Source organism: Microchirus variegatus, assembly GCF_963457635.1.
Source record: "Microchirus variegatus genome assembly, chromosome: 7".
NCBI classification, from domain to species: domain Eukaryota; kingdom Metazoa; phylum Chordata; class Actinopteri; order Pleuronectiformes; family Soleidae; genus Microchirus; species Microchirus variegatus.
The window spans coordinates 22,478,437-22,550,525 of NC_139808.1; the positions used below are offsets into that span (position 1 = coordinate 22,478,437).

Here is a 72,089-nt window from a genome sequence, read left to right on the forward strand (position 1 = left end):
CATAGTAGGTGATTTTAATATTCATGTAGACGTAGCCAATAATAGTCTTGGCTCATCTTTTAAAGCTTTGCTTGAATCAATTGGCTTCAAGCAGCAGGTTAACAAACCAACACATCGTCTTGGACACACACTTGACCTTATCTTGACATATGGTATTGACGTACATAACTTGGTAGTATTTGATGAGAATCCTTTGATATCGGACCACTGTCTGGTCTCATTTGAAGTTGTACTTACTAATGCTGCTGATCCTAAACAGCAGCATTATTACAAGCGCTGTTTATCTGACAGTTCAGTTGAAAAATTCACTGAACAGCTCTCGTCTGACCTCCAGCCATGTTTCATCACAGAGGAAGACTATAGAAACATCTCTCCCACGGAACTTAATGGAATAGTGGACAACACAAATGTAACCTTGCAAACAGTTCTAAACACTGTTGCTCCTCTTAAGAGAAAGGTTATTACCCGGGACAAGTCTGCCCCCTGGTACACATCCCAAACTCGAGCGTTAAAGCTCAGTACACGGAAGTTAGAAAGAATGTGGCGTTCCACACGACAGTCACTATGTCTTGTGAAAGAACAGTTTTGATATATATAAAAAAGCTCTTAGACATGCAAGAACTTCTTATTACTCAGAGTTAATAGAGAAAAATAAGAGCAACCCCAGGTTCCTTTTCAGCACTGTAGCCAGGCTGACGGAGAGCCACGATGCAACGAATCCATCGATCCCTCGATCGCTGAGTAGTAATGACTTTATAATATTTTTTAACGATAAGATTAAAAAGCCTTCTCTCAACAGCAGCATTCTGAGTAACTATAGACCGATCTCGAACCTCCCTTTTATTTCAAAGATTTTAGAAAAGCTGTAAAAGCTGTAGCCATCCAGTTGTGTGATCACCTGTGTAGCAATAATGTATTTGAAAAGTTCCAGTCTGGGTTTAGAACCCACCATAGTACAGAGACTGCACTACTTAGAGTAAAAGATGACATTCTTAGGGCCTCTGAAAAAGGACTGGCTTCTATACTGGTCCTGTTGGATCTCAGTGCAGCATTTGATACGATAGATCATGAGATCCTGCTGCATAGACTAGAACACGACTTTGGGATTAGAGGATCTGCACTTGTCTGGTTCAAGTCCTATTTATCGGACAGATTTCAGTTTGTTAGTGTAAACGAGGAATCCTCCATATTCACTAAGGTCAACTACGGAGTTCCTCAGGGTTCTGTGCTTTGACCTATTCTTTTTACCCTGTACATGCTGCCATTAGGCAACATTATCAGGAAACACAACATAGATTTTCATTGTTATGCAGACGACACCCAGCTATATGTATCTGTACGACCGGACGACCCAAACACAACTATTAAACTCCAGGATTGTCTCATAGACATACAGACGTGGATGACTCGTAACTTTCAGATGCATAACACAGAAAAACTGAGGTCATGGTCCTTGGGCCAAAAGATATAAGAGCAGCACTTTCAAGTGGAGCTCTAAACCTAGGCAGTAACACTTCAGTCCCTTGCACTACAGTAAGGAACCTAGGAGTCCTGTTTGACCAGGATTTATCACTGGATGAACACACTAAGCATAGCCTTCTTCCACCTTCGCAACATCAAGACAATTAGAAACATTACATCACACTCAAAGAAATGATTCAGGGAGCCAGTAAATGTGACAGTAATATTTAGGTATGCAGACTAAATAAAAATGTTGAATATCATCATGATGAGTATTTGACTTGACTACATCAAAATGCATGAGTATACCTCCAACATGAATCTTTCTGTAAAATATCCATACCTAAATTAAGTTTACTTCTTCAAAATAAATTAATACTTGACTCACAGATTACATGGTTTAAATAATTTGTAATAATACGTGTACATTTCAAACTTTTTTTTGAGAATACACTACAAATATAAATTAGTTTTAATAAGTGTAATCATTAAAGAAGTCAACTCAATTATATTGGTAACGAAACTAACAACTTCAAGTAAAATCAAGTAAACAGAGCGGAACTGACGTCATTTCCTGACGGTTGTGTGATATTTTGAAAAAGCGGGCGGGCATGGCCATTTTGACGGCGGGCACAGCGGATCGAATTGGATTTCAACCTGACCGTAAGTAATTCTGTACATGTATATTTCACGATAAACCTCCTTCATCACAAACTGACTCCGAACGAGACCTTCGTACTTCATTCCATGTGTACCGATGGTCTAGAACTGCGGGGATGTTCGCACGGTTTCTTTTCTCTTCGGTACAAATGAAAGTACGAAGGTCTAGTTAGGGCTAAGCTAGCTGCTACTTCGTTACAGAAGCCAGACATAAGCATTAAATATCAGTTGGCTGTGGCTGTTTGTGGTTCGGACCGCGTCAGGCTTTTATAGTCGTGGGTCTGGCTGTATTTTGGGCTTTTTATACTTTTGGCTTTTAGTTGACTAAATTAGGCATTTTTAAATGAAAGTTCTGCAGCTAGCCTGCTAGCGCGGTCTCGTTGGACGCCTCACTCTTAGTCGCTTCAGCTCAGTCTCTTTTTCTCTGTATTTATACTTCAAGGGCATGCAACGAAGGTAAACAATATTTCTATGGTGTAAATAATGTGATAAATTTGAGTAATAGCCTACAGATTAAACACAGGGAATGTAATGGCAAAGATAAGCTACCACATGCTCATCGTTGTGCAATTCAGTGACTTTTATGTTTGGTTGTTATGGAATTAAATGCCATGGGTTTAACAGTTTTATCTTGCATTCAATATATTCAAAATCTGCTTTACAGCATTGAAAACAACTATTTAAGAAGAGTGGAGAGGTAAGTTGTTTTGCTTTAATAGTAAGTAGCAAAGCATATCCCATATTTTTTGAAGTTATAGATGTTTTAAATATTGACTATATCTGTCAACTTGCTGTCTGAGATTTTCATTGTGCTCATTAAAAATTTTTTCTGTAACAGAATGACTGTTTGAGCTGCAGAAATGCACCTATGAAGAAGAAAGATAGGAGGACAGGCTACACTTGAACCCAGATCACCACCAGCTTGTTGCAAGATCTTTGCCCCGTGAGCTACTGTTGCCCCACATTTAACAAAGGTAACAGTGTATGGAATGGCAATGCAAGCTCTGCAAATTTGTGGCATCATCAAAGGGGGGACTTCTTAAACACTATCGACTGAAACATGGACATTTTGGCCGTGGACATTTTCTGCCTTGTATTCACTTGAACTGTTCATGTTCCTTTTAAACTTGGAGTAGCCTGCGTTCACACTTGACGAGAGCTCACAAATCAGAGGAAGCTGAAAATCAACCAGATGTGATAGCCTTCAAATGTAAAATCTGTGACTCATGCTTTCCAAATACTAAAGATTATTTTCATCACATTAATTCTCACCTTAAAAGACTAGAAACGATAGTGTGTGTGTTTAATGGCTGTGAGTTCAAAACAAACATATATGGCACTTATGCTACTCACAGAAGTCGAAAGCACCAATCTTACTCGTGTGTTGACTTAAAGGCTGATGTGATTGTAAAACTTCCAAATTCTACCAGCTTTCAACAGAATGAAACCCATACTTCATCACTGGAATCAATTGATGTTGAGTTTGATCCTCCTGCAGATTTTGATTGCGAAGAACAAACCGGTGCATATGAGGAAATAATTGGTTCTCTCTTGTTAAAGTAAGAAAGCATTTATAATGTCACAGGTAAATGTTTAGATGACTTGGTGGAACAGCTCCAGTTTATATGTGCATCGTCATCTCAATACATTCCACATTTAGTAAGAGACATTTTGACTAAGAGTAACTGCACTGTTGACGAAAGTGTTATCAGTGAGTTAGTTGAGAAATTACAACTCTGTAATCCTCTAACTAAAGCCTTTGGTCCTGGTGGTCCTTTTCATTCTAAGTACAAGCGGGGTAAATACTTTAAAGAAAACTTTAATTTCATTGAGCCAGTTGAATATGTATTAGATCCACTTGACAGTGCTACCTTTCAATACGTGCCCATCTTACAATCTTTACAGCAACTGTTAAACAATAAAGACATTGTAAATAATATACTGACAAGACATTCAGGCAGTGGATTACAGCTTTCATCCTTTAAAGATGGCCAATATTTTAAGTTAAATGAGTTTCATAGAGATGGAGAGCTAAGAATTTCCCTCATACTTTATGTGGATGATTTCGAAATTTCCAATCCGCTCGGGACCTCGCGCAAAAAACATAAAGTAACTGCCGTATATTGGGTACTTGCAGATGTGCCATCAGAATTGAGGTCCCAATTAACATCGATTAATTGGGCACTTCTTTGCAAAGCTAATGATGTTAAGAAATTTGGCTATGAAACTGTCCTTGAGCCTCTCTTGACAGACCTTGTTACATTAGAGGAAGAAGGCATTTTTTTCCCTGTCATTGTAAAAAACATCAGGGGAACAGTTTTTTGTGTTTCTGCAGATAACCTTGGAGCTCATTCTTTGAGTGGCCTCGTGGAAGGTTTTACTGGGCATTACATCTGTCGATTTTTCGACCACTCAGACTACCGACAAAAAGAGGTCCATTCTGGATTTTTTCCTCAAAGAACTAAGGAGAACTATGCTTCTCATGTTCAGTCTGTAAAGGAAAACCCAGACCCAGTACATTGTTACGTTGTAAAGAAGGTTTGTCCCTTAACAGAAAAAGTTAAGTATTTCCATTTCGTGACAGGGTACCCTCCGGATGTGCTCCATGACCTTTTGGAAGGTGTAATACCATTGGAGTTGGCACTGTGCTTTAAACTGTTTGTAAAGAAGCAGTATTACACTCTGTCACAACTGAACAGTTTAATTACAGAGTTTCCGTATAATTGGACTGACAAAACTGACCGCCCTCAACCCGTCCCACTTAATCTTTCTCTCGCAGATCTATCGGCGGAAATGCACACGAGAATTGGACAATACTAAGATTATTACCATTTATAATTGGTGCAAAGGTGCCACTCGAACCTGCATGGCAAGTCCTCTTGACTTTAAAAGACATTACTGAACTCGTGGTATCCCCTATTCATACAGAGGACAGTATTAGTTATCTTGATAAATTGATTTCTGAACATCGCCAAGGACTATTGGAAGTCTTTCTTGACTTTAAGTTAACTCCTAAGTTCCATTTTTTGGAACATTATCCGGACCTGATAAAATGCTTTGAACCTTTGGTTTGTGTCTGGACCATGCGCTTCGAGGCGAAGCATAGCTTTTTCAAACGCGTTGTCAGACGCACATACAGTTTCAGAAACATTCTACTCTCTCTCACCACAAAGCACCAGATGATGGTAGCATATAATTTACATGCCGATGCTGTGAAACCTTCATTGTGTGTGAGTAAAGTAACCAGTATTCCATTGGCATTGCTGCATGAGGAGATACAGGAGTCTTTTAAAAAAGTATACCCAACACAAACCACAGTGGAGCTGACAAATGCATATCATATCATGGAACCAGATATGCAGTTGGCATGATTCTGCCTCATGGGTCTACTAGTGGTCTGCCCAATTTTGTGGAGATTTCACAAATTGTGATTGTAGACAGTGATCTAAATTTCATTGTTAAGTTGCTCAACAGCTGGTATTATGAACTTAGTGATACATACCCCCTGGCACCATACTGGGTGGGAGGGAAACACATGGTCAGTTTAAAACGACACATTATTGTCCAATATTAGGTGAGTTAAAAAAAAACTGTGACTAAACTGTATTTGTTTTTGTACAGATGGACCCTGTTGTTGTGAAAGTGATAATTGATCATCATAGTGAGAAGCTCATACTGTCATCAGGGATCCCACATACAGTGGAGCAATTGCACAAGACTGTGAAAGACACTTTTCAGATCCATGAAGAATTTACCCTTCATTACTTGGATGAGGACTTTGGGGATTTCTTCACAATTCATTCTCCAAACGAGGTTAAACATAAGGGGACAATAAAAGTGGTGATTGTTCCATCCGTAGTGCTCACATTGACAACAGGTTTGCGTAACCAAGTCGTTAAAGAACTCAGAATGTCCAAATCAAATTATTACATCCAAACTCTATCAGAAGAAAAAGGGAACGGCAAAACAATCTGGAAGCAATTAAACAGTCTATTAAATCCAAAGGGTAATGCTACCCAAAGCAAATATGAACTTAATATTGGTGAAAACATCATCACTGACAGTGGACAAGTTGCAAACCAATTTAATAACTTCTTCATACAATCTGTCAACAACCTTGCATCATGTTTTTCAAACAGGAACGATATAGGTTTATCAATAATAGATTCACTGGAAGATCAAGATAACTCATTTCAGCTTAAAGAGGTTGGTCAAACAGCTGTTCTGAAAGCTATACAGGATCTAAATACTACATTTTCAAAAGATATTTTTAACTTAGACACAGCTTTTCTCAAAAGATATAGTAGCATTCTAGTCCAGCCTCTTACTAACCTTATTAATATCTCCATTAAATCTGGACAATTCCCAGAGGGGTGGAAAAACGCTCTGGTAATACCTCTTTTTAAATCTGGAGATGACACAATGTCTTGTAATTATAGACCTATCAGTCTTCTTCCAGTTCTTGCTAAAGTCCTGGAGAAGATTGTCTCAGAACAACTGATGCAGTACCTGGAGTCAAATCAGTATCTACATCCTCTGCAATTTGGATTCAGGCACAACCACTCCACAGAATCTGCTATTTGTTTATTAACTGAAAATATCAAACAATCACTTGATAAGGGAAGTGTAGTTGGTGCAGTATTTCTAGATTTAAAAAAAGCATTTGATACAGTAAATCACAACATATTAATGTCAAAACTAGCTAAGTTCAATTTATCCAAACAGGCATTGTCATGGTTTGAATCATATTTAAAAGGTCGTGAACAGTGTGTTTTAATCAATAATGTAAGATCCACCTTTCTTAAAATTAAGACAGGGATCCCTCAGGGCACTGTCTTGGGACCCATACTCTTCAGCCTCTATATTAATGATTTGCCAGATGTATGTCCAGACATAGGTCTACAGATGTACGCAGATGACACAGTGGTGTATGCATCTGGTAGTAGCTGTAATTCTGTGGCTGACAAACTAAACGCCAATTTAGACAAAATATCATCCTGGATGGCATCATCTTGTTTAACTTTAAACACTAAAAAAACAAACTCCGTCTGTTTTTCCATTAAAAAACTATCTTTAACACAACTTTTGAATGTACAAATTAATGGTGAGCCTATTGAACAAGTACCTGAAGTGAAGTACCTGGGAATAGTTCTAGATTATCAGTTGAATTTTAAAAGTCATATTAAGAAAATCTGTAAAACCATTAAGACCAACCTGGGCTGTTTTAAGTTGATAAGAAACTGCCTGACTTATGACTGTGCTTTCATTTTTATGAACTCTATGATTCTTCCACATAATTGTATGTGCATTCCCGGCAGCTGCAGGAGGCTTTCCAAAAGAGCAAAACGACATTTACAGGCAAGATAGTTACACTCAAACCTTTGCAATTGTAAAATTCACATTTAACATACATATACAAATGAAAATGTATATATTAGGTAATAAGCTGCCTAGAGAAAAGACGTCACAATGGATTCTTGCTTTGGCGCACTTTGCATGACTTTTGTCCTCGCCTGAGTAACGCGGAGGTCAGGTGCGCTCGCAACTGCTATCAGATACGAGTCGTGTGACGTCGCAACGCGCCTTTTGCACAAACAATTGCCCAAGGATTGTGGCGAGTCCGCGAGCCGGGCTGCGGCATTTAACCTGCGCGATGCGCTGAGCTTCGGTCAGCCGTGCGACATGCACCAGGTACTTGGGGCCCTACGCGCTCTGCAAACTCTTCATATAGGGAGCGGATTTAGCTAAGTTTTAGCTAATATTAGTCTAACATTAGCTAAAGCTAGCTAAAACACTCACTGGAACATTAGTTGAGTTCAAACAAGCATTTTTGCAAATTCCCCAGTGTCTTAGCTCACAATACTTCGATAGTAATGATGGGTTGATACAATATTTTTTCATAATAGAGAGACAGGTATGCTACTCACCAGTGTGAAAAGTGTGCTGCTGCTGCTGCAGAGTGCTGTTCTTTGCTGCTGTCGGCGCCGTTCAAGAAGAAATTCAAAATAAAAGTGCGCAGTGTGACCGTTATTGCGTGCAAACTCCTACTTTTTAGGAGGCCACAGCGACTGCCTTCTTAGAATCCATCAAACCATTTGTCAAACACAATAGCCGTGTTTTACCCCCGTGTTAATCCACTAACCCAGCACAACAGATGAATGATTCACAAAAAATGACAGGCAGCTGATCTGGATCTTCTGAAAGTATGTTTTTAAGAAACATAATTACATATAAAGCACAAAAAACGTATGCCCTGAAAAATAATAACTCATTTTTATTTAAAAATTGATTATTAATATTGTTTTTCTTAACCAAATAATTAATTACATCCCGAACATGCCACAGCATTTAAAATAATGCTGATGACAACACTGTCACATTCTTTTGCAAGTTCAACTGTTATTTTGACTGTACACTGTCTCACAGTGGCAGTCGGTCCAAAAAAACTTTTCACCTTGTTACACACCTAACAGCTGCTTTCATGTCTACAGTCACAGTATGTAACTTTGCAGCAAGTGTTGAGAAAGGGTACTGCAGCCACCACAGTGTGGTGTTGGTATTGGTGGAGCCTTACACAGGAAATGGTAGGGACATCACTATAAAGATAACGTTTTTACTTCACTTGAGTTGGCAAGAACATCAGAAGCCAAGAAAACTGGTTGGTAGAAACAGAAAAGAGCTTCTCCCGTGCGTAAAGACGCAAATGCTGCTGTTCACCACACAGGTGCTGAAAAGTGACAACGCATCACTCACTGTCAACCAGGGAAAAACAAAAAAAACGTCTGCATTTTGATCACTGTCCACACAGATGTGACCATCGAAATAATTAATTTCTATTGAGCTATAAATGAAAAATAATCAAATAAAAGGGGCTTTTAGCTGTAATTTCAAGAGCGGATTCAATTTCTGTCAATATTCTCCCTTGGTAGAATTCACATGTTGCTTCCTCATATGTACTGTCACCTATATTCACATTACCAGTGTTGGGTGTTTCAGTTTGTTCTGACTTTCTTATCTGTACAAACTGGACGGTTGAGTATTACCCTTACTCACAGGGAACGTTTATTCAACACTTTCCGTAACAGGTCCAACAACCACAACAGTGCATGTGCTGTGCCTCAGTCAACACAGTCCGTGTGGAAACAATACCATTGTTACATCCCTTTTCTTTTAAACAAATTAAACAACAGTAAAAAACTGATTTTCATTTCCTTTTTTCCCTCAGTTTTCCTCTTACATTAAATGATAGCAGAATTTGTGTCAACTCCTTACTCTATTATTACTATTAACAAATACAACATCCTCTGGATATAAAGTGCAAACTAGCTTTCAAAAAACTAAATTATACTTTCTATTTACTGTAACTTACATAAACAAACAGCATTACAGTATGAAAGTCCAGGAACATTTTTTCTCTCTCGTTTCTTCACGCTATAGAACCAACATATTTACTTCACATATTTACTTTAGCCTTTTCTCCATTCTCTTTCGTCTGTATTTCCTCTCCTTTTTTTTTCTTTTTACATCATCATTATCCCTTCAGTTACACACAAAGTCATTCAGGTATCTAGGTTTCAGGACTACACGTCCAGATCTTGTAGTAACATTATGATTGCTACCAGAGTCCTGTGTAGTCACCTGTGTCTCTCCTGTATCCATAGGCCTTGTCGGTGCTGGAGTTACACTCTCAGTGTCCATGGCTCGCCTAAGTTGGCGGCGATTCCGTCTCAGGACACTGCCAGAGTCCAGCTCCACCTTGTAGGATCTATGACCCACTGGGGTCACCACCCTTGCTGTCTTCCACGTTGCGTTCGGCTTGAGTGGCTGAACTCGCACACAGTCCCCAGCTTTAAGTGTGTTCATGTCTTTTGCTGTATGGTTGTAATATTTTGAATGTCTTTGTTGGTTGTGTACGAGTCCTTCTTTGACGTCTATCACTTTTGGATTCAAAAGGCATTCTTTGATGGGCAACAGAATCCTTGTCCGTCTACTCAAGAGCCTCTGTGCTGGACTTGCATTCAGCCCTTGTGTTGGAGTGTTCCTATGATCGAGCATAGACAGGTATGGATCCTGTCCAGACATCTTTGCCTTCTTCATAAGCCGCTTGGCTGTCTTAACAGCAGATTCTGCTTTTCCGTTACTTTGCGGGTAGCCCGGTGAAGAAGTAATGTGAGTGAATTCCCAATTTCGGCTGAATTTTTTTAACTCTCTGGATGAATACTGGGGCCCATTGTCAGAAATGACAACATCTGGAATCCCCTGTCTGGCAAAGTGTGCTTTTAACTTCCTGATAACTGTGCTTGACATTGTGTCTGGGAGGTAATCTATTTCCCAAAAGTTAGAAAAGTAATCTACCGTTATCAGATAATCTCTACCTTCAAAACTAAAGAGGTCAGTACCCACTTTAGCCCATGGTCTGTTTGTGATCTCGTGCTGCTGAAGTGTCTCTTTCTGCTGCTTATGATCTACTGACCTGCACACATCACACTTTGTCACAAATGTTCTTATGTGTTCATTCATACCTGGCCAATAAATGCATTCTCTTGCCTTCCTCAGACATCTTTCAATCCCTACATGTGATGAGTGAATCCGTTTGGTGATGTCACCCTGTAGTGATTCAGGGATGATAACTCTCTCGTCCCTGAAAACAAGTCCATCCTGGGTGCTCAGCTCATCCTGAAAGGAAAAGTAATGCATTATGTCAGCAGGTACACCTTTCTTGTTTTGTTCCCACCCTTTCTGAATGGTGTTGATCAGGGTCTGCAGTCTTCCATCTGTCTGTGTTGCAGCCCGTATCTCACCCAGCCTCTGTGCTGAGATTGGTACAAACGCCACCATGTTGACAACCTCAACCTCCAAGTCTCTCTGGCCTTTGTAACCGTCTCTCAAATACGCTCTGCTCAATGTATCAGCCAGTAGCATATCACGACCTGGAACATAAGTAACAGTTAGGTCGTACTTTTGCAGTCTTAACAACATTCTCTGAAGTCGTTACGATGCATTCCACAGCGGTTTTTTGATGATATTTTCTAGTGGTTTGTGGTCTGATTGTACATTAACAGGTCGGCCGTAAGTGTACTGATGGAACTTTTCCATCCCAAACACAATGGCGAGGCACTCCTTTTCTATCTGGGCATAGCCCCTTTCTGTTGGTTTTAGTGCCCTGCTTCCATATGCCACAGGCCTGCCGTTTTGTGTCAAAGCTGCTCCCAGCCCAGTTTCACTGGTGTCGCATTGCAATGTAAGCTCCATCTCTGGCTCATAGTATTTCAAGACAGGTACCTGTGTTATTTTGTCTTTTAGTCTCTTGAATGCACTCTCCTGCACCTCGGACCACTCCCACAGACTCTCCTTGTGTGTTAGCTGCCTCAGTATCTCGCAGTCGTCTGAGAGGTGTTCATAAAACTTTGCCAAATAGTTCACCATCCCTACTAATCTCTGGACACCTTTAATGTCTGTAGGTGGTGGCATGTCTGTAATGGCTCGAACCTTATCCGGATCGACTTTCAAACCCTCTGCTGTGAGAAGGTGTCCGATGTAAGGCACTTCTTGCTTTCTGAGCTTGAGTTTTTCTGCGTTCAACTTAATGTTCCTCTCTCTGCATCTCCGAAGGAACTGTCTTAGTTTGTTGTCATGATCTAGACTTGCGCTCTGCATTGTTCACCTTCTCTTGTGATGAGAACATCATCTGCGATGATGTGGATGCCTGGCAAGTCATCTAGTGCTTGCATCAGCTTGCGTTGAAAAACCTCAGGTGCTGGGCTGATACCCATTGGCATCCTGAGCCACCTAAATCTCCCAAAAGGTGTGGCAAAAGTGGTAAGGTAGCTTGAATCTGCTGCTAACTTCACATGCCAGAATCCATGTTTCACATCACACACAGTGAAAACTTTTGCATTTGACATGTCTGGCAAAATGTCATCTATCGTTTGCAGTGGAAAATGATGTCGTTTCAGAGCCTTGTTTAGCGGTCTTGGGTCAATGCAGATTCTGGACTTTCCATTTGGTTTCTGCACCGACACCATGCCACTTATCCAATCAGTACTGCAGTCAACTGGTGCAATAATCTCTCTGTCCACAAGACTCTGTATTTCCTCTCGTAGAGTTTTCATCATGGCCACAGGGACTCTTCGCTTTGAAAGTTTCACAGGTTCCACAGTGGAGTCAATCTCAATTTTATATTCACCTTCCAAGCATCCATCCCCTGTGAACACATCCTTGAACTCAGTCTTTATCTCATCCAAAGTCCATGTCGACTCACTTTTGTCAGTTGCAGAAACAATACTATCAGTGGCAAATATGTTCTCATACTGTACTTTTATGAGTTTCATTGCTTCACTAGCTTTCCTGCCAAGCATGGGTGTTTTACAGTCCTCTCCCACAACTTGAAATTCCAGCCTATACAACTTCTGGTTTCTGGGATTTCTCACTTTCACTTTGCATTTGCCAACTGGTCGTAACTTGGACTTGTTGTACATCACTAACACTTTATCTGTGTTCCATCTCTGTATCTGGATTCAGCATGTGCACTGGTATAACATTGCATGTTGCTCCACAATCAATTTGAAAGCTCACCAGATGATCATCATTCCAGCGAACAATTGCTGCGATTTATGAGATTCACAGCCTCCATCTCTCGTGTAACTGCTGTGACTGATATTATATCCTCACACGAGTCTGAGTCTTGTTCAGTGACAGTGTGCACTTTCTTCCTCTGTTCTCTGTGACTCGCTTTGCTCCTGCAAGTCACTGCAAAGTGGTTTTCTTTCCCACATTTTTTGCACCTTTTCCCATAAGCAGGACATTTTGTTTTTTGTCTTTCATGCATTCTTCCACAAAACTTGCATGATATTTCTGTACTTTTGTCTGTCTTTGTTTTCCTCTGGAAAGCATGCACTTCTTCAACCACTTGTCCCTCAATAGTCTTGCTGTGCTCACGAGAGATTTCCATAGCTCTACACACCAGTAGGCATTTATCCAGTGTCAAATCATCCTCTCTGAGCAGTCTTTCCCTCCAACTTGAGCTGTGTGTGCCACAAACAATCCTATCCCTAATAAGGGAATCTTGCAGTCCACCGAAATTGCAGGTGGTGGCTAACATCCTCAAGTCTGTGACATATTTGTCGATCGTTTCATTTGAGCCTTGATTTCTTGCAAAAAAACTCATTGATTTTAGGAGTACAATGTTATTCAAACCTTGCTATCATACGAGCCACCGTCCTATCTGCTGTACTCACACCGCTCATTAGTGTGTTGCAGAGCTCTCTTCCACGCTCCCCGATGAGGTAATGAAACAGCATTCCTTTGGCAGCCTCATCCGCGCTTGGTAGTGCCAGTCCCATAGAGAATAAACTCCTCTTTCCATGATTTCCAGGACTTCGCTAGGTTACTTGCGTCCATATCCCACTGTGCGGGCGATTTTAATCCCTCCATGTCTCACTCGTGCACACGTGCGTCTTCTTCCACACTTGTCTGGACCAATCATAGTTACGGTGTTTCACGCTGTAAATCCGCCGTTCGTCAGCTCGACCGCTGCCACCATGTTTCAGTTTGTTCTGACTTTCTTATCTGTACAAACTGGACGGTTGAGTATTACCCTTACTCACAGGGAACGTTTATTCAACACTTTCCGTAACAGGTCCAACAACCACAACAGTGCATGTGCTGTGCCTCAGTCAACACAGTCCGTGTGGAAACAATACCATTGTTACATTGGGCAAGTTACTCTAAAAAAATAACTAGTTACAGTACTAGTTACTTCTCCCAGAAAGTAACTAATGTAGTGTGAAAGAAATTTCATTGGAGTCATCGGTGTTGGTTAAATTGTGTCTTTACTTCATGCATGAAGGAGAGACTCTGTCTAAATGTTCTCTGACGTTGCTTCAGAGAGCTCAAACATATATACAGTCACATCAAAGCAAGTTACAACAAGACAACACACTTTCTTTATGACCCACACATGTCATCCTGTGCCCCTCATGCCGACCCCTGCTTTTACAATCCCATCATTTGTTCACAGCTTGACTTTTGGTTAATTGTTATCTTTAACAACATACAGAAAACCTTACACTAAAAACTCCCTCACGGGAACAGGAAAACAATTTATTTCCCACAGTAGTTACTGAGTTACACATTCTAAAAGTAACTAGTTACTTACTTAAAAGTAAATATTGCTAGTAACTATTATTTACGTAATGTAAGTACATTCTTCCTCAAATCTTCATCTATCTTCATCTTCCTCCTGCACACTAAAACCACTGGTCGTCTTCTCCAGTCGGACTTGAACAAACAAATTAACGAATGAATGACTTTGTCAGAAACAGTCTCTCTTCGCTCTCACTGTCATTTGTGCGTGTCCCCTACTCTTCATCACGCAGCAGTCCAGCCTTTCCAAACCCGCTGGTGATCATGGATTTTTTCACACTGCCCCACGCTGTCAGGATCCACTAGCAGACTTGAGCTAAAGTTGCTCTTCGCACTAGCGTCTTCTTTATTATTATCTCTTTCACCTGGCTGTCTCGCTCTTGCGCTTCCTGCTAGAGCGCCCCGTGGAAGCCGTTAGCCTCTAAAAATCTATTTGCCGCATCATTATATAAGCCGCAGGGTTCGCCATTCCTGTTTGTACTGTGCACCTTTACTGTGCACAGCGTGAGTAAGCAGACAAAGCACCCGCCCAACTTCACCTCTGATTGGCTTACTATAGAATTATATTCAACCTCAGCCAATCATCATCACTTTTGCAATTGTCTTGTGCCCCCACCCTCACCAAGGACAAGGAGGAACAAGACATTTCTCTGTCGCTTGGCTCAGAGGTCTGATGTAAATCAACTGCCTTCATAAAGGAACGCGACACATTTTTTGGCAGTAAGGCCTTATGATAATGAGAAGAGTAATCAATTAGATTACTCGTTACTGAAAAAAGTAATGGTGTTACTAACGCCATTATTTATAGCGCCGTTATTCCCATCACTGCACATTACACATCTATTTATTTTCACTTTGTACTTTGATCATTGAAATTATCCAAATTAATGTATGAACTGTAAAAATTACCGATATGGTATTTCTAGTAGGTACATTATTTCCAGAGGTTCGAGTTGCGAGTGTTCATGATAAATTGATAAAAATGTTAGAAGTAGATAGGACACAATTGTTGATCCTAAATAGTGCTAGGGATATACCCCCAGCATATCTGTTTGTGAATAGATAACGCAGTTGACTTTGTCAAAGATGCATGTAACAATATTGCCATTCTGTAGGAGTCAAGCCGCAGTGTATATCCTATATTTGTTAATCAGTTAAGTACAGCACTGAGTTCTTTTTTTCTGAGCAACCCCTGCTGTTCCCGTGGCTATGGATCAGGAGGTCAAGATGGAGTGTTCCTGTGAATTTCACACAACCTAATATAATTATCACCTGCCCTGAAGCAAGTGTGGATTGAAATATGCCAGCCTCAGCCCCCTAGAAGCTTTAAAAAAGAAAAAGAAAGAAAAAAAAGGTCTCAAATCTCACTTCTGAGTTTCACCCAGTTCCACCCCATGCCCACTCTGCCCACTTATATCCGCTATGGGGCCCTTAGAGTTGCCCCACATGGGCTTTCCATATGGGTCTCATGTTAGGTAACCCATATGGGGACCAGGTAACTTGCTTACTTCCACCCCTTGTCCACTTTACCTACTCATATCCCTTATGGGAACAATATGGTCATCCCACATGGGCTTCCCATGTGGGCACCTGTTGAAGGAACCATATGGGGCCCAATACATGATACCCAGTTCCACCCCATGCCCACTCTGCCCACTTATATCTGCTATGGGGCCCTTAGAGTTGCCCCACATGGGCTTTCCATGTGGGTCTCATGTTAGGTAACCCATATGGGGCCCACATAACTTGCCTACTTCCACCCCATGCCCACTATATCGACTCATATCCCTTATGGGTCCCATATAGTCATCCCACATGGGCTGACTTTATGGGACCCATGTCACTGAAACCATATGGGACCGACAGTATAGAAACAGCATGGTGAGAGTTTCTGCTCTGATTTGATATTTGTAAGAATAATATACTGGCATTCATTTAAAAATGAACTACATTGCAGGTGAATCAGTTTTGGGAACATACATTTCAGTGTAGATTTGCACCACCTCCAGCAGGTTGGTTGGAAGCTGGAGGAGAATTATGCACTGGACAAGAAGTTATGGAGAATGAATTGGTGGATGTTTCAGACCTCAGACCAGAGTTTAATGTGTATAAGGCTGTGTACGCTCTGGTATATGCTCTTGATGACATGTGACCCAGGGAGAGGACCTTTCAGCAACAACACCTGTGCTCATTTACAAAGACTGGAGCCATGGCAGGTGAGAACACTTTAATTAGTGTTATATCAGGTCAAAGTGTAAGTTTATAATAGTCATGTGATATGACTTAAAAGGAAATTATTTGATGGAAATTATACAAAAAAAACTATGTTTATTTCTCTGTACTGCTGTGTTCACAAATATATTGTAAGAAGAATATTTTAATTAATTTATTTATATAAATTGATAAATAGGCTAAATAGAATTAAATTCCATTCTTCTTTTATTTTCACTCCTGAGTACTGGTAACAGCTGAGGCCAGAGGCATCGTTTTCAAGCCATCAGTTGGTTATCATGAACAAATCCTGTCAACTTTGGCACAAACACTCTTTCCTTCCTTTCAACATGCATATGTTATCTGAGAAACGTGTGAATCTGTTGGTCAGCTAAGGCAAACAACTGCTGGACAGGCAGTAATTGTTGGTTTTGTTCTTGTTTAATTTTCTGTCTGATTCTCATATCAAAGCTTGTTCATTACATGGAAAAAGTCAACTTCACAACAACATTTGGTGATCAAGTGTCATTTGATGAAAATGGTGATACCTTACCTGTATATGACATCATGAACTGGGTGTGGCTCCCTCATGGAAGAACTCAAGTTCAGAGAGTGGGCGAGGTTAAGAGGTCAGCCTTCAAAGGTGAAGAACTCACACTGGATGAAGACAACATCTTCTGGAACTTTGTTCCAAACAGGTAATTTCTTCATTTTATATTCAACCATTTCCCTATTTCCCCCACTCAATGGCCTATCGTCAAACTTTACCTTGGAGTCCACAGAGGTTTGCTATGATCCATCTAATGTGAGTGATGTCATCCACACGTGCATGACAAGCCTTTCATGGACAAGCATGTACACTCCTACATTTTATAGCTGTGGACCAACTGGGTCACACAACACAACACGTGTGACCCAGTTGGTGGGACCTTCTTGTTTTGGTGGAAAAAGGAACATTAAACTACACAATTACATGGACTTTTGCTTGAAGATATATATACAAATATAAATATTTAAGAACATACAAATGGGGCTGATCTCCTGGGGCCTCATGTATAAACCGTGCGTACGCAAAAAAGACGGCGTACGCTTGCTTTCACGCACACAATGGCATTTATGAAAATGTACATGACGTGGAACCTTGCGGAACGCATCGCAAACTCCCGAGCTGCCGTGAGAATTTGCGGATCGCAAACTCTTGTCAGGTGGAGACGCTGCAATATTAAGCTCTGAAACTGATCAGAGTGTTTCAAAATAATATTATTAATGTGTCTATAGTGACAAACATGAATTATTCTGTGACAAACAACAACGATACACCACACACCTTTGAACATGTGTGGATAAGATCAGAGGACACTGAAGACGAAACTGATCCCGTGCGCAAACACACACTTCAAACGTGTGTGCGCGTTCGTGTGTGTGTGTGTGTGTGTGTGAGTGAGTCACACTTTTCTTTAAGTCTTACTTACTGAAATTGATTTAACACAAATTAATATTTTCTTTATGTAAATAGACACAGAGCTGCTGACGTGAAGACATTCACACACGCCAGTCTACGTGTGTATGTTTTAAACTCTCCAAAATAAAGTTACAAACTAATTTGTTGGAAGAAAATGGGACTTGAATGTTGAGAAGAACATTTCCTTATCCCATTTTAATGCATACGATAACAAAATAACTGCAAAAATTGACTTGAAAAAAATGACTTTTTTGCAGTTATTTAGACAGCTGATGCAGGTGCGCGCTCGTCAGCCACTGGAGACACCGACACACCTGAGACATCGGCACACTGGAATCTTCTTCCTCCCTCCCCAGCGTCCACAACACAATCAGTGACGGTAATTAATCATTATACAGTAAGTGCTCAATGAGCTCTATCTGCTTATTCTGAATTGAATTCATTCAAATGAACTGTGAATTCAGCTCACATGGATAAGTCATGTCTAAACAAACATGTAACACATGTAAACACCAACAGGATCAACTATCAATGCATAGCCAGTTTTTTAAAAACATTAATATGAGAGCAGCCGCGGTGACCCTCACATTTAGTTCCTTCGTGTTTATATATAATTCCAAATAAACAAACAAACACAAAATATTAATATATATTTTTTCAAATTTATACATCATAAATTGATGCATCTTTTTATTTCATTTTCCTCCTTTGCTGCCGCATTCGTCATTGTTCTTCAGGAAGTAGGCGTCAGAGAGTGCGTTTTAGAGTCATTTGTATATTAATTTGTGGGTGGTTAGGGCTTGGTGTGTTACTCATTCACATCCGCTCAGTTTCACGTTTGATGGCACTCACGGTTTTATAAATCTGAGAATTTCTTTCTGTACGTACTTTTCAAATTTTGTGAGTACGCTCTCTTTCAGTATGAAAGCTGCGCACTCTTTTATACATGAGGCCCATGGTGAGAAACCATTGCTTTTGTCTGGTGATCAACTCCACATCAGTTTGAACACACATTCACAAAGACCCACATGTTTTGTGAATGGAACCTGTGACATTCACCGCTCGCAGATGGTTCAAGGAAGGACAGAGAGATTGTTCCTCTAAATAATGTTTTATTGTCCAAAAACGACAACACAAACCAAACATAAATCGTCCTCTGTCACTCTGACGGCCGAGAACGCATTTGTGCTCTCCCTCTTTTTCTTCAGCACTGCGCTTCTCTTTCTCTCTTTCTCTCTTTCTCGGTGTGTATGCTGCTCTCCGTGTCAAGAGACCCAAACCAGGTTACAAACATGCTTATATAGCTGACTGATTACATGATTCTGTCCAGCTGTCTGATCACCGGCTGAGCCACTCCTCCCTCTCCTCCAGCAGCCACTGGGTTCACCACAACCACTGCCACAGAACCTTTGCCATGGATACTCAAATGAAAATCCACAGCAACACTCTGTGGACACAGAACATGGAAGAGTATGGAGAAACATGCATAGGATAGAATAAGGGATATTATTATTTCTCCACAAAGCCTCCTCGGTCAGTGTGCAGTGACAGTTGTCCTCCAGGTTCCCGCAAGGCCAGAAAGAAGGGGGAACCTGAGTGTTGTTTTGACTGCGTCCCTTGTTCTGAGGGAAAGATCAGCAATACAACTGGTGAGTGTAAACTTTTAAACACCACAGTTCAGAGATGTTGTATAAACATGTATCTCATCACCCTCTTTTCTCAGACTCCATGGAGTGCACCAGTTGTCCAGAAGATTTCTGGTCCAGCCCCCAGCGTGACCACTGTGTTCTTAAGAAAACAGAGTTCCTCTCCTACCATGAGCCTCTGGGTATCTGCTTGATAACCATCTCACTGTTGGGCACATGTATCTGTGCTGTTGTCCTGGGCATCTTCATCCATCATCACAGCACACCTATAGTTCGTGCCAACAATTCAGAACTCGGTTTTCTTCTCTTGGTGTCACTAAAATTGTGTTTCCTCTGCTCGTTGCTCTTCATTGGACGACCCAGATTATGGACTTGTCAACGAAGACATGCAGCATTTGGCATCAGCTTTGTGCTTTGTGTCTCATGTATCCTGGTGAAAACCATGGTGGTTCTGGCTGTGTTCAGGGCCTCCAAACCAGGAGGTGAGTCCAGTCTGAAGTGGTTTGGTGCTGTGCAGCAGAGAGGGACAGTTCTGGTTCTGACTTCTGTTCAAGCAGCAATCTGCACTGTCTGGCTTGTCTCTGCTTCACCAGTGCCTCATAAAAACACCCAGTATCACAGTGACAAGACAGTTTATGAATGTGCAGTTGGGTCCACAGTTGGTTTTGCAGTTTTACTTGGTTATATTGGTTTACTGGCTGTCCTCAGTTGTTTGTTAGCTTTTCTAGCAAGGAATCTTCTAGACAGTTTCAATGAGGCCAAACTCATCACTTTCAGCATGTTGATCTTCTGTGCAGTGTGGGTGGCCTTTGTCCCTGCTTACATCAGCTCACCAGGCAAATATGCAGATGCAGTGGAGGTTTTTGCCATCCTGGCCTCCAGTTTTGGCCTCTTGATGGCACTGTTTGGACCTAAATGTTATATAATCCTGTTCAGACCAGAGAGAAACACAAAGAAGGCCATCATGGGTCGAGGTACTGAGACTTAAAAACTGCCTATGGCAAAAGTAATCCATATTTTTTTGTTATCATACAGTAACACAGGTCCAGAAAAATCTGTGGAGAAAAAATAAATTCACAACATAAATTTGTTTAATTTAATATAATAATACTGGGAATAGTGTTCTTGGGTTGAGTTCTGAGGCCTAATATGAATATAATTATGTCATGTAAAAGCTGAAAAAGACATTGTATTAGCTTAGACATGTACTGTCTGGCTGTCTGTCTGTTTGTGCTTCCACACAAAGCCACCAGAGGCTTAGGGTTAGCCACCAGAGGGTTAAAGTTAGCCACCAGAGGCTTGTTGTGTGAATGAGGTGCAGTCGACCGTCTCGGATTGCCTTGTTTTAGGAAAGTCTACTCATAAGAAACTGCAGTAGAAAAAGGTAACAAATGTATTTACTCAACGACCACTAACAACATCACAGTCTTCAACTGTTTCAAATGACATGGTAACACTATGTTTGTATGATTGTGTTTTATGTGTTTTGCCTGATGGTTGCTTCATGTTTTTGCTATTGCTCAGCATCAGATTTTTTGTCTTTCAAATGAGGTTTAAATTGATAGATTAATTACTCAGTCAGGAATATTAGTCAGGCCCTGCCTCTACAGCTTCTTCCTCTGCACTGATGGGCGGTGTGTTAAAAAATGAACAATACTGCACATACATAAAATGTGGTGATATTGTGATGAGCCTACACTTAGACAGGGACGAACTAGAGCAAAGTCATGAGGGCATTTTTAGACACCAGTCTCCTATTGTTAACGTTGCACCACTGCTTTACCTCTGCGGTGTCCTCCTCTCTTTCTTCCTCCTCTTGTCAGTTACAGAAACAGTTTCATTTAAATGGGATGCACAAACCTGGAGATGTGATTCTAGGAGGAATTTTCAGACTTCACTTATTTCCTGATTATCCTGACCTGTCGTTTACCTCAGAGCCACAACAGCCTACCTGCTATAAGTGAGTCTGTGAGGGAAACCGAACAAAGCTGATGTGAGCTAAGATTGTTAATACTTTATTTGATGCTGTATAGTTAAAGTTAAATTACTATATTGTAGGTGTGTACCTTTTTATTCATGTTGATTTATTAAGAGGGTTTTCATCTTAATATGATTAATATGATTCTTAATATGATTCACATTTTGACCTGCATCTGACTGTTTTTGAAGAAGTGTAAGAGTGTATGATTTCACAGTAAACGTAATTTATACATATATATGTATATAATGCTTGTTTTTGTTAGTTTTGATGTTGTAGGATTCAGACATGCTCAGTCCATGGCCTTTGCTATTGATGAGATCAACAGAAACTCAAACCTGCTGCCTAATGTGACTCTGGGATACAGTCTGTATGATAGCTGCCTTCAACTAGGAATTGCATTTCGTGCAGCACTGTCCTTAGTCAGTGGTCAAGAAGAGCAAGTTACATTAGAGGAGAACTGTGTAGGAACTTCCCCAGTCCTGGGGATTGTGGGAGATTCTTCCTCGACTCGTACTATTGCCATATCCACAGTGTTAGGTTTGTACAGAGTGCCTCTGGTAAGTTTTTATGTTTTTCACCTCAATCCTAATTGTGATTTAATAGAATGTCACAATGCAAATAAGATTCCTATTAATGTGTCATTTATTGTATTAATTTAAATCCAAATTAAATTAGTTTAACATAGGTGCAACCAGTAATCAACCTTAAAACAATGGCTGTTGTTGTTCATGTTGTTGTCCGAGTGTTTAATAAAGACACATGGTGTGTTGTTTTGCAGGTGAGTTATTTCGCCACATGTTCCTGCCTGAGTGACAGACAGAAGTTTCCATCTTTCTTTAGGACGATCCCGAGTGATGCTTTTCAGGTGAAAATCTATCTACAAAAAGAAGAGTGTGTCACCAGTCATGTTATATATCTCATTGACAGAGTTGTGTGGTGTCAGATATACTACACTTAAAGACAGTGAGTCTTTGATGAACCTGTTTAGCAGGATTTCTAGTAAAGATGTTTCCAGCCTGTGCACTAATCCCTCTGCTCTGTGTCCACATAGGTGAATGCTATGATTCAGATTCTAAAACATTTTGGTTGGACTTGGGCAGGTCTGATCATCAGTGATGATGATTATGGAGTCCACGCTGCCCGATCCTTTCACTCTGATCTGGGTCCAACTGGTGGAGGTTGTCTGGCTTACACAGAGATTTTGCCCTGGGGTGATGACCCTGCTGAAGTGAGGAGAATAGTGGATGTGATGAGGAAATCTACAGCTCGAGTGGCGATCGTGTTTGCACCTAAGGGTCACATGATCCAACTAATGGGTGAGGTCAGTGCCAATAAATTCATGTTAATGTATGTATGTTGCAATTCTGGTGGTTATGGTGTTTGCATATGAGAGTTGTGAAAATGTATTATTAATGAAATTTGTTTTGTAGAATCTCAAAGCTTTCTGCATCATGTTATACATGTAATGTGTTATTTGCTTTGAGTAAGATTGCTTACTATGACACATTGTATTTTTGTGATACTGTGTCAATCACAGGTCTGTGTATACAAATAACAATAATAATACATTTAATTTAAAAGCGCCTTTCGGGTCACTCAAGGACCTTTACAGAATACAGAATAAATTAAAATCACAAAATAAGATATAAAAAACATAAGATCACCAATTAATAGTAAAATAATATAAAATAAAGAGTAAAATAAATAAACATAAAAATAAACCGTGGCATGAAATCAGCACAATAAAATAGGGAAGGGTGGTGAAAGCAGGGAGGTTAGAGGGAGTAGGCAGTCTGCAACAGGTGAGTTTTTAATCTTGATTTGAAGATGGGGAGAGAGTCACAGTTAAAGAGGTCAGGTGGCAGGGTGTTACAGAGCTGGGCAGCAGAGCGACTGAAGGCCCTGCCCCCCATAGTGATGAGGCAGGCAGGAGGCACAGAGAGGTGGATGGAGGAGGATCTGAGGGAACGAGTGGGGGTGGTGACGTTCAGGAGGTCAGACAGGTAGGGAGAGGCGAGGTTGTGGATGGACATGTATGTGTGCCAGTGACGTGCGGTGAGCTCTAGGGTAGGGTAGGCAGGCAGTCACAGACTAAATTAGTATTTCATACGTTGCAGACAGTGCACCATGCAATCTGAGAATGTCAAGATTGTAGTACTGTACTATAACATAAACTTAAACAGTGTGTGTGTGTGTGTGTTACTTGACTTGGCCTTCAGTTAACAGAGTCTACTGAGTTTACTGTTGCTGTTGCTGTTGTCCTTTTTCTTATACCACTCCTTTTGAAAAGTACGTTTCATTTTCTGTCCCTTCCTTTGGAGAAGGTCCGGCAGCTCAGGCATGGGTCTCCCGCTAATAAAAGCTTCCGTTTTTCATCAAATGCCAGCCTTAAGAAATGTTTAAGCCTCTATTGTAGAGCCATCATTACACCTCCCGCTAAATTGCTGGGCATAAAACAGTGCGCATGCGCAAACAGTCACATACACACCGATGAGACAGAAAGGCAGAGAAGGTCTGTGCCTTTGCTCTGTAATAGAATGCTATGGCGAACGGTCTGTGCAGCCGCTGCCTGAGCAGAAAACATCGCTGTTGAGTCGCTTTTATTAGACTATGAAAATCACCAAATGCGGAGACATTCAAACCTGTAATAAAGTTATCTGAAATCAAAAAATACAAAAAAAAAAAAAAAAATCAAACCTTACTCGAACTCAACCTCAAATTGACAGCCTAGGGTAAGCACTGCCTACCCTGATTGCACGCCACTTATGTGTACAGGAGGAGTTTGTAGTTGATGTGATGTTTCACAGGGAGCCAGTGAAGGTGCTGGAGGACAGGGGTGGTGTGGTGATATGTGCGGGTCTTTGTGATGATACGGGCGGCTGAGTTTTGGACCAGTTGCAATTTATGGCGACTTTTGAGGGAGGCCGAAGAGGAGAGAATTATGGCTGTGTTTGGGGTGAGGGAGGGGCGGAGTTTGTTAATGTTGCGGAGATGGGAATAAGAAGTGCGGGTAGTGATGTTGATGTGAGACTGAAAGGAAAGTGACACCCGGACTCTTTACCTGAGGTGGCCAATGGAGGAGAGTCGACTGAGTAGGATGGGGTGTGAGATGGGGTCGACGGCAGCACTCAGATCGAGGAGGAGAACCAGAGTCAGCTGCAATGAGGAGGTCGTCTGTGATTTTTATTAAGGCGGACTCTGTACTGTGAGAGGGACGGACAACAGACTGAAAAGGCTCAAAGAGTGAGTGGAGGGTAAGTGGGAGTGAAGTTGGATGGCAACAGTTTTTTCCATGATTTTGGAAAGGAAAGGCAGGTTAGAGATGGGGCGGAGGTTATCATAATTGTTGGGGTGTGAACCGGGTTTCTTTAATACGGGGGTGACAGCGGCAGTTTTAAAAAATGAAGGGACAGGATCTGGCAGGATCTGACTAGGGTTGTGGGGAGGGGATCCAACTGACATGTGGTGGGCTTTGATTTATGAATGGGGACGGAGATTTCAGAAGTAGTGGGAAGAAGTAAACTGGAGAAGAGGTGACAAGGAGGGAGAGAGGTGGCGGATTATGATGTAGGTGCTGATGGATATCATGGATTTTCTGGTAGAAGTAGTCCATTATGGAGTTGCAGGTTTCTGTGGATAAATGAGTAGGGGGAGCGGTGAACTGTAGCAATGGTAGTTGGTGAGGGTCCCGGAAGCTTAAAAACAAGGCATTCAAAGGAGCTGAATGCAGGGACAGAGACAGACTTTCCACTTCTCGTGGTGAATTGCCGTGAGACCTCCTCCACGGCCATTACTAAATGTAACCAAATATAATGTAAAATAAAGGTAACTACTACGTAACATATTGATAAATAAGTTTCTGTATTTATGACTTATTCAGTTTCACTTGTCGCATGATGCATATACAATGCTACGCTGCGATCTAGTGGCGGGATACCGTCACTTTGCGGGTAACACAATCGCCATGCTCTAGAGCAGCGGTCCTCAACCACCTCTGGTACGTTTGGTACCGGGCCGCACAGAAAGAATAAATAACTTGATTAAAAATAACATTATTTCCTTTTTATTTATTATCGGGGTCTGAACAATGTCTTATTTTGAAAAATGACCGTATTCCCTCCGTGACATCCGTCTATGACTCACTCTTGACGTATCCCGAGGGAGATCGCTGGCCAGAGTGTTTGCAGCGAGAGCCGCTGCAGCGATTTCTCTCAGAAAAGAAGTCACCGCTGCAGCACATTTCAGTGACAAGGAGTGAGTCGCAAAACTCGCTTACTTGTGCGACGTTTTCAGGGTACACACCTACACAAAAATAATAAATGAACTAATGGCCAGACCTCACTCACTCGCACTCGTTACTCTCTCTCTCTCTCCCGCCCGCTCACCCGCGCTCTCGACGCATACTGATTTTGATGAACAACAAACAAATGCTGATTGCTGATCAATAGTTTTGTGCAAGCAATTTAAGATCCTGACTCTTGTTCCAAATATGACAGGCTTCATTCAGCGATTGAAACAAATAATATTTATAGTCTCACGGCAAACAAATAATATTTGTTTCAATATATATCAACATTAATGAAACGTTTAAAGCTGTTTTGTGTATCTTATTTTGAAGGCAAGTTTAAGCATTACCATAGCGACCAGAGAGCGTTAGGGGACCGGTCCGTGAAAATATTTCCTGACATTAAACCGGTCCGTGGAGCTAAAAAGGTTGGGGACCACTGCTCTAGAGAGTGTGTAGGCGTCTCAGGGTGTCACATTAATGAGCTTCCTGTAATCACAACAGAGACACACAGACCCTGTGCAATAATAATAATAATAACAATAATAATACATTCTATTTATATGCATCATTGTATATGCATCATGCGACGAGTGAAATTTAATAAATCATAAATACAGAAAGGTATTTATCAATATGTTACGTAGTAGTTACCTTTATTTTACATTATATTTGGTTACATTTAGTTACATTTATTCTGTATAACAGTTACATCTGGTCCTTTGAGGGTAACCATTATGCTGATGTGGCCCTCAATGAAAATGAGTTTGACACCCCCGCTCTACAGAGAAAAAAAACATACAATAAAACAACAGAGAAGGACGGCACAGTAAATAGAAAATGGAACAGTGAAACTACAGAGTAAGCTATTTTCAGCAGGTGAGTTTTGAGTCTGGATTCAAAGATGATGGGGAGCAGCGCTTTGGTTTAAAGATATGCTTGCTATTATTGACATGGGATTGGAATGATAGTGAGATCCAGATCTGACCCTCACACACGCTCCACATCCTTTGTATCCTCCCAATGGTCCAATAGCCAGTCAGTCTTGTGAGCTCATCACACACAGGTGGTGAGGCAGAATGTCACAGGCCTGCAGTGGATTGCCAGTGAAGTCTGGTCATCAGCTGCTGTGCTCCAGACTCCTCACTTCATGCCGTACCTGAGTGGAACACTGGGCATCTCCATCCGTCGAGGAGAAATACCAGGACTCAGAGACTTCCTGTTACAAATACGTCCTGATCTACATCACAACAACAGTTATGGAAATAGTATGGTGAGAGTTGTGTATGACATCCTTCGGATTTGTTGTTCATGTGAATACTATTTAAGAAATAATTTGAAATTAATTACCTTTCAGGTGAATCAGTTTTGGGAACACATATTTCATTGTAGATTTGCACCACCTTGGTTGGAAGCTGGAGGAGAATTATGCACTGGACAGGAAGTTATAGAGAATGTGGAGAATGAATTGGTGGATGTTTCAGATCTCAGGCCAGAGTATAATGTGTATAAGGCTGTGTACGCTCTGGCGTATGCTCTTGATGATATGCTGCAGTGTGAGCCAGGGAGAGGACCTTTCAGCAACAACACCTGTGCTCATTTACAAAGACTGGAGCCATGGCAGGTGAGATATCACTTTACACTCCATCTCACTAGTGACCATAGATTGCAGGTCAAAGAGTAAGTTAGTATTGGTAATACCATGTGACTTACAAGGTGTAAAGATATAATGTCTTTATTCCTGCAATTATCAGCATGAGTTTTTAATAGGGCTGTCAAAATGAACGTGTTAACGCAGGATGATTAATTTGTGGAATTAACGTGTTAATTTTTTAACGCATTAAGGCACTTTCTCACTTTCATTGCGCTACGGGTAGACGTGAAGTTTATGAACAGGCAAGGCAGGCAACAGTACGCCCTGTACTGAAAATAATAAGAAATTAGACGCCCTACTTTTAGGCAGGCCTGCACCAAATGAGGGGCACCCTCTATAATGGCAATGCCTTGACTTTAGTGATGTCAGTAGACACAGTCCCAGCCATAACAACACAATTAGATAAAAATAAATGAATAAATGTTATTTACAGTATTTTATTTTTTTATATATTATATTGTCCTATAATGTGGGTTCTTTACAATGTAATGATTATTTTTTACTAAGTGTGTATAGGGTTTTTTTTTAAAGTTATTTACAGTATTTTATTGTTCTTTACATTTATATTTTCACATACTTTATTTATCTCTCCATTCCTTACAACAATATAAAGAGAACATTTTAATTTTTCTGTCATATTTACGAATGGTAATTAATCGTGATTAATCCACAGCTACCCTGTGATTAATCTGATTAAAAATGTTAATCTTTTGACAGCCCTAGTTTTTAATTGTAGGTACTGTTGTGTTCACAAATGTGACCCGCCACGGCCAAAGAGGGCACAAGTTGGCCCATCGCAAAATGGGTAAAACAAATATTTATTTTTTTCAAAATTGTTCAACTTGAAGTTTGTAAGAAGCCACTACATGCTTCAAATCACAGTATTGTGGGTCCTAAAACCATAAACTTTGTATTTGAATTTATGATTCAAGATTCAAGATTCAAGATGCTTTATTTATCCCGAGGGAAATTATTGTGCAACAATTGGTAGGTAAAAGTGTAGATGTACAAGAGTTAAAAGATACATAAAATAAAATAAAATAAAATAAAATAAAATAAAATAAAAATAAAATAAAATAAAATAAAATAAAACAAAAATAAAAGTAAAATAAACAAATAAGACAAATGCAACAAAGTGCCAAACAGAAGGAAAAACAGTAACTTACAACAGTAACTTAAATGCAACAATGCCACAAAAAATAATTCACAGAATCACAGTCAACGTAGGTATATATAATATACAGCAGTACGCACGGAAATAAAATAAGTACAACTAAATATGGTGAGCAAATGTTGAAAGTGATAATCAGTGATAAGGTGACTAATGATATCAGCATAGTGCAAACAAAGTAAAGTGATGAAGTGATGTGGGTAAAGTGACATTTGGATCAGGACACAGTGTCTCCACTGTTCCTAATGCGACCAGAAGTAGCTAAATTAAACAGCCTGATGGCCACAGGAAGAAAAGACTTCCTCTGGCGTTCTGTGTTACACCGGGGGAGAATGAGTCTGTTGCTGAAGGTGCTTCTGCTCGAAGTCAGCAGCTGGTGGAGAGGGTGAGAGTTGTTGTCCAGGATACTGTGCAGTTTACACAGCATCCTCCTCTCAGACACCACCACCAAAGAATCCAGCTGGACCCCCAGGACGGAGCCAGCCTTCCTGATGATCCTGCTGATCTTCTTGGCGTCTGCTGCCCTCAGCCTGCTACCCCAGCACACAACAGCAAAGAAGATGGCACTGGCTACCACCGACTGGTAGAACATCCTCAGCATGGTGTTGCATACGTTGAATGACCGGAGCCTCCTCAGGAAATAGAGATGACTCTGGCCCTTCTTGTACACAGCCTCAGTGTTCTTGGCCCAGTCCAGTTTATCGTCCAGGTATACTCCAAGGTACTTGTAATCCTGGACAACATCTACAGTCCCACCGTTGATGGAGATGGGTGTGGGGGTAGATTTCCTCCTGCGGAAATCTACCACTAGCTCCTTAGTCTTGGTGGAGTTGAGAATCAGATGATTAGCTCCACACCAGTCGACGAAGGAGTCCACGACGCCCCTGTACTCCTCCTCCTTCCCCTCACTGACACAGCCAACAATTGCAGAGTCGTCAGCAAACTTCTGCAGGTGGCAGGACTCAGAGAGGAACTGAAAGTCTGAGGTGTACAGGGTGAACAGAAAGGGGGAAAGAACAGTTCCCTGTGGAGCCCCAGTGCTGCTGACCACAGTATCAGACACACCATCCTGCAGTCTGACATATTGTGGTCGACCCGTCAAATAGTCCGTAATCCAGAAAACCAGGGGAGGGTCCACCTGCATCGCCGTCAGCTTACTCCCCAGCAGAGCAGGCCGGATGGTATTGAACGCACTGGAGAAGTCCATGAACATGATTCTCACAGTGCATCCCGGTCTGTCCAGGTGGGCGCAGGCACGGTGGAGCAGGAAGATGATGGCGTCCTCCACACCCAGTCTCGGCTGGTAGGCAAACTGTAGAGGGTCCAGTGATGAGCTTAAGGTTGTTTTATCGCTGTGAATCATTCCTAGTTTGGGTGTGGCGATCTCACATTCCAGAGCTTTTGTTGTTTTTTGGTCAATCAGCTGACAGTCACAGAGAACACACATGGCTAATTAATATGCACACACAGAGAGAGAAAGCGATAGAGAGAGGGTGTGTGGAACTTTCTAGCAGTTATTGAGCGTGTGCAGTGCGAAATCAAAGAGTGATTGTCATCAAAGCAGTCGTCATCAAAGCGTTGTTGACCAAAGGAAGGCAAAGAGAACCGGACCTGGCTGAACTTCTTAACAAAGACAGACACAGACACAGATCTCACTTTTGCTCGGTGAGTGGACTCGTTAGCATTTTAAGCTAGCGATCTTTATGCTATCGTGTTAGCAGACTTCATCATCACAAAAACAACAAACAGATGGATGGATGGATGAAAGAGAGCAGGACACACACATTAGTTGTCTGAGATGATGACGTGACGCCAGCACCGCTCTATGTCCTTATGGGTGAGTTACAAGTTTTCATTTACTTGTAACGTCTATGTAACGTTAGTGTTCAGTCACATACAGGGACATTTTTCTTTTAAAAATCCACATTGCGTTTCAGAACGTTATGTGGATGCATTGTTATTAACCAGCACAAACGTGCTGATGTGCTTGAATCATGTGTGAATGACACAGCTTTGTGTATGAAGTACTGACTGTGATGCTAATGATTCAGCAACGAGCTGAGAGTTATTAGCACATCATCAGCTCATTCAGGAACAGACTGATCCATCCACACTACACCACAGAGCCACTTCATTTCATTAGTGCAAGGCAGTTTGATTTGATATTAGAAATATGTATCTTTGATCCTTCTCTCTTAAGTCGATATATAGCATATTTTGTTTTCATGAAACAACAACAACAGATGATGGAAATACAGTGGTATGCAAAAGTTTGGGCACCCCTGTAAATGTTCATGATTCTCCTTTAAAAATCATTGATTGAGGGGCAGCGGTGGCTCAGTTGGTAGAGCACCTGCCCCATATCCTGAGGCTGTAGTCCTCGCTGCAGGTGACCCTTGTTCGAATCCTGCACCAAGTGGTCTTTCCTGCGTGTCATTCCCCATCTCTGTCTCCCGTTTCCTGTCTCTCTCCAATATACTATCATTAAAGGCAAAAAGGCCAATAAAATATATTTAAAAAAAAATAAATAATTAGTTAGAAATTTCAGTTAAATATATCATATAGGAGACAAACACTGTGATATTTGAGAAGTGAAATAAAGTTTATATGATTTACATAAAGTCTGCAATATCAGCAGATTCTGGAGAACAATGTCCAGGAATCAGTGACAAAGTTGAAGTTGTGTTGGTGCAAACCATCAAACCTGACTGAACTGGAGATGTTTTGTAAAGAAGAATGGTCCAAAATATCTTCCTCCACAATCCAGACTAATTGGAAGCTATAGGAAACGTTTAGAGGCTGTTATTTCTGCAAAAGAAGGATGCACATTTTTCTTTACTAAACTTATGCACATGCCGAATTTTGATAAAATAATTCTTGCTCACTTTCTGTAAATCATATAAACTTTATTTTACATCTCAATTATCACTGTGCTTGTCTCCTATATGATATATTTAACTGAAATATATTTTTCAAACAACCAATGATTAATAAAGGAAAAACTTGCATACCACTGTATGACTACACAAGTGTAAGGACAAGAAATGATAACAGAATAAGCCACACCCCCCCTTCCTATATTTTTTAAGTAATTTCATTTCAAATCTTAAGGGATTATTATGTCCAGTTTTTAATGTATTGTATATGTATTGTTCTGTGTAGCAGTGTACCTCACAACAATAGTATCTGTGCTCATACAGAGCAGGGTGTGGTTTCACCGACACCTTAGACCAGGAGGGGGTTGTTCTATGTAAATGTGATGATTCTGTCTCTTGGCTCCCAGAAGGTTTAAATCTTTGAGGCTAAAATTCTCCCTAAAGTAGTTTGAGTGCCTAAATTCAAATGACCATATCTTCTTCAAATATTATCCGATTTGCATGTGTTGGACATTGTTAGAAAGCTTAGATATCACACTTTCAGAATATGTAAAATATAAAATTATTTTTATTATTTTATTATTTTTATTATTTTTTTATTATTTATTTGCAGTAAAAATAAACATTTTGGTGTCAAAATTTAGAGAAACACACCTGGGATTAAAATGAATACAGTATACTGTTTGTTTACACTGACAAAATGGCCTTAACTTTAGTAAAATAACATGAACACATAATTAACATAATAACATAATCACATAATCATTAATGTATTTGCAGGTATTACACGCTGCCCTTCCTGGGGTTGGCTTTGTGAAATACTGCCATACTGTACTTTTCACTCGCTTCTTGGATCCATCCATCTGTAATGAGGATTTAGAGAAAGAGAGACAAAAAGAATGAGAGTGAGAATTAAAAAAGAGAAAATATATATTCATTTAATAGAGCAAAACTGTCTGTAAAACTTCCTCTTCACTACATAATATTCTTATGATAGCCAACATGAATAACATTTAATTAATGATGTCTTATTTTCTCTCAGGTAGGCTACAGGCTGATTCAGCCTGATTAAGAGCAAATCAATAAAGAGGGTGGCTGGAACCATGGCTCACTTCATCCATTTTATAGATTTAATAGTTATTTATGTAAAATTTTACATAAAACAGCATAATGAGTAAATAAAGACACAACTTTCAGTGCTTACCAGTTTTTCACTTATAGTTCCTTATTTATAAGGAATAAATATATATTTATTTATATATTTAGAGAAATTAAGTCATATTCAGAATCTCAGAACATTAAATTGGAAATTAAAACAATAACAATAAAGTTTACACACATGAGTTGAAGACGTGACGGTTAATTTATTGATTGAAAAAAGAGAGGGAGAGGCGCTGAGGGAGAGGCGACTGAAAACAAACAAGGACACGTTAGCATGTGCTGTTAAACTTATAGGCTATAATCACGCGGGTGTTTATTGATAAACCTGGAGCCGCCCCACAGGGTGAGACACGTTAGGAGATGAATTATTCCCACAAAGTAATGATAACCGTAAGGGTCTCCTACTATTAATTTTGTGAGTCTGGCCCCAGCTCTAAAGCGGTCGCGGCAATTATAATGTAGCGGTACACGTGTTGAAGTAGTTTAATCTCCAGAGCCAAAGCGCAGGTTTTCCTCCCTTATACTAGAGGATAAGGTTGTGGTATTTTTTAAAACTTCATCCTAGAGGGCTTTGAAACGTTGACTCTCACTGCCTTACCTTTCTGCTGCTCACCGGAGCAGTCCTCCGCTTCTCCTCCGGTCCGTGGCGCTGCATGTTGAGGCTTCAGTGTGGATTGATTGGCTGTCACTGACTCACTTGCGCCAAGTAGCCAATCAGTGAGTGTTGTGGGCGGGACATTGTTACACAACCAAGAGAGTGGTGACTTCAGGCAGAGACGCTGCATCAGAGCCAAAGGAGCGCGTTTTAAAATACATTAATTATATCGGTTATCGGTGAAAAAATCGGCCGATGCCGATTATCGCAAAAATGCCGAATATCGGCCGATATTATCGACCAGACCGATAGTTGGTCGATCCCTAATATAAATAACTCAAAATGTCCCTCGGTAGACTTGGAACCGGTTTTGCCATGGCTCTCTTTCAGGGAACATAGGATCCAGGGAACATAGGTACAACCCCCTTAAAATGCTAACAATTCCACTCACATAGCAGAAGTGAGATCAGTGTCTGTCTCTGTCTTTGTTAAGAAGTACAGCCACAGTTAAGTTATTCTACGGTTTGTCTTATCTTATTCCTTATCTTCATTCAATGGGGAATACACACACACACACACACTCTCACACACACACACTGCCAGCACATATTAAGTAGCCATTTGTATTCTCCGTGACCGTCAGCTAATTGGCCGAAAAAACAACAAAAGCTCCGGAATGTGAGATCGCCACACCCAAACTCGGAATCAATTCACATCGATGAAACGACCTGAATTCAAATACAAAGTTTATGGTTTTAAGACCCACAATACTGTGATTTGAAACATCTAGTGGCTTCTTACAAACAGGTTGAACAATTTTGAAAAAAACGAAAATCCCTCATTTTGAATTTTTTATTTTTTTTTTCATGTTTTACTCCTTTTACGCTGAGCCGACTTGCGCTCTCTTTGGCCGTGGTGGGCCACAAATGTATTAGACCAGCGGTACCCAACCTTTTTAGCTCCACGGACAGGTTTAATGTCAGGAAATATTTTCACGGACCGGTCCCCAACGCTCTCTGGTCGCTATGGTAACGCTTAAACGTGCCTTCAAAACAAGATACACAAAACAGCTGTAAACGTTTCATTAATGTTGATATATTTGTTTCAATCGCTGAATGAAGCCTGTCATATTTGGAACAAGGGTCGGGAACTTACATTGCTTGCACAAAACTATTGATCAGCACTCAGCATTTGTTTGTTGTTCATCAAAATCAGTATGCTCCGAGAGCGCGGGCGGGCGAGCGGGCGGGCGGGCGGGCGGGAGAGAGAGAGTAACGAGTGTGAGTGAGTGAGGTCTGGCCATTAGTTCATTTATTATTTTTGTGTAGGTGTGTACCCTGAAAATGTCGCACAAGTAAGCGAGTTTTGCGACTCACTCGTTGTCACTGAAATGTGCTGCAGCGGTGACTTCTTTTCCAATTTAGGCCTGAAACGCCTGGAAAAAATGCCTGTAAAACCTATGGGTGATTTCAGAAAGGACCTCTAAAGCCTGAGGTTCAAATTCAGCAATTGTGTCAATGCCTACTCAATGATTGATTTCTCAGCCTCTGTAGCCCAGTATCCCTCCCCCCAAAGATGCGATAATCCCGAGTAGACGCGAGTTTGCAAGATCCCCCGATAGACAACAACAACATAGATTCTTTCATTCTCCGCCATGGAAGAACAGTTGATCTGGTGTCATAAATGATTTTATGTTTCTCCACTTCAACAATCAGTCTCCCGTCGTACATTATGACTCTCCGAGATGCTCTGATAAATTGACTGTTGACCTGGTAGCACCAGTTCATTGTAATGTTGATGTGAATTTGCGATAGGCTATATGACGTGTGTATTGTGTTTTATTTTCAAAGGGGGGCAGAAGTGTTTTACTTTGATTCTGTGTCGGACATCCTGTCTGGTGCGATCTGCTCTGTTGAAATTTACGCGGTTCAGCAGCAGCAACGTGAAAAATAGAACTGCTACCTATCGAAAGTGCTTTGGCGCGGCAAGCCGCTTCTGGGATGCTGCTGAGACGTTCCGCAGTGTGCCCGGTGGTAATGCTCTCATTGGAAATCCACCGCTAGTGTTATGCTGAAATAAATGTGCATTAAATACAGCCATAAGTGTCTGTTGCATCCTGTGAGCTTCCCACTCACAGTTCGTTCTGGAAGGACGGAGATACGGTGTTGTTTGCGCAAATAGTCTGTTTATTCTCGGCAATAACAAAAACAAATGAACAAAGCTGTTCCACTCCACGCTTCTGTCTCTCTCGCCACACATCCATACCCACAATCTTATAAATTCTTTCAATACTATAAATAAATAGATATCTATACAATATATAATATATGTACTATGCACATATATATATAGTACTTGTGGGACTGTTACAGTGTTAGGAGATTTGATAGCCATAATTCTTGAGGGCTGCTGTGTGGAGGCATCTTGTCTTTATTGGCGGCAAATAAGCTCAAGGATTGCCGATTTTGTCCACATACCGGTCCCTTACTTCCCACAGCGAACGTCTGTGCGCACGCTCGTCTTAATGTACTGACACCCAATTTTTCATTTTATTTAAATGATTTTTATATACGTGCACACTGTCCTGGAAAAAAAAAATGGTGGCAGTATCAAGAGTTGGCTAGATGAGTGCTGTCTTTAACTGCTTTAATTAAGATTAACTGCTTTAATCTGCTTATGCTTCAAATTCAACCACCTTGACTAACCCTTTGCATATTGTTGACGTGGTATTCATTACGATCATCTACTACGTAGGCAATGCTGGAAAATAGGATGAGTTCAGGAAATATTTTCCGGACGAGGCGCGAGAGTCCACTCTCCACTCCACGCGTCTACGCTCATGTAGACTTGTACTTAACAGTCACGCGTGGTCTTCACGTCACGTATTTGAGGCGTAGTTCACCCGTCACATAGGCGTATGTGGAACAACGTGTGTGCAGCATCTGGGCTGCAACACTCGTGACATACGTGACGCCCGTGTGTCAATTGAAAGTGAATGGAATTTACACGGGCACTTTAGAGGTTTGATGTCATCGCATAGGCGCTGTACATGCGTTTTTAGTATAGTGTGCTGGCATAAAATGTCTGTTATAGTAAGAGAGGTGTGTGCGTGTGCGCATGAGCGTGTGTGTGAGTGTGTGTGCGTGCATGAGCATGTGTGTATATGAGGGGCCGTGTAGGCCATAATTCCTTTTTTTTTACCTCTCACACAAAAGCAGCAGGAGAACCAGAGAAGCGGTGGGCACAAGTTTTCTTATACTATGCCTCACGTCATCATCCGTGCCCCCCCCCCTTCTGTACTGAGCTCTAGCCGGGACTGCCGCTCAGAAACGTTCAGAAACATAGCGCTGTTTGTCAGTGTTGAACAGCCTACTCTGATTGTCCATGTTTGAAGATCACACCCTGATTATTCGATACATTCTGAATGGCTTCTGGTGAAGAGAGCTGACAGTTCAATAAAGCAGCGGCAGCTTGGCCGAGGCGATCTCGTTCTCTCCCAGCAGCCATGATGCGCTACATGTTCACAGTTCCTGCTTTTCGTCACATGACCGGAAGGCGTTCCTCTCACGTTATATGTTTTTACCGGAAGGCGTTCCTCTTACATTAAATGTTTTTACCGGAAGGCGTTCCTCTTACATTAAATGTTTTTACCGGAAGGCCTTCCGCTCACATTAAATGTTTTTTACCTCATACATTAAATGTTTTACCTCATACATTAAATGTTTTTACCTCAAACATTAAATGTTTTACCTCGTACATTAAATGTTTTACCTCGTACATTAAATGTTTTTACCTCATACATGAAATGTTTTACCTCTTACATTAAATGTTTTACCTCACATATTAAATGTTTTTACCTCGTACATTAAATGTTTTTACCTCATACATTAAATGTTTTACCTCTTACACTAAATGTTTTACCTCACATATTAAATGTTTTTACCTCATATATTAAATGTTTTTACCTCATAGATTAAATGTTTTTACACATTACATGTGAGAGGTAAAACAATTGTATGTGAAAGGTAAAAGAGAGTACGTGAGAGGTAAAACAATTGTATGTGAGAGGTAAAATTGGAATATGTGTGAGGTAATATTGTGTATGTGTGAGGTAAAATTGTGTATGTGAGAGGTAAAAAAAGGAATTATGGCCTACACGGCCCCTCATATGTGTATGTGTATGTGTATGTGTATGTGTATCTGCTTGGGTTTGCTGCCTGGATCGACATGGTGGGGTTGTGGTGTCTTACCCTGGATTTCCACTGGACGCGGAACGGCCGCGGAACGGCAGCAGCGCGGTCGCCGTTGCAAATCGCTTCCATGCTAATCAATGAGAGCATTCCCACCGGACGCGCTGCGGAGCGTCTCAGCAGCGGCCCAGAAGCGGCTTGCCGCGCCGCATCGCTATCGATAGGAATCAGTTCTATTTTTTCCGTTGCCGCTGCTGAACCTCGTAAATTTCAACGAAACAGATCGCACCAGACAGGAAAAGCGACACAGAATCAAAGTAAAACATTTCCGCCCCCCTTTCAAAATAAAACACAATACGCAGGTCATACAGCCTGTCACAACTTCACATCAACATTACGTCGTCACCGCTGCTGCCAGGTCAACTGTCAATTAATCAGAGCGTCTCAGAGAGTTATAATGTACGATGAGAGACTGATTGTTGAAGTGAAGAAACATAAAATCATTTATGACACCAGATCAACAGTTCTTCCACGTCGGAGAATGAAAAGAAGCTGTGTTGTTGTTGATTACTTTATACACACAGTCTATCGCTGGATCTCGCGAACTCGCGTCCGTTCGAGATTATCGCGCGATCTTCCGTGAATACCGCCGGCTCCCAAGGCTCCGCGCCGCGGCCGTAACGCGCCCGGTGGGGATTGACGCTGGGGAGAGGACGAAGCAGAACCGCGTTGCTGCCGTTCCGCGGCCGTTCCGCGTCCAGTGGAAATCCAGGGTCAGTCTCACTAATCGGCACACTGTGGCAGACTTACATGCACACACATACTTACACACAGACAAAAATTCTGACTAACATTAAAACGCACCATACCTATATACAATATAAATTATACACAAGAGACATACTTTGGCTGCAGTATCACATGAATGAAAGGTTAACTATGTAGCTAGAAGGTAGATTTAGTTGATTGTGGCTGTTTGTTTTCAGTGTTGCTGTGGTCTGAATGTGTTTATAATTATCATCATGTTCTATTAAATTATTTTTACAAATAGCTTACATATGTAGGTAAATCGACTTTCACCCCTGGTGTGTGGTCGATTACGGTCTTCCAGTCACTTTCAAAACCCTCAAACTCATCGTCGTTATCGTCGACCTTGTCATCTTCAAACATATGTCTTAACCGTAAATCCTGGTCGATTGGTTCAGCGCGTTCAAAGTCATCAAAGACATCAGCAATAATGTTATCAAAGCCGAGAAAATCACTGCTTGCATCTCTTCGCTGTCAAAGTCCTCCATGTTTGCTCAAAGAAATTTTAAAACAAGACGAAAATTGGCGTATCTGCTGTCCCGGCGTCAATTGTAGCAACAGTGCCCCCAATTACGCAACAGTGCCCCCGGCTTCAATGGTAGAAATGCGGCAATGCTTTCCCGGGCCTAGGATTCACTAAAATTATATTTTTAATGCTAAAATATAACTACAATGCAATTTAGACAGGCAGCAGCATATATTACTGATTATAAGAAATATACCTATATCAACTTTAATCATAGCACAATAATAATACTACTGCTGCTGATAATATTAATAGCCTCGAAACTGGATCTGGATCCTGCAGCCTACAAGATGAGAACAGAGAGAGAGAGTGAGTGAGAGAGAGAGAGATTCATTTCTTAGAATTCACCTTGTTATTTGCCAAATTAATAACAATAACATGTTCAGTTTCAAACAAGTTTTTAAAATATTTTTAAGTATATGTTTTCTTGTTTTTTTGACAGGTGGTCTAATACCTTTGTTAGGCACTATACATGACAACCTTCATTTGCTTGTTTCTGTGATTTTAAATGATTAAAATGTTTACTGTTTTCATGCTCACGCTCTGAGTTCATCATATAGTAGCTCTCTCAACTGCTGTGCATGTTGAGAAAATTGTGAAACAACAATTGAGCCATCGTTTGTCGTGTTTTTTTTTCTTGTTTTCCTTATATGTCTTACTCGAAGCTTGTGTATTACTTGGACTTGGTAAACTTCACAACAACATTTGGTGATCAAGTGTCATTTGATAAAAATGGTGATGCCTTACCTGTATATGACATCATGAACTGGGTGTGGCTCCCTGATGGAAGAACTATAGTTCATAAAGTGGGTGAGGTTAAGAGGTCAGCCTTCAAAGGTGAAGAACTCACACTGGATGAAGACAAAATCTTCTGGAACTTTGAATCCAAAAAGGTAACTTCTCACTTTTTCAGACGACCATCTCTTTCCCTTAATCATTATATTTGAGACTAACAGACACTGATGTTTCTCCACACAGCCTCCTCAGTCAGTGTGCAGTAAGAGTTGTCCTCCAGGTTCCCGCATGGCCAGAAAGAAGGGGGAACCTGAGTGTTGTTTTGACTGTGTCCCTTGTTCTGAGGGAAAGATCAGCAATACAACTGGTGAGTGTAAACTTTTAAACACCACAGTTCAGAGATGTTGTATCAACATGTTTCTCATCACCCTCTTTTCTCAGAGTCCATGGAGTGCACCAGTTGTCCAGAAGATTTCTGGTCCAGCCCCCAGCGTGACCACTGTGTTCTTAAGAAAATAGAGTTCCTCTCCTACCGTGAGCCTCTGGGTATCTGCTTGACAACCATCTCACTGTTGGGCACATGTATCTGTGCTGTTGTTCTGGGCATCTTCATCCATCATCACAGCACACCTATAGTTCGTGCCAACAATTCAGAACTCAGTTTTCTTCTCTTGGTTTCACTCAAATTGTGTTTCCTTTGCTCGTTAATCTTCATTGGACAACCCAGATTATGGACTTGCCAACTAAGACATGCAGCATTTGGCATCAGCTTTGTGCTTTGTGTCTCAAGTATCCTGGTGAAAACCATGGTGGTTCTGGCTGTGTTCAGGGCCTCCAAACCAGGAGGTGAGTGCAGTCTGAAGTGGTTTGGTGCTGTGCAGCAGAGAGGGACAGTTCTGGTTCTGACTTCTGTTCAAGCAGCAATCTGCACTGTCTGGCTTGTCTCTGCTTCACCAGTGCCTCATAAAAACACCCAGTATCACAGTGACAAGATAGTTTATGAGTGTGCAGTTGGGTCCACAGTTGGTTTTGCAGTTTTACTTGGTTATATTGGTTTACTGGCTTTCCTCAGTTGTTTGTTAGCTTTTCTAGCAAGGAATCTTCCAGACAGTTTCAATGAGGCCAAACTCATCACTTTCAGCATGTTGATCTTCTGTGCAGTGTGGGTGGCCTTTGTCCCTGCTTACATCAGTTCACCGGGCAAATATGCAGATGCAGTGGAGGTATTTGCCATCCTGGCCTCCAGTTTTGGCCTCTTGGTGGCACTGTTTGTACCCAAATGTTATATAATCCTGTTCAGACCAGAGAGAAACACAAAGAAAGCCATCATGGGCCGTGGCACCACAGAGTAACATTGTTATTACAGCTGTCTCTCTGTCTATTATTTGTATTTTAGAATTGAGTGGTAATTATAAGATCATAATTAGGGCTGTCAAAATGAACCTGTAAACGTAGGCTGTGTCACCATCACACTCTCCCTCTCCCATATTCCTATTATTGTGGCGTGTGTGGGTTTCTGTTTTGCTCTCTCTCTGCACGAGGCGTGGTTGACCTACTTCCACTGAGGACGCTGGTGAACAGCAACACCTGCATCGGCTCCTCCTCACCTGCTCCTGATCAGCAATCAGGAGGCTTCTTAAGCCTTGCTGCCCCAGTCACCAGTGACAGATTGTTTTTGCTCTACCAGTGGTAACGTCAATGACGTCAACGTCAATAACGTCAATAACGTCAATATGTTATGACATTTCCAACTCTGACTTCTGGACTACTCATTGGTGCTGTTTTGCCTCAGGTCGGCACATCGCCTGCTTCCCCGAGAGCTGCGGATTTACTACCACTCATCTCTGCCGTTGGACTCTCTCCTGTCACCATTCTGGACATTCTTTGCTCACTGACTCTTGCCCTGGGCTCTCGCCATTTTCCCTGTTCAGATGCACCTGTCGTCTCTCCAAGCCCCCCTTCCTTTCATGTTCCCCTTGCCCCTTGCTAGTAACTATATTTGCAATAAACCTTGTTAATTCCTGATCTGTCTCCTCTGCATTTTCGGGTCCAACCAGTAGTTAAACCACTCTTTACTAGAGAGCGTAACAGGATGATTCATTTCTGGAATTACCAAGTTTCTCACTTTCATTGCACCACGGGCAGACTCGCAGCTTCTGAAACAGGCAAGGCAGGCAACTGCTTGGGGTCCTGAGCCGATAGTGGGCTCCCAACACTCGGATCCTGAGGGCTGTTTTTACCAAAGACACCAGCTGCATCCCTGTCCTCCATAAACAACAACGGGCGATTGCAATGATATCTTAGTAGGAAACCTCCCTAAAGGGGCCCCACGTCAAGCCCATAATCCCACCTCACGTCGTCGTTCTGCTAGTTGAAGAAAATGCAGAAGAGTTATCAATCAGGTAGTGAGAAGCGGAAGAAAAAAGAACGAAAGACACAGTTGTAAGTGGTGCTGCTGGTGCAGATAATGATAAAATGATAACATTAACAGTAAATGACTGCTGTTATTGAACTGTCAAACTAACGGGGACACAGACTTGAACAGCAGCTAACATTAGCATCAGAACGATAGCTTACGCTAACGCTTACTAGTAGAAGCAGTTGTTACAAGAGTAGCCTGGCTCCGTTAAGGTAGTGGAGCAGTGTGCATGTGCGAACGTGTGGTGTGTGTGGTAGAGAGAGTGAGAGTTGTGTTTGTGTGTACGAGGGAAACACTGAATGGAGAGAGAGCAAGAGACTGGTCAGCAGGAGTGTCCTCTGCTTCCCGACTATGGTCTGAGAGCCGAACTGGAAGGGTTAACACAGTGCTTAAAAGGTGCTGATGAGGAATTGCCTGCTGTGGGTTTAGTACCCCAAGAAAACAATTTAACTTCTATACTTTATATTTTGTTCATGCGTTTATAATGTGAATTATTTACAGTGTAATGTATATTTTTTTACATAGTTTATATACTTTTTTTTAAAGTTATTTACAGTATTTTATTATTCTATATATTTATATTGTCTTATAATGTAGGTTCTTTACAATGTAATGTATATTTCTTTACTAAGTTTATATAGGTAAGTTGTTCACAGTATTGTATTGTTATTTACATTTAAATTTTCACATAATTTATCTTTCCATTCTTGCAACAATATACAGAGAAAATTAGAATTTTCTGGCCTATTTATGAATGGTAATTCATTGTGATTAATTGTGATTTATCCACAGCTTTATCTTTCCTAAACCCACTTTATGATGTTGGGAGTTGATAACTACTGGTAGAAACAAGGGTAACTGCTTAAACTGTTAACCTTAAACTTACTCACAGAAGGCAAAAGACTGAGTCTACTGCAGTGAAATAACCTCATATAATTCAGTTTGTTTGAGGTCTCCTCAAGCCTGTGGTGCTATTTTACACATTTTGCACCAAGGCTAAAAACACTTTAGTATTTTAGCAGTAAAGCTGTTTGTGGTGTGCTTTACTATGAGCCTTGAGACTAACATATTGTTGTAGCTTTGATAAAAGCAACAACTGTCTTTGAATGTTAGATATTAATCATCTCTTACAACATGTACAAATCGAATTCTGGTAGTACTTCTAACAGTAAAGTTTCATTGACACTGACCTCATTCTTTCTTTCCTCTAGCTTTTGCTTTTCCACTCTGTCCTCATTCTGCATGTACCGGTGATTCCTAGGCTGCAGGATCCAGATACAATTGCAAGGTTATTGTAGTGACAATTTATCCTGAGTTTTAGTTACTTTTGTTTGGTACAGTTGGTGTTGATTGAGGGAATTTTGACACTGTGTTTGGTTGCAAAAGATAAATCTCTGATAAGTTCAATACGTTTCGAAAAGAAATCTATATATGACAATGAAGAAATATGGTAAACAGCTCCTTTAGGCAATGAATTGTTGTGGAAATTTCTCTGCTGCTGGTAAAGAATGAAATAGAGAACTTCTGCCGGCTGACAAGGTTTTATTTTCGAGAGTACTCCACATTTATACCTGAGCAACTTCCCTTTCGCATTCCTCCAATAGACAAAGCCTCTAACTTTTCAGATGGTGCTTTCACACCTCTTTGTCTATTGTAGGTATCGGCTGGCTCCCTGCGGGTGCTGCAGGATAGTGCAGGCTAGGCACAATACACAATACACTATACACAAAGGACCTGGTATTCTGTACTCGGCAGGTATCGGGTGATGGGCAGTTCTAGCTTTGAGCCAGAGAAATTGAATTTACCATTACAGAATTGTTACGGCCTCCCTTAGAAATCGAAGTATGGCTCGAAATAGGAGACCGAACATAAGAGGACGCCACAACAGTTGCCAAATTAATGATTGTTTTTATTTAACAAACGTCATTTCAGACAAAAAAAGAGAAAGGGTTAGAGATCCTGGCAAAATAAACAAAAGGTGAGTAACGCCAGGCCAGCCCCGCAATGGGCCTTAGGACCTAGCGTGTCCTCAAATCAAAAATGGATCAACTAAACTAAACCCGAAAACTGGACTGCCGGCAACCTCCACCCAACTGAGACAAAAATGTAACTTAAGAGAAAAATCAGTCTCATAATGATAAATAACGAAGTTGTCTGTGGAGGAGGGACGGGTGCGGAAAAAAAGTCCTCCGGGCGGTTGCCCATTCTTGCTGCCGCTCTCTTTCCTCCTCCTTTTAAACTTCCCTCCCACGATGATGTTTCCTCCCTCTCCACTCACAGCGCAGAAAGGTAATTGCTGAAATCAGACACAGATGAGTGGAGAGGAAAAGACAGAGGGGAGGGAGAGGTAGAGGAAAGAGAGAAGCCGCACGCAGCCGCACAAAACACCCCCACCCTAAGAGGGTGAATAACGGGGGTGGTTATTCACACACAAAAATATACAACAATAATTAATAGCGCAACAACGTATCAGCCAGAACATTATCTTTACCCTTAATATGTCTGACCTCTACGTTGAAGGCTTGCAAAAACAGCGCCCATTTCATCAGTCTCTGATTGGTGTTCCGCATCTGTTGAATAAACACCAAAGGATTGTGGTCTGTGTACACAACAGTCGGGACACCAGCAGAGCAAACATAAACTTCAAAATGTTTCAACGATAGGATCAGGACGAGGGCTTCTTTTTCGATGGTGGAATACACCTGCTGGTGGCGATTGAATTTCTTAGAGAAGTAAGAAACCGGGTGATCAACATTATCTTCTCCTGTTTGAAGGAGAACCGCCCCCACATCAAAGTTTAAACGGGCGCGCAAAATCAAGCTCAGCTAGAACTGGGGCAGTGGTCATCAATGCATTAATTGAATCAAATGCACGCTGGCAGTTCAGAGACCACTGAAAACGAAACTTTGGACTAAGCAAGTCTGCCATAGCTGCTGGATGTGATCATTCCATTTGTCTGAATAAACAACAATGTCGTCCAGATATGCCTCACAACCCGACAAACCCGATAGAACTGTATTTACTAGATGTTGAAAAGTAGCAGGAGCGTTACACACGCCAAAGGGCATCACCTTATATTGAAGAAACGCATCAGGATTCACAAACGCGGAAACTTCCATTGCCCGAGGAGTTAGCGGCACCTGCCAATAGCCCTTTAACAGGTCAAGTTTGGTAACACAATTAGCACTGCCGGCCTCAACCCGGGGCAACGGGTAACAATCAGGTTTTGTGACCGTATTAAGTTAAGAAATCTGTGCAGAATCTATCGGTGCCATCTGACTTAATAACCAGGATACACGGTGAGGTCCAAGAGCTACAACTTCGCTCTGCAATGCCATTATCAAGCATATACGCAACCTGCTCTTTCAATCTCCGTCGTTTGTCTGGGTTCAATGCGTGCTGCTTAATTGGGGATGCATTTCCCACGTCAATGTCATGTTGCAGCATGTGTATGAATATGAATGGGAATTAAGAATAGAGCACAAAATCAAGCAGCTAAGCCAAGGTCAAAAAACTGTATGCATAAAGGGCAGGTAACGGCAGATCTGATGTCCTTGACAAAAACATATGTAAACAAGCTCTTCACAAAGGAATTGAGGTGAATTGAGAGGGTTTGTTCTTTTCTTTTAAGTGTGTCAGTATCGCACCTTGTGATTAACAATGAAGTCAATTAAAGTCTATATGAGTGTCCAACATCCATCACTGTATGGAGTAAGACAACTGTCAAAAAGACGTATCCATAATTCTAAACATTCGTATTCGTAATGATAAACATTTGTATGTAAATAAAAAAGTTGTACCCAAAATTCTGCTCCGTTACACATGAGTCTGAGAAATTGTTCGGGTTATTGTTTTTATGCGAGTATGAATCTAAAAGCTGTGAGTGCAAGGTCTTGTGAGTACAACTCTAATTTCTACGACTACGAAATCTTCTCTGTGAAGACGAATTCAAGTTTACGGGTACGAGTCGAAAAGTGTTGAAATGACGTCACATAGGTCACAGGCAGGTCACAGAGGAAAGTAATCGAATGCCGATTGCAACAAACGTGCATGCTCCAAAGCCGGCTGACGAGTGCAACAATGGACACCGCGAGGGAAGCATCCCAGGTAAAGTCAATAACACATCCAATATTTGTTTATTTTTATTAAGTTAATTATTTCATGAAATTGTACAGTTTTAAATAATATACAGTTTATGGACGTACAGACATACTGCTTTAGCTTGAAAGCTAACGACATGCCGGTGACACTCAGTGCTTGCATTACTAGCATTAGAAGTTGGTTTAATTGCTAGTTAATTAGCACTGACCTGCAAAATATGAACAAAGCGAAGCATAAACATCACCATGTGTATATTTGTGTAGTCTTATCTGTCATAAACAAGCGGTAACGCATTTGTGTTGCGGTGCTGCAGAGACGAGAGCTGGGTCGTTTATTTAACCAGCACTATTACTAGGAAAGCGGTTGAATCAAGGTAAACAATTGATAACACCAACATTGATGTTACGTTTCCTTTTAAAGGGAAACGGTGAGAATATAAGGTGGAGGACTCGGATGCTGACAGGACAAGGTAAGTATGTAAAAGATGTTTTATTTAGCTACCAAGATACAAGCGCTAGCAGGAAACGAGAGTACGACAATAAGTGAGCGTGAACGGACAGCAGCTGAGCCAGGATCCACAGCGACCCCTCAGTGGCAACACAGTTCGTATATGCGTTCCCAAAGGAACAAACTCACTCGAGATGGAGGTAGAGGAGTGTAGGTGTTTCCACGAGAGTCGAGTGGCGAAGCGGCTGCTTCGATGGTGTGGAGAGGATGAGGTGCTGGAGAATGACAGGAGGAAGCGATCCTGGAAGTGTGGAAATCTGCAGGAGACTCCGTGTCTTTCTCGTCAGCAGGAGACGTGGTGACCTGAAGAGGATATTCAGGTAAGCAATGGAGTCAAAGTTTCTAATAGCAAGGTAAGTGGTGACTTTACCAGCTGAGCAAAAACAAGGAACTGACGCCGGTGAGGAGCGCAACCCCGCCTTATGAGTCCTCGTGATCACTGATCAGGAGCAGCTGGGGAGAAGTTGCGCAGGTGGAAGCAATCACCGACATCATCACGGAAAGTAGGTCAACCACGCCTCCTGCTGGGAGAGAGACAAGAGAACACGGAGCAGCAGAGAAACGACAACAACACTGGAATACTGGAAATGTGTAATGTGGATCTCCCCCTCATCGGGCGTCACCTGGCGCCAAGACAGGAGCATCAGGATGGTCACGGTGGAAGTCCTGGATCAGGGTCTGGTCCAGGATGAAGCGGCGGGGAATCCATGACCTTTCCTCCGGGCCGTATCCCTCCCAGTCCACCAAGTATTGGTATCCACGGCCCCAGCGTTGAATGTTCAGGATTCGATTGACAGTGTAGGCTGCTCCGCCCTCGATGATCCTGGGAGGAGGAGGGGGATAGGCGGGAGGGACCAGGTCCGATTCGACCACGGGTTTGAGGAGGGAAACATGGAAGGTGGGATGGATCTTGAGGGATTGTGGCAGTTTGAGATGTACAGAGGTGGTATTGACGATCTTATCTATAGGGAAGGGACAGATGAATCTAGGAGCCAGCTTGCGGGATTCGAAATGGAGAGGGAGGTCTTTGGTCGAGAGCCAAACCTTTTGGCCAGGTAGGTACTGAGGGGCGGGGGTCCCGTGACGATTGGCCTGTCTTTGTGATTGTTGGGAAGCCTTTTGGAGAGCCGCTCGGACCTGTAGCCATACGGCCTAGCAACGTTCTAGGTTGGCTTGTACAGAGGGGACTGCGACTTCTCTCTCCTGGAAGTTGAAGAGTGGAGGTTGGTAGCCCAAAGAAGCCATGAATGGGGAGACGCTGGTCAAGCAGAGTGAGCATATTCCACCCATGGAAGAAAAGAGCTCCATTCCTCTGGCTGGCGAGCGGCGGCGCATCGGGGAGCCACCTCCATGTTCTGATTGGCTCGTTCCGTTTAGTCGTTAGATTGAGGATGATAACCGGATGATAGGCTGGCAGAAGCTCCCAAAGCTGAGCAGAATGCTTTCCAGACTTGTGAGGCGAATTGTGGTCCACGGTCAGACACAATGTCCACAGGGAAGCCGTGGATGCGGAAGACGTGTTGGACCAGAAGTTCGGCCGTCTCCATGGCTGAGGGAAGTCCAGGAAGGGGAATATAGTGGACAGACTTGGAGAAGCGAACAGTCACCGTCAGGACGGTTGTATTGTCGTTGGAGGAGGGAAGTCCAGTAACGAAGTCCATTGCGATGTGTGACCAAGGGCGGTGGGGGATGGGTAGGGGATACAGGAGACCAGACTGGGGCGATTGGAGGTCTTGCCTCGGGAACAGGTGGGGCAGGCCGAGACGAAAGTGGCTGCATCTTGGGACATGGTGGGCCACCAGAAACGTTGTTTGAGGAAGTGGAGGGTGCGAGTGGTACCAGGGTGACATGCCAGCTTGGAGGAGTGACCCCATTGGAGAACCCCGGAGCGCATGGCCGTTGGAACGAACAGGCGGTCGGGTGGTCCCCCTCCAGGGTCTGGGTCGGTCTGTTGGGCCTGGCAAACTCCAGTTTCCACTGGCCATGTTGCTGAGCCAAGGATGCAGGAAGAAGGCAGGATGGGGCCGGGTTCCGGCTCTGGGGGGTCGGGTGAGTAGAGTCGGGAGGGGGCATCAGGCTTCACGTTCCGGGTACCAGGGCGAAACGTCAGGGTGAACCTGAAGCCTCCTGGCGTTCTGCAGATAGGCCAAGTTCTTTTGGTCGGTCCAGACGATAAAAGGTTGGGCGGTCCCTTCTAGCCAGTGTCTCCATCCTGGAGGGCCAAGACAACAGCCAGGAGCTCCTTATTTTTCTTTCAGAAGCGTCGACCTCAACCACAAACTGCAGTTCGGGATCAGGATGGGACAGGATTGGAGCAGAGGTGAACATCTCTTTGAGGCGAAGGAAGGAGGTCTCGGCATCACTGGACCACAGGAACGTCTGTTTGGGAGAGGTAAGTTTCGTGAGAGGTTCAACAATGCGACTGTAGTTCTTTATAAATCTCCTGTAAAAGTTTGCAAAACCCAGGAAGCGTTGTAGCTCCTTCCGGGTGGTAGGTGTAGGCCAGTCCTTTACTGCGGAGATCTTAGAAGGATCGGGGGCGAGACTCCCCTGCTCAACAATAAATCCCAGGAAGGGAACAGACTGAGAATGGAATGAGCACTTTTCTGCTTTAACGAATAGCTTGTTCTCAAGAAGTCTCTGAAGAACTAGGCGCACATGCTGGGCATGTTCCTCCTCGGTCTCGGGAAATATGAGAATATCATCCAGGTACACGAAGAGGAACCTGTCCAGCATGTCACGCAAAATGACATTCGCCAAGTGCTGGAAGACAGCAGGGGCGTTAGTGAGGCCGAAAGGCATGACAAGGTATTCAAAATGGCCTATGGGTGTGTTAAACGCCGTCTTCCACTCGTCCCCCTCTTTAATGCGGACCAGGTGATAGGCGTTTCATAGATCCAGTTTGGAAAAGATCTGCGCCTTACCTTAGGGGGTTGAAAGCAGCGTCTAGGAGAGGTAATGCGTATCAGTTCTTCACCGTAATGTCATTTAGGACCCGATAGTCAATACAGGGTCGAAGGGACCCGTCCTTCTTCTCTACGAAAAAAAAGCCGGCTCCGACTGGAGAGGAGGAGGGACGGATGAGACCAGACGCCAGAGACTGGGTTATGTAATCCTCCATGCTCTGGCGTTCGGTTTGGGATAAGTTGTATAGTCTCCTTGATGGTAGTGTGGCTCCCGGAAGCAGATCTATACAACAGTCATAGGGGCGATGAGGAGGTAGGGAGAGAGCATGGTCCTTTGAAAAAACCTCTGCTAGATCGTGGTACACCTCAGGGACGCCAGTGAGATCCAGAGGTTCGGGGTTGACGTCGGGGTTCTTTGATGGCGGTCTAGCAGATCTGAAACAGCGGGAGTGGCAGTGAACACTCCAACTGGAGAGTTGGCCCGTGGACCAGTTGAAGGCCGGGTTGTGACGAGCCAGCCAGGGGAGACCCAAGACGACCGACGCAGAAGAGGCAGGAATCAGGAACAGTTGGACCAGACAGGATCATGGTGATAGGGATGGTGTGCGATGAGTGACCTCAGCTAGGAGGTTGCCGTTGAGGTCGGAGATGGCCTTCGGTTGGGCCAGTGGGGTTGTAGGGATCCCCGCCTGTTGAGCCAAGAGAGTGTCAATGAAGTTGTCGTCGGCCCCGAGTCGACGAGGCAGGTGAGGGAGATCTTCTCTTGCCCCCATTGAAGTTGGCCCGTCAGCGTAACTCTGGTTGGTGCAGGACAGGAAACCGCTTTACTCACCAGCACTCCTGTATGAGCTGGTGAGCTTAAGCTTTTGGGCGGTAAGGACAGGAAGCGATGGTGTGACCAGGTTGTCCACAATAAATACAGGCCCCAGATTGCAGTCGGCGTCGTCTCTCCGTGGGTGAAAGACGGGTGCGGCCCAGCTGCATAGGTTCAACACTGTTAGCGCTACTGACGGGGGGGGGGGGGTGACAACGGTCGCGAGGAGACGGTGGAGTGAAAAAGGGGCGAGAAGAAGGAGGATGCCGCCTGTCGCGTCGTCTCTCCCTGAGTCTACAGTCAAGGCGAATAGAGAGTTCTATCAGAGATTCGAGATTAGGTGTAATGTCTCGAGTGGCTAATTCGTCCTTTAACTCTTCATTCAACCCGCGTAAAAATTTGGTGCGTAGTGCAGTGTCGTTCCATCCACTCTCAGAAGCGTGGATGCGAAAATCTATTGAAAAATCTGCTGCCGAAGAATTACCCTGTCTCAATGCGAGTAGCCTGTTAGCTATGTTGTTGTCCTGGAACGAGTGATCGAAAACCCGGTTTAACTCTGTGGCGAATGCAGCATAGGAAGCAGTACAAGTGTGGACGTTACGAAAAACGGCAGCTGCCCACTGAGCGGCTCTCCCGGAAAGGAGGTTGACGACGAAGGCTATCTTAGCATGATCTGACGGGTAAGTAGCCGGTTGTAAGTCAAACACCAAGTAACATTGAAACAAGAAACTAGCACATTTGTTCAGTTCCCCCGAAAATCGTTCGGGGGTCGGAACAAATGATTCACGAGTGGACTTAGCGAGGGGTAATGTCGGAGGTACCGGGAGAGACTGAGGTGGCAGAGAAGTAGGTGGATTGGCGCGAAGTAGCGGCCCGAGATTAGCTGCTAGCTGCTTGATAGAACCGTTTCCCTTTTAAGGTAAACGGTGAGAATATAAGGTGGAGGACTCGGATGCAGACAGGACAAGGTAAGTGTCAAAATAATTTGGTAAAAGATGGATGTTGGAGCCAGCTCAGGAATCGAACAAGAGTTTATTTCTGTACAGAAAGAGCAATCACAAAGCAACTTGCAGATTCAGTCACCCTGTGAAGACTGCCAGCACAATGGAAAATCTCTCTAGTTAACCTGTCCTGTGGGTGTGCCAACGACCCCCCCAGACAGACAGAGTAGAACAAAAGGTTTCCTCCCTCCCACGGGAAGAGAGGAAATCAGGTAGACCCCTGTGAAAGAAATTTCATTGGAGTCATCGGTGTTGGTTAAATCGTGTCTTTACTGCATGCATGAAGGTGCGACTCTGTCCCAAAGTTGGTCTAAATGTTCTCTGACGTTGCTTCAGAGAGCTCAAACATATACACAGTCACATCAAAGCAAGTTACAACAAGACAACACACTTTCTTTATGACCCACACATGTCATCCTGTGCCCCTCATGCCGACCCCTGCTTTTACAATCCCATCATTTGTTCACAGCTTGACTTTTGGTTAATTGTTATCTTTAACAACATGGAGAAAGCCTTACACTAAACCCCCCACGGGAACAGGAAAACTATCTATTTCCCACATTCCTCTCTTTTGACACCAAGTGTCAACTCAATTTATTTGGGAAATTACATAGTTTTATCAACTAACTCTTTACTATGACTATATTCAAACATGTGAGTCTAGGTTAAATTTTGATTTTCAGAATATAACAAAGGAAGAAAAAATAACAACAATAAAAAACAAAACAAAACATAAAAGGAGAAAAAAACAAAAAAACAATTCTATTCATACCATTTCTTCATCTGAATCACTTTCACTATATGGGTTCCCTGGGGCCCATTCTGACATGTCATGACACAAATTTGATTCGCAATCCTTACTTGGTACACAAGATACTTTCACATACAATGGTGTTTTGTCACCTCCCAATACTCCCCCTATCCACCTGTATACAAAAGCTTGCATACAAGTGAGTGCACAAGTACAACAGCAAAGGGTTATACCAAACATAATTAACACAGGAATACACACATGAACAATCATTGCACCCCATGGACCAAATAGCTCAGTTAACCATTTGTTAAAACTAAAACCTGCTGATTCAGAAGGACCAAATGAGTCACAGATCTTCTCCAGTGCTGTAATCACACTAGTAATATTATCTGAGTTATCAGGGATTACTGTAACACACGAGTCACCTGTTAAATTTAAAGTCAGACAAAGACCTCCGGTTTTTGCCAGAATATAATCAAGCGCAATTTCGTGTTTTAACAGAGTTAACCTATGGGATTTGTCATTTGCAGCTAAATATTGGAAACCTTTTATAGTTTCATTAGCAAAACCAGACATTGAATATGTAATATTATCAATATGATCAGCTAGAAACGTGACACCATACCAAGGCAGTAATCCGATGCCCCATTTTTCTCCCAATGAAATACGCCAATGATATGATGAAAGGGTGGAAAACTGTGCCATCTCTCTTTTATGAACGTGCATAGGGTTTGAATTTTGATTTAGAGTTATTGGGAGTATTGCTAAATTAGCAATAGTCAAATTAACAAAATAACAACACCCAGACCAATCTGGTGGTAAAAACAAAAATGCCTCATTTCCACAAAGCCAATAAAAATTTCCTATAGGAGGTATACCTTTATATGCAGGAGCATGAAGAGATTCATTAACTATCACAGTTTCTTTATTTCTAAATGTTATTTTAATGGGACCAGATTTAAATTGATGTCTCTTTTTAAAACTAATGACAGGGTTTGAACAATGTGAAACTCCCATGAACTGACCTGTACCATTTGAACATAAACAAATAGAATGTGAAAGACGTGTGCTCTTGTTAGGAATTTCAGTTGGTTCTGCATGCGTGGAATTTGAAGGGAAAGGTTGTGGAAACATGTTATCACAAAACCAATCTACACAAGATAGATACATTTTCGCTTGATATGTCGTATGGTTATAGATATTTTTCGTCGCTGTATACCATCCATGGTGAGAAAACTTACACACTTCCCGACTTGTATTGTCCATGTGGGGACAATCAGCATAATATTGTACTAAACTAATGACAGGATCTAAACAAGGACAGTGTTTTAACTTCAGCTGGAACAAAGAATGCCAGTTTGCTGGAGGACTCTGAACAATTAGTACAGTAGTGTTTGAGCCATACACCTTATTTTTTATCCATCCGATGAAAGAATACCAACTATTTTTTTGGTTAGAATTATCCAGTAATTCATTTGCATTGAAATTCCATGGTTTCCAATCAGTCTGTTCAAAAAGTTGTCTCTTTTTCGGACGAGTTTTTCTATGGTCATGAGTTTTTTATCTATGTCCTGATTTTGCATGGGTGACACACCCATGCCGCTTCTGCCCTCAGTGTCTTTGTGCTTTCTTAATGTTGACAGTCTGTCTTCATTCCTCGGTGGAGGAATAGGTGTCAAAGTATCAGTATAAATGACAGGCCCTTGGACTCCAAGGACTGTGGTAATAACCGCAATGGAGAAGACTGCAAACAAGGCTTTGCAGCATACTCCTCGGTTAATTTGTTGTTGCTCTGTTGGATGAGGCATCTCCGGGGAAGGGTTTACAATGGGCTCCATGGATCCAGGTATCCCTGTCAGCTATTCGGACAGCAGTTGGAGTTGTCAGCAGCACCTGGAATGGTCCTAACCACCGGGGTTGATGCCAGCTCTTCCTTCTGAGATCCTTAACCACTATCCAGTCTCCAGGCCGGATGTTATGTAGTTCAGCTACTGCAGGATCAGGAAGGGCTGCTTTCACCTTCGGAAAGATAAGCTTGAGAACATGGTTAAGTGCACAACAATATCTTAACATGTCATCATCCATTCCTAACAGAGTAAGCCTGTTTTGAGGGTAAGGAGTATTTGTCATCCGCATAGGACGCCCAGTAAGAATCTCATAAGGAGATAATCCAGTTGTTTTATGTGGACGCCCTCTCATGAACATGAGAGCAAGGGGTAGAACCTCAACCCATGGCAACTGTGTTTCAGCCATTAGTTTCGTTAATTTTGTCTTCAGGGTCTGATTAGCTCTTTCTACCGCACCTCCACTGGCTGGATGATAAGCACAATGTGTTTTTAAGTTTATCTGAAGGCTTTCTGATAGACTTTGAATGACACTATTCACAAAATGAGAACCATTGTCACTAGTCAATTTGGAAGGCAAACCCCAACGTGGTATTATTTCCTTTAAGAGTGATTTTGCCACTGAAACAGCCGTTGCATGCCTACATGGGAAACATTCAATCCATTTTGAAAACATGTCAACAATTACAAGGCAATACTTGTATCCCTTGCATGGAGTGAGCTCAATAAAATCCATCATCAAATGTTCAAAAGGCCCTTCAGGTTTTGGATGTGCTGATACAGACATTTGCACGCCTCTGCCAACATTATTTGTAGCACAAATCACACATTTTTTACAAAAGTTTTCAGCAAATGTTGAAAACCCTGGCGCATACCATAGTCTATTTACAATATCTAACATCCCTCCTTTTGACGCATGGTCAGGACCATGAGTCAATTTAGCCAAAAAAGGGAATATAGATTTTGGAAGAACTGGAAGACCGTTTATGTCTACCCAGACTTCAGATGGGAGTTTTTTGCACCCTTTTTTCTTCCAGAATGCTTTCTCCCCAGCATCAGCTCCTGTTTGAAGCAAAGAGACATCATTGAGGGAAAAAAGATCATCCTGAACAGTTAGGGGCATTTGCAAAATTGGGGATGCAGGAGCGAGAGCAGCTCCTTTAGCAGCTGCATCCGCTTTTGCATTTCCCTGTGACACTGGGTCGTTAGAACCAGTGTGGGCTCTACATTTGCATACTGCTACAGAGACAGGGAGGAGTAATGCAGACAAGAGATGAATGATTAGTGGTCTGTGAGCAATAGGTTTTCCTGTTGAAGTGAAGAAACCACGGTTTTTCCACAGGGTGTGAAAGTTATGGCATACATTGAAAGCATATTGTGAATCCATGTATACTGTAATATTCTGTCCTGCTCCTAGAATGAAAGCACGGGTTAATGCAAATAACTCTGATGCCTGAGCAGACAGGTTATTAGGCAGTCTGGCACTTTCAATGATGACTTGTTCACTACATACAGCATAGGAAACACAAGATGAACCATCAGCTGGCTTTCTCATGGCACAACCATCTACAAAGAAAACAGAATCAGCGTTAGACAGCGGTGTATCAAACAATGCATCCCGTGGTTTTGATACAATGTCAACCACTTCTAAACAAGAATGTGGTTCTCCATCTTCAGCTGTAGGAAGCAGAGTTGCAGGGTTAAGAACAGTACATCGTTTCAAAACAACATGTGACATAGTTAGTAAGACATTCTGCCAATGCAGAAGTCGTGCTGGAGTCAAATGAGCTGTTTTAGCCTGTAGGATTAGAAAATGAACAGCATGTGGAACATGAACAGTCAAAGGACACATAGCCACAATGTCAGCTGTGGCCAAAACTGCTTCTGTAGCTGCAGCTACAGCCCTTAAACATGTTACCATTGCTCTTTCTGTAGTGGAGAGGTGCTTTGAATAGTACCCAATTGGTCATTGTTTGTCACCATGGGACTGGGTGAGAACTGCTGCCATAAATCCATTACATTCAGAAACAAAGAGATTAAAGGATTTGGTTGGGTCTGGAAGTCCTAAACAAGGTGAGGTAGATAAAGCTTGTTTCAAGTCAGTAAAAGCTGTCTCTGCCTCAGTAGTCCAAGTCAACAAGTCAGTCATGGCCAAATGTTTTCCCCCATGTGTGATGTCATACATGGGTTGGGAGATCTCCGCAAAATTTCTAATCCATCGACGACAATAACCTGATAAGCCCAAAAAGGTCATCATCTGTTTTTTTGTTCGTGGTTTTGGAACATCCAAGATTGCTTGAATGCGTTCAGGACCCAATTTACGACCTTCCGGAGTGATTATATGGCCTAGATACCTCACTGATTGTGAGATAAGCTGCAGCTTGTCTTTTGACACCTTATGACCATTTTCTGCCAAAAAACAAAGTAGAGACACTGTGTCCTGTCTACAATCCTCCTTTGTGGGTGAACACACAAGGAGGTCATCAACATACTGTACAAGTGTACTTCCACATGGTGGTTACCAATGCGACAGGTTTTCTGCTACAGTCATTGCAAACAAAGTAGGACTAGAGGAAAAACTTTGTGGCATTCGCGTCCAAGTATATCGTTTACCATTGAAAGTAAAAGCAAACCAGAACTGTGACTCAGGGTGAACAGGGATACTGAAATATGCATGAGCCAAGTCTATTACAGAAAACCAACAAGAATCCGATGGAACCTGTGACATTAGTGTTGTAACATTTGGCACAGTTGGGGCTGGGTGCTGTACAGCATCATTAATGGCTCTTAGATCCTGAACTGGTCTCCACCCCCCATTTGGTTTTTTTACAGGCAGGATGGGGGAGTTACATGGTGAATGAGGACATTCCACAATGGCACCTTGTTTGATGAGCGACTGAATGACAGGATCTATGCCTTCGACAGATTCTGGACTTAGTGGATATTGTCTTTTGCATGGTCTGAAAACAGATTTTGGTTGAACAGTAACAGGAATTGCACCTTTTATATTTCCAAAATCAAATTTACTTTTAGCCCATAATTTGTCAGGTACTGTTGAAAGCACTACTGCTACTTTAATGTTTATAGGATAAGATGTGATTTCCATTGATGGGGAGTAACAACTACCATTTGAAATGGGGTTGCCAGTCTGACACCTGTAAAGCTGCCTTAACCCAAGGTCCCATTTCTGTCCATGCAACATCTGATTTTTTTGTCAGTGGAATGTGAGGGACAGACCCAGGTATTGAAAACAAGGTCAACTGAGATTCAGCCAGATTTACTGATGCAGCTGCAAACTCTAAACCCACAAAGACTGTATCTATACCTATTACATCATTATCCTCTACCATATTCCAGGTATCCTCATAAGTGTAATCTTTAGTTTTTTGTGAGAAATGTGAAACATCCTGCAACTGCTCAGGTATCTCTGTAATTTGTGGTATCATGGACAACAGTTTATCTATATCCCTAAAATTTAGAAGGTCCCAAGAATATTGATAATCACTTCCAGGAATACACACAGGATATAGACCAGCTGTAGCACATGTTACTTTGATTCCGGTAGAATCACAATGTACATCAATGCCTAGACCACACATCAGGTCGCGTGCTAACAAATTAACAGGACATACATCAGAGATAAGGAATTGATGTTCACCTCTGTAATCTCCAAAATTTACTTTCAGTGGCTCAGACAATGGCTCAAAACCTGGAACCCCTGAAGCTCCTATTGTCTTTAGGAATTTACTTGTTTTGGGTATCTCAGGGAGTACTTTGGATTGGATTACAGAGACCTGTGCTCCTGAGTCTACAAGGAATGTCACATTAATACCATGTACATTTAAGATCAATGTAGGGGGTGTTCTAGAGTCTCGTGTTAAGTGTACATATTGTTGATATGTGACAACTGGTTTGTCACTATCCTCAGTAGTGGCTACTCGTGTGTGTGTGTCTATTGGCGCTTTTCCACCGGCCCGACTTTAAACGGCACTACACTACACGACACGGTTTAGCGAGTGTTTCCACTAGCGTAGTACCTGGAACTCGGCACTATTTTTAGTACCTGCGGTGGTGAGGTTCCATTCGTGGTGCCGGTACTATGCGCAGGTACTATGCGCTGATTGGTCAAAACTGCCGGTAACTGATTGGCCAGAAGTGTCGTCACTGGGTGCGTCATGAGCGCGACATAAAATACAGGATGCAGGAGTCTATTTCACCATTTTTCGAAAAATAGTAGCGCGCAAATACTTCGACATGGCGACTCTGCATAAGAACACTCCATGGTCCAACGACGAGGTCCAGACTGTCCTGTGTTTAATCGGAGACGACAAAATACAGAGAGCTGGACGGAGCCGCCCGTAACGAGCAGGTCTTGCCGGGAGTCGATGTCCGCTCACGGCGTAACACAGCAACTCCAATAACTCTGCACACGCCAACGGTAAGTTTTTTATTTTCAGCCTAAGAGCAACGTTTAACTACTGCTGAGAATAAACTCGCTTAAACAAGACATTATAAAAGTAACATCATGTGTGTCGGTAATCTCTGTCCGTCTGTTTACACGAGACAACGTAGTTGGCTAGCTAGTTAGCAATGTCGCTATTAGGTGCTCAACCTACAACAAAACATTACGTAAACCTGTAAAAGAAACCAGATTTGTACAAGTCATGAATTAGACTTACTACCGTGTAACGTTTTGTCTTTGCGTGTTAAAACAGACTAGACCAGAATATACAGTATGGGTTCTATATTTACATTATAGACAGAGAATGAGCATCGGATATTATATGTCTATATTACACTTTTGCAAAAAGACAGTATATTGCACATGGGATGAGGAGCCTGGTTATATGTTGTCTACTGAGAGCTAACAGCTGCAGGGAGGAATAAAGGATAATAATAATGATAAAGCTCCTTCATTTAGGGTGTTTCAGTCTGTGGCTGAATATATATATATTGTTATGCGTGTAATTACAGCGTATGTATACACTTCTTTTGTTCAAGAATCCCATTCCATATGTGAGGAGTGTTCATCCACCCCAGCAGAGCCATCAGCTGCTTCGTTATCGGGGGCACCAACTTCGCCACAGACCACAGATCTGTGCAACTGGTAAGAAATAATAAACATGATTTACAGCATTTGTGTATTTCCTTAATGGTTTGATTAATAACCCCTTTTCTCTTCTCTATAGTGTTATGTAGGGAAGAGAAAAAGAAGCACACAGCTGTCCTCGCAGAGCTTCAGGTGGAAGATGTTCAGTAGCAGGAGTGGAACCGGACACAACGTAACCGCCACATCACGAGAGTGCTGCGTTCAACCACGCATTCCTTTGAGTGATTGGGCAGCTTGTCCAGGCAATAGGTGGCAGGAGCATGCGACCTATTTCCTCCCTCCTGTCCTAGGACTCCACCACCTATGTACAGTTTATTTGATTTGCTGTGCAATTTAACTTTGGTTTGCTGTGTTTTTTTGTTTGAATAAACAACAATGTGACTTATGTGATTACATCATGCGTATTTCTTTTCTTTTAATTGTGGCAGCCTTTACAAACAAAACGTATACAGACAAAAGGAGACATCTCTGCAGAAAGTACAAACTTTTATTTGTAATTCAGTGAAAAACAGTACAATAATAAAGCATTTTACAAATTCACAACAAGTGACACATCAGGCCCTCACCTACATCTCTGCCATCCTCTACACCCTGTGCCACTGCCACCACAGGTTCAACCACTGTAGCTGCTGTGTGTGCATCTCATTCAGTGTCATAGGTCTCACCATGATTTTCACACAGGTTATGCAGAGCACAGCAGGTCATCACCACCATGGATTTCACCAGCTGGACATCACAGTCATTCCTTTTCAGGAGTGACAGAACCATCTGAAACACACAGGCAGCATGCTTACGTTAATACCAGAATACCAAAAATAGAGATTGCTTTCGGTCATTACTACGCTGTACAATTGTACAGTACTATGTAGAAGTCTGAGGCCACCATTAGATTGTTGCTATAATGACAATAGAGGATCATTATTTCTATTTCACCATACTGGAACACAATCAGAATATATGTATGCAGTTTTTTGTTGTTTTAAAAAAAACATCCTCTACAGGTGTCCAGTATTTAGTGTGATCGACCCTTACACTTGAACAATAACACAACTCTGTTAATACTGGAGTGGAACCTTAATTAATGTTTCTGGTTCAAGACATGCATGAGTATTACATACTCAAAAAAACAACATCGTTTCTGCACAGTACTGTATATGAGCTAGTTAGCGATAGCAACTATATTAGCTTACCCTCACTCGTCGTCTCGTATCTCATCTTCAGTTTCATGATGTATGACTTCCCAAACTTCTCTGTACTCCTCCACAGTATTTCTTCTTGCCGCCTGTAGCTTTTTCTGGCGATCTTCTCTTCTGTGTGTGAACAAATGCCACAGACCGAGCAACAGAACGAGTCCACGTCCGTCATTGTTTATATGCGTGTGTGTCTCGCGTATAAGACGTCATAGCAGTTTCGCGCAGCCGGGTTGCAGCCGTGTTGTGATAACCACGCCCACGTTGAGAAGGTACGTTCTCTGTAGTGGAAACACAACTAAACCGTGCCGTTTCGTGTCGTGTCGCTCAGTGCCGTGTAGCCCGGAGCTAGTGGAAAAGCGCCATATGTGTTGAATGCTCTGACCTGCCTCCACTGTCTCCAGTCATGGTCGCGCTCCCTGTAGCCCCGGAAACTGCACAGAGAGACCTTTTGGTGGTGCGTGTGGCCATGATTCCTCTGGACTTTGTCCTTCTCGCTGGTTGGATTCAGTTGTAGGACAGTCATATGAAAGATGTCCATAGCCTTCACAATTGTAACACCGCACCTTGTATTGGCCTTGGCTCTTGAATTGCTTCTGGTAGTTCTGGCGTTGACCTTGTGTGCGTCTACTTCTGTTGTGGGGTTGGCGAGGTTGCCATTTCTTTTCAGGATTCTGTGCCCCACCCTGCTGGTAATACATCAATTGAGCAATCTGAAGTTTTCTTGTCTGTTTAGAGTCCCCATCTACCTTATTTCGTTCAGCGTGCAGAACGTGTATCCAGACATTCGCTATGGTCCCAGCTTCCCACCCGACACATGTAGACATGACACGATCCTTAAGGCTAGGGTGGAGGCCATTAACCAAAGCTGTCTTCAGCAAGTCACCGTATGCCTCATTGTCTGCGTCAATGCCAGAGTGAGCTGCGAAAACAGATTCCATGCGAGTGCGGTAGTCAACTGCTAACTCACCCTCCTTTGTTTCGTGTTGTGAATCTCAGGCCAACACACTCTTAGTGGGAAAGCAGCACGCACAGCTTCAGCCAGGTTGGCCATCATCTCATTGAATAGCCCCGATCCAGCATTTGGGGATGTCGACCAGTTGGCCGGTCGGATGTTGGCCCATCTGAGTTTGAAACACCTACGACACACAGCTTCTACCCCCTGCAGAGTTGGATTATACATGGTTAACAGCTGGTTCATTGCTGTTACCCATTTCTCACCTCCAGTCTTTTGTGGATCTGGCAGTTCTCCTGCAATCTCCTTCAGTTCATCTGGTTGCCATGGCCTGTAAATCAACACTTCTGGATCCCAGTACTCCTGTTCTTCTTCATCCATTGGCCGTGGCTGTGGATTTGGGAACATCAGCAGAGGCATCTGGTGCATGCTTCCTTTGTTCCCGTGACCCCGAAGCCAGTAATCGAAGGAAGCTGCTAATGGAGAGGTGACATTTCTGGGAGAAGCAGTGTTAACCGGTTTATTCTTAACCTTAAGCCCAATTTATACTCCTGCGTAAAGTGCTCTGCGTAGCTACGCAGAGTCCTCTGCGTCGACGCAGAACCTGTCGAAGAGCCTCTGCGTCGTCTCCGGGTGCACGGAATATTTTTTAAGTGTCCGTCACTCCGTCAAGGGACTACGGAGACGGCAAGAGCTGCGATTGGTCCTCAGGACAGGCCGAGCTAAGCTGCTCTGTGCCGGCTCTCAGTGCGCTCCGGGCGTCCTGACAGAGGCGGAGCTGATCCCCGCCGATAACGCCGCTGCCGAACTATAAATACGTCATATCTTAACACACACAGCACATGTTTAGACTCTAAATGGCCAATTTCTCGCCTCAAATTATCTTAAAACTGCGTTCCGTGACACAGAAAAGTGAGAAACGGCCACTTTTTCAACAACAACAGTCTTTCTCTCTCTTTCTTTCTCGGACGCCATTGCTCACTGTAGCCAGAAGCACAACAACCTTGCGCAGCGACCCCTACTGATCGGGCGGGAAATTGCAGCGAGTGTCCGTCACCACGACGCAGAAGTATAAATGCTCGAGGCGTCTCCGTGGTGACGCAGACGGATAACGCATACGCAGTCGGAGAAGTATAATGTGGCCTTTAGTCTGTTTGTTTTTACTCGTAGGTGTTGGAAGAGTTGACAAATCAGGGTACATCTCTGGCTTCTCCTCCTCCTTCCATTCAGAGTCCTTTTGGGCATGTTTATCTGTAGGTGATTGTCCTGCTGTTTGTGTCTCTGAAGGGGGAGGGGGTGCAGACATGGGTGCGACATGGAGGAGGCAAATTCAATTCTCTAGCCCTACGTTTCTTTTTTTCCTTCTTTTTATCACCTTCTTCTTCCTTCTCCTGATTTAACATTAATCCTGCAACAGATTTTGCTTCTTTCAAAGCAGCTTCTTTCCCATTTCTCAAACGCTTGCCAATCTATCTTCTTCCTTACTTTCTTACCCTTCCTTTCTTCTAACAACACTCTACACCTTTTCAAACAATCAGTACTTAATGTGCCTATTATAGGAAATACTTCCTCAGTTAAGTGGTGCCAAAGTGGAACATCTTCAACAACACTTTTACCCCATTTCTCTGCCATCAATTTAGAAGGACCCGTAAGAGGATCAGAGACTGACTTGAGTTTTCCCGTTTTGTTCCCCATGTTGTCTATTATTTCACTTGAACGGATGTGCTTTTCACTTTCAATGGGCTTATTTTTCACTCAAACTGTTTTCACACACCCTGATCTTTCCATACGAATATGGTTGGATCTTATCAAACATACACTAACTTTGGATAACTTTTTCAGCCAGATGGTTTGTACGACACATTCGTTCCGAGCAACGCACCCTCGTAATATCCACAGAGGATATTAAGACACTGAATTAGTTGTCACAAAGTTTATATTTATTATTACATTCACATGCCCATTTTATTATAGTGGGGAATTTTTTATAATCATGCAACTACTATTGCAGTTCAAACGTTTTTCTTTTCTTTTTAATGTTTTTTTTATTATTATTTTTATCTGGATCCTTTTTTTTTTTTTTCAGAGCTTAAGCTAGTCTCCAAAACCACAAAGGAATTACATGAGACGGTCCCGATTACCACAAAGGAATTACACCAGACCAAATATTCAAACCACAAAGGAATTATAGAATATATCGACATTCAAACCACAAAGGAATTATAGAATATCCGGACAGCTACCACAAAGGAATTACGACTGTCCACCTAGGTTTTAACAAGATTTAAAAAACACCGTACTCACTTTTTTAAATAGATGGACCCGATCCTAACTTCAGGCGGAATTCCTGTCCTCCTTGGTGGAGCGGAAATTTCCTTACCAGTATTAGCCTTCAGTCAGAACTCAGGCCCTGAGCAGTAGAACGTCCATCCCATCCTCGTCGCCAAAATGTGAAAGAAATTTCATTGGAGTCATCGGTGTTGGTTAAATCGTGTCTTAACTGCATGCATGAAGGAGCGACTCTGTCCCAAAGTTGGTCTAAATGTTCTCTGACGTTGCTTCAGAGAGCTCAAACATATATACAGTCACATCGAAGCAAGTTACAACAAGACAACACACTTTCTTTATGACCCACACATGTCATCCTGTGCCCCTCATGCCGACCCCTGCTTTTACAATCCCATCATTTGTTCACAGCTTGACTTTTGGCTAATTGTTATCTTTAACAACATGGAGAAAGCCTTACACTAAACCCCCCACGGGAACAGGAAAACTATCTATTTCCCACACCCCCCATAGGGAAAGAGGAAGATAAGGATGTTTTATGACTCAAACCCCTGTGTCACAAACTGTGGTCAAACAATATCAAATAGTCCCTTGATCTTAGGTCACTACAGGTCATACTTTTACATTTATATAATATTAATCCAAAATTTCCGTAACATATCCCTCCTGTTTATGCTGAACTTAAGCATAATTATAACATCAATTTTGTAGAGTGTGAGAGCGAAAACCCTTTCGAGCAGTTCAAAACATTCTATTTATCCATTATCCTTTCAGAAAGGGAAACTCTCTCACGGTTCCGCTGCCCCGGCAACCACACAGGTACTCCATGTTACAAGACACAGTAATCATGGGAAAATAAGCATCATTTATGAATCAAACAAACATATGATGACATTGTTTCCGTCAAAACAAAACATAAAACATCCTTACTTAATCTAACATTCCCTTTGAACATTAACACAAAAATACAAACATTCACACGTCATCCGGTAAATTTGAATGTTAAAACTTCAGTCGTGTTGCCTCCTGAAATGTCCAGACTATGTTGCATCAGTGAATCCTGTTACTGACGTTCAGGGCCCACAGTCCATTTTCTGCTGTATGAGCTGTCGCTTTCATACAGTCAACATTTTCCCTATTTTTGCATCACTTTCAGACCAAGATCTGCTCTTGATTTTGTTGTACACTTCCTTGTACTTGCTCAGTTGACACAATGCCATGCTCCTTCAGACTAAACTGCTGATGATGTTGGTCTCATCACAGTTCAAGCTCCTCCTCTCATTGGCTCTTCCACTTCATTTGCACACTCGGGTACACTGGTTCGCAGCAGCAGCCACAGCCACTCAACTTCCTTGTCTCAAGCTGAGCTTCCACCATCTTTTCTGAAAGTAAAGCAAACCTATGGACAAGCCTATGGAGGGAAGTCATCTAATGTGGGTTATTTGATATTCCGTACATTGCAATCTTTCAAACAGTGGGTCCTTTCTGCAGCATAAGTTCACCTGTTAGCATTTCATGCAGTGTTAGTACTGTGATTTAACATGCAGTTATCCAAAACATAATCAGTTTAGTGTTGTGGTAGTACACATTTATTTTAATTTTGTTATTAAATCTCTGTTGCATTAATTATCTCAACCAAACCTTAACTTTAAAAATGATCAACAATAATGACAACCAACCACTCACATCTGTACTCACACCTCAATTTGCAACATTCAATATACCTAATTCCCTGGCTAGGAGTTTAAATTTCCACTCTTTCCAAATTCCAAAAACATCTTTCTGATATCTCTCTAGGGTTATCCAATGGTGCTATTTCAATCCAATGACAGACTATCAGTTATTACTTTATTTTTCCTAATGACTACACGATTCATAACTAAATATTTAAACTGTCGATCTGGAAATGGAATTCTCAGTGGAGTATTAAACTACCAACAGAGATTACAAATGTATTATATTATTGCATACACAAATGTTAATTATTTCCTCATTACAAATGTATAATTTATCATATCTTCCATTACATTTATTTAATTTTTCCAAAAATGTAAAATTATGAATTTTATTGTTTCAATATGTATTTTCATTATCGTTCTCCCCCCTTGCACAGATTTACTCTGTGCACATTATTACTAATCCTAAGTCTCCTTACTTTCATTATTTTACCTTTACTTTTATCCTGTGCTTTGTAATCTTTATGAGGTACTTTATGAAGTCAGCATGTTCCTTAAAGACCTAAAAAAAAATTCTTAAGATTTATTTCTTTAAACGTAATTTTGTTCAAACCAGGCATTAGTTCTTATTCCAATTTAACAGCCAAAATACAATTCACTGACAAACAGCTTAAATATCAGAATACATATATATATATATTTGCATACATCTTAATCTGCTAAAAATGTTTAACCTATATTTCTTCATCCAAAACCTATTAGTAAATCTCCACATTTGAATTGTATGTGTAGCTTACTTACAGTGGCTTTTAATCCTGTTTTTTCCATTCTAAGTTTTTGAGAGTGTGAAGTTTCACACCACTCAGGGGGAGTGAGCAAATGTCAGAGAAACATGCTAAAGGCCACATTATACTTCTCCGACTGCGTCATGCGTTATCCGTCTGCGTCACCACGTAGACCACTCGAGCCTTTATACTTCTGCGTCGTGATGACGGATAGGCGCTGCAATTTCCTGCCCGATCAGTAGGGGTCGCTGCGCAAGGTTGTTGTGCTTTTGGCTACAGTGAGCAATGGCGTCCGAGTGAAGAAAGACTGTTGTTGTTGAAACAGTGGCCGTTTGTCACTTTTCTGTGTCCCGGAACGCAGTTTTTAATTTGAGGCGAGAAATTGGCCATTTAGAGTCTAAACATGTGCTGTGTTGGGCTTAAGGCTTAGTATACTGTCATGTTCTCTTTAAAGACAGTGTTTTTTGAGTTATTGTTATTTTGTATTTTGTATTGGAGGTGTTTTTGTTTTTATTTTCATGATAGCAGGGGTAAGGCATTAATGTGTATTGAAGAAGTGAGGGGTAGATTTGTGGATGAGGGCAAAAGAAGGTAGGTTTATATACTCTTTGGGGGCAATGGGTAGTGGACATATCAACATAAGAACATGGAATATTAACGGCTGCGGTACACCAATTAAACGTAAAAAAATACTCACCTATCTTAAATCTAAAGGCACAGATATTGCATATATTCAGGAGACACACTTTAGAGACCAAGATGAAGCGATAAAAATTAAACGGGACTGGGTCGGCCAAGTTTTTCATAATTCAGTATCAAGCAAGAGCTGTGGGGTTGTTATCCTTGTCAACAAAAAGTTGAATTTTGTTGTGTCGAATCATTTAAAGACTCTCATGGACGAATTTTAGTTGTGGAAGCACTTATTAATGGAGTTAAAGTGGTACTTTGCAATTTATATGCTCCAAACAAAGAAAACACATCCTTTGTTCAAGAGGTCAATAAAATATTAGGAAATGTAGATGGCCAGATAATCTTGGGGGGAGACTTTAATCAAACAATCGATGACCATCTGGATCGCAGCAAATTCAGAGTAGGTACATGTGAGCTATTTCCTACTCACTGGGGTTCGGGAAGGACGAGGAGGCGGCGTTGAGGAAGTGAAAAGTCCAGTTTTTTGCAAAACAAAACAATACAATCAAACGAACGAAAGAAGACAGCTGTTGCTGCTATGTCAGCGCTCTTTCTCTCTTTCTCTCTTCTTGTGTGTGCGGACCCAGCCTACTGCAACAGACCAGAACCAGGTTACAAACGTGCTTATATAGCTGACTTAATTACCTGATTCTGTCCAGCTGTCTGATCACCGGCTGAGCTACTCCTCCCTTCTCTCCAGCAGCCGTCGCTCTAACCAAGCCACACTGCCACATACCCCCACCGCCCGACTTAGGCCGGCACCCCGCCCCACGGCCATGCGGTTCCCCGGCCTATGGATCACCTTGAACTGGAAAGGCTGTAACGCCAGATACCAGCGAGTGATCCGCGCGTTGTCATCTTTCATGTGGTGGAGCCATTGGAGCGGGGCATGGTCCGACCAGAGGGTGAATGGGCGCCCCAGGAGATAGTAGCAGAGGGCACTGACCGCCCACCGTATGGCGAGGCACCTCCACCTCCTGGGACAAAACAGCCCCCAGCCCGCTGTTTGAGGCGTTGGTCTGCAGGATGAAAGGGAGAGAAAAGTTAGGTGTATATAAAAGTGGCTCCCCACAGAGGGCTTGCTTTACCCTCTCAAACGCCAGCTGACACGGCTCCGTCCACTGGACCGGATCTGAGGCACCTTTTCGGGTCAGGTCGGTTAGGGGGCTGGTCAGCTCCGAGAAGGCCGGAATGAACCTCCTATAGTAACCGGCCAGCCCCAGAAACCTCCTAACCTCTTTTTTGGTCTTGGGTCTTGGGCAGGCTGCAACCGCTGCGGTCTTTTGTATCTGTGGCCGCACCTGCCCTCCCCCCAAGTGGTACCCCAAATACCGTACCTCCCTCCGTCCAACTGCACACTTCCCTGGATTGGCCGTGAGCCCCGCCCTCCTCAGGGACTCCAGCACTGCTCCCACCTGCCGCACATGCTGCTCCCAGGTCTCACTATGGATGATGACATCATCCAAGTAGGCCGAAGCATATGCAGCGTGAGGCCGCAGCACCCGGTCCATGAGGCGCTGGAATGTAGCTGGGGCCCCGAACAATCCAAACGGAAGCGTGAGAAATTGGTACAAACCATACGGAGTGGAGAAGGCCGTTTTCTCCCTGGACTCTGGCGACAAGGGAATCTGCCAGTAGCCCTTGGTCAAATCCAGTGTCGTAAAAAAGCGAGCCGTGCCCAGCCGATCCAGGAGTTCGTCGACCCGGGGCATTGGATAGGCATCAAATTTGGACACCTCGTTGACTCTACGATAGTCCACACAGAACCGTATTGACCCATCGGACATGCGAACCAGTACAATGGGGCAACACCAGTCACTGTTGGACTCTTCTATTACCCCCATCTCTAACATGGCCTGAAGTTCTGCCTGAACAGTTTTCCTCTTGTGTTCTGGCAGCCGATAGGGTCGTGAACGCACTGTCACACCCAGGGAGGTTCCTATGTGGTGGTGTATGAGGTTTGTGCGCCCTGGCAGGGGAGAGAACACGTCGGCAAACTGCCGCTGCAACGAGGCCACGTCTGCTCTCTGGCCCGGCGAGAGATGGTCGTCAACGGGGACCGGCGCCGACCTGTTCGATCTAGTCATCTCCGGTCCCAGCTCATCTCTCTCAATCACCGTGGTGGCCAGAGAAACAGACGCCACCTCCCTCCAGGCTTTGAGGAGGTTGAGGTGGTAAATCTGTGTTGCTCCACCCCTGTCAGAACGCACAACCTCATAGTCAACATCCCCCACTCGCCGTGTGACCACAAAGGGCCCTTGCCACTTGGCGAGTAATTTAGAGCTAGACGATGGTAGCAATAGAAGCACTTTATCTCCCGGTGAAAATTGTCTGAGTTTAGCCCCTCTGTTGTACAGCCGCTGTTGACGTTCCTGGGCCTGGAGCAAATTCTCCCGTGATAACTGACCCAGTGAATGGAGCTTTGCTCGCAGGTCCAGGACGTGCTTTACCTCGTTTTTACTGGTGCTTGGACCCGCCTCCCAGTTTTCCTTAACCAGGTCCAAGACACCCCGAGGTTTTCTGCCGAACAGGAGTTCAAAGGGCGAAAAACCCGTGGAGGCCTGGGGCACCTCCCTCACTGCAAACAACAGAGGGTCCAACCATTTATCCCAATTACGACTATCCTCATGCACGAACTTCGAATCATGTTCTTTAGTGTTTTGTTAAACCGCTCCACCAGGCCGTCAGTCTGGGGATGGTACACACTAGTCCGAATTGAGCGGACGCCCAGTAATTCGTATAGCTCGCGTAGTGTACGTGACATAAATGATGTGCCCTGGTCAGTCAGGATCTCTTTCGGGATCCCAACTCGGGAGATGACCTGAAACAGTGCCTGTGCAACACTCTTCGCCGAGATGCGCAGGGGCACTGCCACGGGATAGCGCGTTGCATAGTCCACTAGAACTAATACAAAGCGATATCCCCGTGCGCTCCGGTCTAATGGCCCGATGAGGTCCATGGCAAGTCTATCAAAAGGGACCTCCATCAATGGTAATGGGCGCAAGGGCGCTTTTTGGGGTGGCCGGAGGGTTGACTAATTGACATTCGCGGCAGGATGCACACCACCGACGTACATCCGCCCAAATGCCCGGCCAGTAAAATCGGGCCATGATCCGGTTCAGTGTTTTATCATATCCGAGGTGACCCGCCATGGGGTTGTGGTGAGCCGCCTGTAAAATTGTTTCTCGGCGGCTTTTTGGGACTAACAACTGGGAGAGCTCTTCCCCTGTTTGAGCGTCATGACTCACTCTGTATAATCGGTCTTTAACGACAAAGTAGGGGTGAGTGAGTGCTGCGTTAGGGTGAACCGGACAACCATCAATTTCCATCACTTGGTCAAAGGCGTGGCGGAGGGTCTCATCCCGAGACTGTGCGAGTGGGAAATCTTCCATGGGAGCCATCTGTGCCCCCCCCCCCCAGCAGCGTCGGGATGCGGCACCTCCGCCTCACCACTAAGGACAGCACATAACTCACATTTCCCTGACTTACGTGACCGCACCCTCATGGTTTCCCCCGCTAAGCTCGTAAACCCCGGCCAATTTGTTCCCAAAATTAGAGGGTGCGTGAGGCGAGTACTAACTCCAGCCTTTACTCTATGTTTTTTCCCTTCTTAGGGAAAAATAAATTTCCAGAGCCACCACCGGATAATCGTGAATATCCCCATGCACACACCTCACCCTGGTGGTGCTCTCCTGCATCGCAGCGAGGTGCTGAAGGGCCAGCGACAGCGGAGATTGTCCTTCCATAGTCCCTGCTCAGGTGCCAATGTGAGCTATTTCCTACTCACTGGGGTTCGGGTAGGACGAGGAGGCGGCGTTGAGGAAGTGAAAAGTCCAGTTTATTGCAAAACAAAACAATACAATCAAACGAACGAAAGAAGACAGCTGTTGCTGCTATGTCAGCGCTCTTTCTCTCTTTCTCTCTTCCTCCGTCAGTCTCTCTCCGTCTGTCTGTCTGTCTGTCTGTCTGTCTGTCTGTCTGTCTCTCTCTCTCTCTCTCGTGTGTGCGGACCCAGCCTACTGCAAGAGACCAGAACCAGGTTACAAACGTGCTTATATTGCTGACTTAATTACCTGATTCTGTCCAGCTGTCTGATCACCGGCTGAGCCACTCCTCCCTTCTCTCCAGCAGACGTCGCTCTAACCAAGCCCCACTGCCACAGTACATCTCCCAGAGACAGAGCAACGTTGGATACTCTACAGGAAGAACTGGGCTTGATAGATATCTGGAGACTCGTGAATCAGAAAGAACGGGAATACACATTTTATTCTCATTCTCACAGATCTTACTCACGAATAGATTTTTTTTTGATAAATAGCTCACTGGTTGATTTCGTGATAGACTGCAATATAGGAGTTATAGCAATAACAGACCACGCACCTGTTGAATATCATATAGATTTGCGTTCTGATAAAGGTAAAGGTGGAAGATGGAGATTAAATACAGGTCTACTACTAGATGAACAATTTGCGGCAAAACTTGGTGGGGATATTAAGGTATTTTTAGAAATTAACAAGGGAACAACTGAAAGATTAGCCATTGTTTGGGATGCACTTAAGGCATTTATTAGAGGGAAATGTATAGCTTATAGCTCATGGAAGAAAAAGGACAATAAGAAAAAAGTACAACAATTAGAAGAGGAAATAGGTCAATTAGATAAGCGGCTAGCTGAACAATATGATGAAGAAGGTTTCAGGAAAATCTGTCGACTAAAATTTGAGCTACATGAAATATATTATAAAAAAGCGGAGTATTCACTATTTAGGCTCAAAACACATTTTTATGAAAATGGTGAAAAGACTGGACGATTATTGGCAAGACAACTAAAACGTTTGGATTCAAATAATACCATTACAGCAATTAGAAAAGATGATAAACTATTTACAACAGCTGACAAAATTAATGAAGTTTTCAAACATTTTTATGAAGATTTATACACGTCCACATGTTCGGCTAATGACGAAGACCTGAACTCCTTCTTCCAAAAGGTGGAGTTACCACAGCTTTCCTCAGGGGAAAAGGATAGTTTGGATACTCCCATAACAGAAGCTGAAGTTATAACTGCAATTAAGTGTATGAAAACCAGGAAATCACCTGGTGTGGATGGCTTCCCGGTGGAGTACTATAAGAAATATGTTGATATTCTTTGTCCATTTCTTACAGGTTTTTCAAGAGGCGTTTCAATATGGTTCACTCCCAGAAAGTTTTAATGAGGCCATTATATCATTAATACCAAAAAAAGATAAGGATTCAACAGACCCAGCTAACTATAGACCCATAAGCCTAATAAATGTTGACTGCAAAATATTATCCAAGACACTAGCAATAAGATTAGATCAGGTATTACCTAAGATTATTCACAAAGATCAAGTGGGTTTTATAAAATATAGATCATCAGCTGATAATATGAGGAGATTATTACACTTAATTTGGATGAATAGAACAAACCCCCAGCCTGTTTCAGCCATATCACTTGATGCGCAGAA

At 42.6% G+C, this 72,089-nt stretch overlaps 1 protein-coding gene and 1 long non-coding RNA gene across 2 annotated transcripts; both read left to right on the plus strand.

Moving 5' to 3' along the window:
* Window positions 1-23,392: 23,392 nt before the first annotated feature.
* LOC310929253 (extracellular calcium-sensing receptor-like) lies at window positions 23,393-40,917 on the plus strand (the record flags this gene model as incomplete). Its single annotated transcript, XM_083891974.1, has 5 exons — window positions 23,393-23,568; window positions 27,243-27,474; window positions 39,496-39,723; window positions 39,809-39,932; window positions 40,007-40,917. The coding sequence occupies 5 exons, from the start codon at window positions 23,393-23,395 to the stop codon at window positions 40,915-40,917; spliced, it is 1,671 nt and encodes a 556-aa protein (XP_083748100.1).
* Window positions 40,918-58,089: 17,172 nt separating this feature from the next.
* Window positions 58,090-59,400, plus strand: LOC310929981. Its single transcript, XR_014592884.1, has 3 exons — window positions 58,090-58,349; window positions 58,913-59,018; window positions 59,101-59,400. It is a non-coding gene; the product is annotated as an uncharacterized lncRNA (long non-coding RNA).
* Window positions 59,401-72,089: the final 12,689 nt, after the last annotated feature.